The sequence below is a fragment of the Desmodus rotundus genome, chromosome 7 (assembly GCF_022682495.2).
Source record: "Desmodus rotundus isolate HL8 chromosome 7, HLdesRot8A.1, whole genome shotgun sequence".
Classification (NCBI taxonomy): domain Eukaryota; kingdom Metazoa; phylum Chordata; class Mammalia; order Chiroptera; family Phyllostomidae; genus Desmodus; species Desmodus rotundus.
Genome location: NC_071393.1, coordinates 21,934,745 through 22,003,168, shown reverse-complemented (window position 1 = coordinate 22,003,168; position 68,424 = coordinate 21,934,745). Strand labels below are relative to the sequence as shown.

Sequence of the window (68,424 nt, the reverse complement as noted above, 5' to 3'; positions counted from 1 at the left end):
AGGGGCCCCAGTCTTGGAGTCGACTTGGGAATGGAAACAGAGGAACAGGTGCACACGCTCACGTGAGAAGAGTAAGAGTCGTACTGACCTCACTGCTGTCATTAGCGTCAGCGTTGCTGTTACTCCCTTCAGGAGGTGGGCTGGCACTTGGGCCACTGCACGAGGTCTCTGTGTGTGCGGAACTGAGCGAACTGGGGGGCACAGGCCCAGGCTCCTCCCTGCTCCTGCTGGTGACGGGGGCTTCTACCTTGTGCACAGGGGCGGGGCTAGGGCAGTTTTCTGCAGTGCAGGGTCTGGCCGGAGAACGGAGCCCTGGGCTGGGCCCAGTGGGTGTCTGTCTGCACAGGGCTGACGGGGCCAGGCCAGGCCCTTGAGATCTGCAGAGGAAGCTGGGCCCAAGGAAAACTCTTGTCTCCCTCTCTGTCCTCATGCCTGGTCTGCTTCCCTGTCCCCACTCCCAATGTTTCCCCCACCTAAGCCGGCCAGATCCTCCAAGTTCCTTGGCTGGGCAGCAGGAGGGAGTAGGGAGTCTCCAGAATGTCTTTGTAGAGCTCCAGGGGGAGGCTTGGCAAGTGGAAACTGTCGGCCGTCTCCTTGGCGACTAGCGGCCAAATAATTCTGGGAATGGAGGCGGGAGGGGAGCTGTAGGCAGGGCGGCCAAGAGAAGCAGCCTTCGGCCCTCACGATTCCTCATTACCTGTGTCAGTCTAGGCCTATCGGGGGACAGCAACCACACCAGGTATTTGAAAAGGGAGAGCTGACGATGAAGAACTGGTAACTAGGTGATAGAAGGGTGAGAAAAGCATGCTTCAGTGTGCGGAGGCTGCAGCCCCTCTCCCAGGGCTGCAGAGGGTAGACGGATTCAACTGCAGGCATTTGGGGAGGGGACCCAGAGCCTGGCACCCAGACCTCTGAGGACAGGCTACCTGGTGGCTAGAGCTGGGGTCTCCGGGGCAGGGGTGTGGGGTGGGTGCTGAAAAGACTGCAAACTGGATTCAACTTTAGGGTGGGCCTGCTACTGCTGGGGGGACAGTCGCTTACAGGGAACACAAGGATGAAATAAGACAAAGCATGTCCAGCCTTCCTCCTCTAGCCTGCAGCCTCCCTCCAGCGGCCCCTACTGGGAAACCTAATAGGGAACAGATGGCAAAGCAGAAATGGGGGTCACTGCATCGCTAAGTGGGGGTCACTGTATCGCTAAGCAGCACAGAGGGGATAGGCCTGGAGCTGAGAAGCAAGAACCTCAAAATATTGCTCCCTGTCTTCCAGCCCAGCTCCAGTGGAAAGATCAGTGCTGAGCACATAGTAGGTGCTCAGCTAATACCACTGTCTGCCTTGGTTGGTTCCTGAAAGGCACGTGGACAGGCCTTCTGGAACTTGATCTGGCTTTTCCGGCAGAGCCCCTCCCAATCCCGGGATCTGACAGCTGGAAGGAGTTCACATCGTGGCAATGAGGAAAACCACACCACTGAAGACAAATTTAGGTGCGAGCGTCTCAGGAGAGCTAACCATACATCGCTGTGATCAAATTGTACGGTAAGGGCAAAGGACAAGCTGAGTTGGTCTATGGGACAGAATGCGAGCCAAGCGCAGGTACACGCCCCAGTACGTCGGGTGGCAGTAGGGCACGTGTGCCACGTGGCATCTCAGGCCGGGGGGGAAGAGGACAGTTTATTTAACAGACTGTGTAGGCACAACCGGCTCGCTCTCGGAGCAAACACGGCTAAACTCTCCACCTCACAAGTTCTGAAACCCACACTCCAAATAGATGAAAGATTTGAAGGTATTTAGATTTAAATATTTGGAACCATTTAAATATTGCTTTTCTATTTAAACAAATTCATAAGGAAATATTTAAAACCATTTTAAACAATATTTAAAACAATTTAAATATTTAAAATAATTTGATGACAAAAATTAGGAGACTATTTATATAACCTAGGTTTTCTAAAACAGAAAATCCAGAAGCTATGGAGGAAAAGCTAGGCATACAATGTTTAAATTGTAGAAGGATAAAAGATAACATATACAAAGTCAAAAGACAAATGGTAGACGGGAGAACACATTTCAGCGTATACGCCTGATGAAGAGTGAGCCCCTGTCGTCGCGGAGAGCTGCTACACACAGCAAGAGACGGAAATCATCTAGTTGGAAATGGACGAGCCTGTGAATTGGTGACTCATGCAGGAGAAAATCCGAATGGCCAACACTCTGTCCAAAAGACAGACTTCAGTACTTGTCAAGGAAATGTAAATTTTAAAAGTGTGACGCCACTTTTCATTGATCAGAATAGCAAAACTTAAAAAGAGTCATGATCCCTGGCTGCTGTGGCTCAGTGGATTGAGCGCCAGTCTGTGAACCAAAGGGTTGCCAGTTCTATTCCTGGTCAGAGCACATGCCTGGGTTTCGGACTAGGTCCCCAGTAGGGGGCGCAGGAGAGCAACCAAACATCAATGTCCCTCTTCCTCTCTTTCTCCCTCCCTTCCCCTCTCTAAAAAATAAACAAACAAATAAAATCTTTTTTAAAAAAGACTAACAATAGCTAGGGCTGGAGAAGGTGAGGGGGAAATAGCACTTTTTATCACAACTGGTGGAGATACCAGGCACCACCGATTTTTGAGAAAGGGATCTAAAAACATATACAAATGAAGAATATGCCTCTCTTTGACCCAGCCCTGTCATTCCTGGGCATTTATCCTACAGAAAAAAAAATAAAACAGCAACAAACTCCAGTATGCAAACACATGCGTACAAAAACTTGTACAGCATTTTTTGTGGTGGCAAAAATACTAGTAACGGCTGCCTGATAAACATATATCCATACACTGTAATGTTACACAGTATAAACAAGAATGAACTACGACAAGACAAATGCTGCCTGACTCCACCGGGGCTGCCTCTGCAGTAGTCAAACCCACCGAGACAGAAAGGACACCGGTCGCCAGGGGCTGCGGTGCAGGGACCATGGGTGCCGAGGCTCCATCGGGCACGACGCAGAGAGCCCTGGCCGCAGGCCGCACAGAGATGCGAACATACTCAACACCCCCTAACTGCACACTTAACAACGGTGACGATGGCAAGGTTTACATCATGTACATTTTACCTCCGCTTAAGACAGAGTAGATTGGAGGGCTTGTCATGATGTAAAGCGAGAAAGCAACTTGTGGAGAAACCTGTGTGTCCCCCATCCTTCCCCTCCCCCAAACACCAGGCCCCAGCTCCGGCACAGCCAGCCAAGCCCACAGCTGTTCCCAATACTCTGTACAAACTATTGGTGAGAAGCCCGGTTCATCATCCCCAGGCCCCAGCACCTCCTGAGTAGGCACTTATGAGCTGCCCTGCCAGCAGGGCCTGAAGCAGAAATCAAAGAGGAGACTATGCTGGCCCCGGCCGGTATGGCTCAGTTGGCTGGAGTGTTTTCATGTAAACTGAAAGGTCCCTGGTTCGATTCCCGGTCAGGGCACAGGCCTACGTTGTGGATTTGGTCCCCAGTTGGAGCACATATGAGAGGCGGACAATCAATGTTTCTCTCCCACACTCTCTCCCGCACTCTCTCTCTCTAAAATCAATAAACATTAAAGAAGAGGCTGTTCTGAGCTGGGAAGTGAGGGGGCAGGAACCTGGGGGCCTGAGAAGGGCCCAGAGGAGTCTTCATCAAGCCTAGGGAGATGGGGGGGGCGGGTATTCTCAAGCTGAGGGGAGTAAATTCTTTAAGGGCTGGGGGTCTGCTCACCTTCTCAGGCTATGTCTTCTCTCTCCGGTCTCCAGGGCTCTTCCTGAGACATACCCTCTGGTGGAAACACCCCCCATCCCTAAGCTCCAAACTCAACCTCAATTTCTCTTTCCTTAATTTCTCAGCTGTACCAGGAAAACCCTCTGGACACAATAAAAAAAATTAAAAAATTTTTAAAAAGCATCTCTTCACAGCTCCACCCCTCTTAGAGCTACAGAATCATGAAAACTCGAATACTGAAAACAACCTGAGATCCCTTAAGTCTCAACTCCCACTCAGCCTAGACTCTCCCTCAACAGCACCCGACCAACAGTCACGTGGTTAACGCTTTGACCTTCTAAGCCACGCGGTCTGGTACAGCAGCCCCCAGCCACACGGGTGGGGCTACCTGAAAAAGAATCCACTGTATCTGGGTGTATGGCTGGCCCTTGAACAGCGCATGGGTTGGGGAGCTAACTGCCTGCACAGGCGAAAACCCACATGTAACTCGCCGGCCCTCCGCCTGCACGGATTCCCATCAGCCAGTCGACGACCAGGCAAGTCGGGTTTGCACCATGCGGGTCCATCAAAAACAACCCACACATACGGGAACCATGCAGTTCAAACCTCTGTTGTTCGCGGGTCGACTGTGTATCCAGAAGAAATGAAATTGGTATCTTGAAGATACAGCTGCACTCCTATGTATGTTCATCGGGGCTTTATTGACGAAAGCCGAGACAGGGAAGCAGCTTAAGCATCCATCGGTGGGTGAGTGGAGAGGCAGGATGTGGCACAGAGAGACGGTGGGATGTTGCGTGGCCGTAAGAGGAAACCCTGTCGTCGTGACAACACGGATGAACCCAGAGGACACTGTGCTACGTGCAATAAGCCAGACAGAGGAATGCAAATACTGTGTGGTATCACCTCTAAGTGAAACTTTTTTAAAAATAAAAGAAAATCAAACTCACAGAGACAGAGAGCAGGATGGTGGTTGCTGGAAGCTGGGGGCGGGGAAGGAAACGGGGCGCTGGTGCCTGAATGTAGACACTTTCCGTTGTACGCGAAGCAAGCTCTGGGGATCGAATGCACAGCACGGTGATGATAAGACGGATAGGTAGTGATAGGTAACGACGATAGGCCATAATCCTGTGCTGTATACTTGAAATTTGCTGAAAGTAGCTACTAGAAGTTTTCACGAGAAAAGGTAAGTGTGTAAAGTGATGAGCATGTTAATTAACTTGACTGTGTATGCGTATATCAAATCACTACATTGTGCACTTTAAATATATATAATTTTATTTGTCAATTACACCTCAGTGAAGCTTGGGGAAAAATTAACCGAAGCTGAAATTCAGTTCCGAGTCATAGTAGCCACATATCGAGTGCTCAATAGCCGCGTGTGTCGGGGATGTGCAAGAAATGCACAGGACCTCACGTTTCACCCTGGTCGTAAGCTAACGACTAACCTGCCAGTTTCACGGATGCTGACGGAAGACACGCAACTCCCAGGTCTGAGACAAAGGGCGTTACTACATGTGGCAATATCAGCAGCCAGAGGGTCAGCATTTTCTTGCTCCAGTCTCCCGAGCTCCAATACCCACAGGGAGCTGGGAAGAGGCCCAGGGGGTCGCGGCCCAGGCAGTGGGTGCAGTGCAAGCGAGGAACCCTGAGTTTAGGGAATCCGGCTCCTTTCTAACGGGCAGGAGGCATCCTGCTAAACGCTCTAGGGGAAGACACTGCCTTGCCTCCCAAGGCTGTTGGCTAGACAGGCATCCTTGAAAAGCGTCCAGGAAAAAGGCATCCTGCAGCGCCTCTGCTTCAAAAATGTGCAGAAATGCAAGAGACCCACGGAGAATTGTCTTCCAGCACAATGCAGTTGCTGAACTTTTCCCTCACTCCAGAAAGTTCTGTCGGACTGTGCTGCTCTAAGCCACAGGGACTGGCCGCCTCACTAGGCCTTCCCAGCGTGTCTGCACTCAGCCCTGAGGCGTCACGGAAGTGAGGGTGACTCCTACCCACATACCTACGTGTGCATTTCACAGTGTTTTCCTGGGTGTTCATTCGCTTCCCACGCCTTGTCCTTCATCACTAAACTGTGAAAGCGGGGTCTGCCCTAACCTCTGTGGGGTGCTCCACCTGCAGCTCTCTTCTGCTCCGGGCTCCTGAGGACACTGAGGGCCGATGGCGGGCAAAGGTGACACCACCAGGACACTCTGGAACGGCCCAACCCTCCAGTGCGTGGGCAGCCAGACCCCAGAGTTCACAGTCCTACGGCCTTCTCAGCAGAGGCCGATGAATGCTGCCGACATGGGGACCTCACTGTGACACCGTTGGTGACGGCAGTGCTGCGGGCGCATTCGGGTGATACATAGGTGACCGCGTTTATCTTATTGATATTTACGCTTTAGTGCACATTGAAGAAGTATAACCAGCACACCAAACTAGTTCTATTCTTAATCAAACTGATTTAAGGATGTATGTACATGTATTCACAGGACAAGGATCGCCTCTGCCCTTCATCAGCACCAGCCAGAGGTCAGCCACTCTGAGAGCACTTCCCCCATCTTTGCCGCAGAGAGGATTCAGAAGGGCCTGGGCCCGTGTCAGGACCCTGCTCTGCTGTGCGTGCAGACCACTTCCTCTCCGCCCCTCCCACAGTGGCCAAGCCACTTTCCAGTGGCCAATTTCCACGGGATTTTCCCAGGACTTGTGAGCATCGCCTTCCCACCCTTTCCCTCTTCTGTTACTTCCTTCCTTCCTTGTTTCAAAAAAAGAATTTTTATATACACATATATGTTTATTGATTAGAGAGAGAGAGACATCCATGTGAGAGAAATATCCATCGGTTGCCTCCTGCGTGTGCGCCGACCAGGAATCGAACCCGCAACCTAAGTACGTGCCATGACGGGGAATCAGACCCACAGCCCACTCTGGTGTACAGGACAACGCTCCAGTCAACGGAGCCCCCTGGCCAGGGCAAGGCCCTGATGCTGTGGGCCTGGTCTTCACGCTGGTGGAGCAGCAGGGGAGACACAGTGTAACTAACAGGAAAGGAAAGCAAACAGTCCATGGCCATGAGCTTGCGGAAACCTGTCGGGAAGAGCCCCTCCGCGGAGGCCAGGTCAGATCAGCTGGTCGTGCCCTTGTCCACTCGACTGACCAGTTCTGGGGGACGGGACACCTCTCAGTGAGCCCCTAAACCCACGCTTTCGGCCAAGCCCTGCAGACTCAAGGGCGGCTCCCACCGCACCACTCACCCCCCAGTCTCTCTGTCCCCCACCCTCCCGTCTCAATGACCTCAGACAGACATAAAAACAGCTGAGCTCAGCACAAGTGACGGAGACATGCCTCAGGGTCCCCGCGGGCCCCAGCTGGGTACCGTGCCGCCCTCGGCTCCGTTTTGACGGGATAAAGTGAACTCATTTATTCAGTTGTTTTAAGTGAGCTCACTCTAGGCAGTGCCAGAGAACAGAGACATAAATCTCTCCCAGCGCGCAGAGTCACTGCCAAACACCTCGGAGAGAGCTTTCTGCCTGCCGAAGACAGTTTTTCCTCCCCTCTACAAATGAGGAGGGGGAAAGAACTCAAAATCCAAGGGGGTGGGGGGAGGGTGTTAGTGGATTCTGGGAATGGCAGACTTGTCAACGCTCTGGCCTCATAAAACGTCTTCCAGTAAAGAAAGGCAAACTCTTCACCTCAGAGATTTCCCTGAGCGCTTTCAGGGGCAGGGGAGGGCGTCCCTGGTCATCTGGTCTGGCTGTGGGTGACCCTGGTCGAGGAACGAGGGGTTTTCTCCCATCTCCGAAAGCCGGAGCCGCTGGTCCCGTTTCACCCCCCGGGCTGTGGGCACAGCCTCAGATGCTTCGAAACCAGAGCAAACTCAGCGGGCTGTTTGAAAACTTCCCAGCCAGGGAAACACTTTGCCTTAAGACTGCAGAGTTTCCCTGGCCAGTGCGGCTCCATTGGTTGAAGTGTTGTCCTGTAAACCAAAAGGTCTCGGGTTTGATTCCCGGTCCGGGCACGAGCCTAGGTTGTAGACTCGGCCACAGTTGGGGTGCATGCGAGAGACAACCGATCGATGATTGTCTCTCTCCCTTCCCTTCTCCCTATAATCGATACACAGGTCCCCAGGGGAGGGTTAAAGACGAAAGACTGCAGAGTCACTCGGAGAAGGGACGGTGAGCGGGTGGCGTAGCTGGCTGTGTGGCAGCAGAACGAAGACAGGTGTCAGTTTCCCTTCACTAACAGATTTTTAAAGAGTTTATTCTTTGCAAACACTGTAAAGCAGCAAACGTGCAGAAGCAAGTCGCCCACCACCTCGTTATCTCCTAAGGTCGCAGACGGCTTTGTGCCTCCAAGTTCCTCCTCTGTCATGGGACCAGGGCACCTCTGCCCTCCTCCCCATTTTTCAGCTGGGAACTCTCACCGAACACCGCGCTGCCCCACATACGGGCCGCAGAGAACAAGCCCCTGCGCCTCGCGGCCCTGTCCCCTCGAAGCTGCAGTGTAACTCGGTCCCAGGTGGTTTCTGTTCACCCTCAAGTCCGAGACGCACCTCCTCTGTAAACTGGGATACACGATGTCTTCCTTCCCTCCCTCTTCCCACGGGCATGGAAGCCCTTTTTAAAAAAGATCCTCACCTGAGGATACATCTTTATTGATTTTAGACAGAGAGAGAGAGAGAGAGAGAGAGAAAAAAAAAGCATCGCTGTGAAAAAGAAACATTGATCAGTTGCCTCCTGTACACACGCCGACCAGAGATCAAACCCGCCAACCTAGGCGCACACCCTGACCAGGAATCAAATGCACAAGCCTTTGGTGAATGGGACACCACTCCAACCAACTGAGCCCCCTGGTCAAGGCACGGCGTGGGCCACCTCTGAGGCCCCAGGCAGCGGCTGGGTGCTGGGACTGGCAGAGAGCAGGACCCCTTAGAAAAGGTCTCTGCCTCCCCACCTCCAGGTCTGCGAGAGGTGAAGCAGGAGCAGCACGTCCGTGTCTCCCACCAGAGGAAGCGGAGACGAGAGGATTTTAGAGCTAGAAGGGATCTAGGTGGACAAGGCCGTGGCAGGTGACTTGATTTTGTCCTGGCGCAGAACTGACTAATAACACTCACAGTGGGTCTGGAATCCCAGTCTCTCGACCCCTCCGAGACACACCACGCCCCCCCTCCCTCTGGCATCTGCATCAGCACCTGGGCCTGCAGGGCCCCACCTGAGTATAGCAGCTGAGACAACCCAGCCACAAAACCTCCCCCTCAGCAATCACAGCCCCAGGCCCAGCTGCACCTACTCCTCCTGCCTCTGCCCCAGGCTGCCTCCCGGCTCCCGTGAGTCAGGAGAGACCTGCCACGGGATTAAACACTGTCCAGGAATCGGTTCCCCACAAATTAATGTACGGACTGGACAAATCCTTGCTGCCAAAGGGATGCAAATAACAAACCAGAGGGATTTTGGAAATTGACAAAATGGATCTAAAATTAATCCTTGAAAAAGAAAACTGGTAACAATATTTTTAAAAAATAAGAGGGAGTTAAAGTCGTCAAGAGGAGGAACAAGCTCTCAATACACATAACAAAAATACTCAAAACTGTGGCTCTGGCATCAGAATAAACTGGAATTAAGGAGCTACCCAGAACCCTGTTTCATAGGGGTGTTGAAATTTAACATGATAAAGGAGATATCGGAAGACAACGAAAAAAGAAGATTTTTGAATAAATAGGGTTATAACTATGAACATTTTTAAAAAGGGAAACGGTGAACAATTTTATGGACCTCACACCAGAATAAATTTCGGATGGATTAAAGTCAAAAAGCTTCTTAAAGACAAAATCACAGTACTCAGAGCAGCGCTAACATTCTAGAGCTGGCAGCCAAAGCCTGCAAAATTATCAATGTATTTCACTACAAAAATTAGATCATTTCGTGTGTTAAAGCCACAATATAAATAAAAAAGGCCAACGGGACACTTCCAGTAAAAAATGTTAATATCTTCATTTGGAAAAGTTAATTCACACGTGTGTTTCACACAACTCCCTAAGGACAAGGACAACATTAAGATCTCCTAAGATAAATGGGCATGTACAAAAAAATGAACCATATACAAAAAAAAAAATTCAACCTTATTCGTATCTAAAGAAGAGTAAACCAGAAAAAGTTACCAAGCAGTTTTAAAATAAAAATACCCCTTGCCGACCAGGTGAGGTGAGATTGGTGGGCAGCGGGCACCGATGGGGTCAGAGCCTTTGGAAGCAATCGGCACACCCATCAAAAGCCACGAAAGTGCTCCTTTTTTTTTGACCCAGGACTCAAACTATGTCTGTAATTCCAAGAAATAATTCAAAATAATGGGCAAGAAGGTTTGCTGTAGCGTTATCTATAATTATAATGTTGAAAAACTGAACACCCCATAAATGTTCAATGAAGACAGTAATATATATACATTGTGTCATATTTACCTGGTAGAATAATCTGATCAATTATTAATTTTAATAATTCTAAAGACTATGTACACTGGAATGTTGCAAATAAAAGGGTATCATAATATATATAAACTAACAGTACAAATAGTTCTTCCTATTAAGATGAAAAAGACTACATCAAGAAAATAATTGTGATGAAGTGAGATTTTTGATAATTTTCCCCTACTATACTTGTTTGTTGTTCTATTACTTTTAAAATAAACATATTACACTAAAAAGAATGCATATTCTGAATAAGCTGATGAAGACACGTATAAACAGAGGGTCACATGGGGGAAGAAGCCAGAGAATCTAAAAGTTAAGGCGGCACAGTTAGGAGTTCACTGCTCCATTTTCTCTTCCTTTGCTGAAGATGAACTTCCTGTGTGCAAAGCGCCTGTAGCTCATGTTCACCCACGTGTGCAGCTCCGCTGTGTGGGGTCTTGGAAACATGGTGTTTTAGAATGGGCTGAGTCTCCAAGATCATTTTATTCCAAACTCCCAGCTAATTCAAGACCGAGAACTACAGCATGCACTGCAAGTCCGTGTGTGGGATGCTTCCGATGACGGAACATTCCCAGGGATGGGAGGGAGCTTGGGAGCTGGGCACCTCGCAGAGCAGCGTCCAGGCTCTGCCTCCTGGGTCGCGCCTCTGCACCTCACATGGAGCAGGGCTTCCCAGTCAAGCCCTGCCTTCCGAGTGGGATTTCAAGCAACAGATGACAAAGTAAGGGACTGGAGTGCAATTGCATTATTTTTCCTAACAAAAAAAAGAGAATATTAAGCTCAAAATAAGAGCATAAAAATATTCTAGAAATAGGAATATAGAAACTCATTTTTAGATAGGCTATTCTACGGAACTGGAAACACTATGGGCAGCCCTGGCTGGTGTAGCTCAGTTGGTTGGAGCATCATCCTGAATTGGAAGGTTGTGGGTTCGATTCCCGGTCAGAGCACATACTCAGGTTTCAGCTTAGATCCCCTGTCTGGGTGCATCCAGGAGGCAACCAATCAATGCTTCTCTCTTGCCTCTTCTCTTACATTGATGTTTGTCTCTTTCCCCTCCTCTGAAGGCGGGCTGGTGGCTCACACAGGCCGTGGCTCCTCTGTGGGTGGTCAGGACACACCATCAGGTCTCCTACCCAAGACTCATCCCGCATCAGCTTGCTTCCTGTAGTTCCTTAGGCAGAAGAGTCTGAAAGTGTCTTGTTTAAAGGCGGGGCAGAAAACCACGTTAAAAATGGACGCTGTTGCCTCAACCCCACCCAGATTTTAAAACGACAGTTTGCAAAGTGCTGTTTGGTGGGCGGGGCAGAGTGGTTGCCCCCCACCCCAAATGCACACATTGAAGCCCTGACCCCCCAATGTGCTGGAGTTCGAAGGTGAGGCTTTGGGGAGGCAGTCAGGTCATGGGGTGTGCGTTGGGATTTGGGGATCAGACACCAGTGCCTCTCCCTGCCTGCTGAAGGCACGCGGTGGGCAGAAGAAGAGTCCTCACCAGAAACTGAGCCCTGACGGCTTCTCATCTTGGACTTTGCAGCCTCCAGAACTATGAGGAAGGAACTTTGTTGTTGAAGCTGCCCGGTCTGGGGGATTTTGCCATGGCTACCTCAGCTGACCGAGACACAGAGCAGCAAGGAAACCCACAGGACAAGGGCCATGTCTGCACACAGTGGCTCTGACATCTGCCTCAGGCCAGAGTCTGGCTCATTCATTCGTCCTGAGACAGAGGGAGCCCGGAAGTGCCCCCAGCACCTAGATGTGCAAACACTGGCGTGGGGCGGCGTGGGGCGGTGAGGGGCGGTGAGGGGAGGCGTGGGGCGGCGTGGGGCAGCCAGGGAAGTGAGCAGCAACTCTGAGGGCGAGGAGGGATTCAGCCGTGCTCCTCTCAGCCATGGGAGAAACGATGGGCAGAGCATGCTGGGGTCCGTAGTTTTTGGACCCCTCCTAGAGCAGAAAGCTGGTGTTCCCTGCAGCAAGGCTGTGGCATCTCACGGTCCAGGGGTTCTATGGTGCCAGGAGGGTCTTTAATGCATGTACACCTGGTGGTTCCCTCCAAGTGCTGGAGGGGTGGAGTGGGGCGGGTGCAATCCAGGAGGACCCCACTCTTCTTAGTCCCTCGGTGACACTGGTATGTGCCCACCCGCTGGGGCCTGGGTGCCCTCTGGGCCAGCAGGTGTGGGCTGTCTATACAGCCGAAGGAGGGAGCGGACGGAGGCCCTGGTCTCAGAGGGCAAAGCGCATGCCCGTGGAGTAAGCAGTCACTGCTCCGGACTCACACTTCAGCTCCTATTCCCACGGCTGTGCTACGTCCACCTGGGTCCTCTTTCTGATCCGGGCCCCTCCTTGAATTGAAAGGAAGGAGACGCAGCAAAACCAAGACTGGCCACAGCTGGCCTCTCTCCCCAGAGTCAGGAAAGGCACTGCGCCCCTCAGCCCTCTGAGGTTTTCCACTGTCCAGCCCACGTGTGGAGGCTGCCAGCGGCTTTCGTGGGGCCGAGCCTTCCTGAGGTGGGTCAACACCTTCTCACCACCAAAAGCATTAGCGCCTCTCGGGGAGGGCCGTCAGACCCCCCACTGGCGAGGACTTTTCCCAGTATTCACAGTTGCCGCAGATCCAGCGCCTGCCATCACCCCGGGCCGTGCCCAGGTGAGGCGCCCACTCCCACGCCCTCTGGAAACCGCGGCCCTGCCCTACGTAGCCGTGAACGCCCGCAGGCTGACGGAGCTACGCTGGCCAAGACAAACCTCACGCGCTGGTGCGGTGTCGGGTGCCAAGGAACACACAGCTGATTAAGCGGGCGCACAGATGCGCTGAGGTCATCGGGCTGTTCAGGGTCTCCGTTTCCTTTTCTCCGAGGCAGGCATCGACCCAGAGAGAGGACCGTGGCCAGGCCACGAATGCACACGTGAGGATCACTTGCAGTTTCGGCAGGGAGCTGCACCCTGCCACGTGGTCTTTGGATTGTTGACTCACCGAACCGGACAGTCCGGGTTCAGACCCTGCGGCTCACGGACCACAGGCTCTGAGCCTCCTCGGCCGCCAGACAAAGGGATGGGAGGAGGGGGGCAAAGGGCAAGGCGGGAGAATGCCCACTGTTTGCAGACCCCGTGGGAACAGCGGCCACACAGGAGCTGCTGGAGACATTTGTGAGGGGAACCGGTAGAGAGTCTCTCAGCCTGGAAAGGGAGGGGGTACAGTTCTATTTAGACTCCCCTAGCCCCCAACGCTGAGCTGAGCATGATGGAAAAGTCCGACTTAATTCTCTTATGGTACGATTGCAGCACATCTCGACACACTTCCTACGTTTACTCATCCTGCCCCATCTAGATGGAGTTCCCAACTAGGATGGAAAACCTCAGCGAAGAATGTTGGCGCATGAAGAAATGGCAGAGGAATATTTACTCACCAAGAACAAACATTCATTGAGCTGCGCGCTGAACCTATTATGTGCGGGGTGCTGGGCTGGGGGTGGGTACTGAGTGGGCAAGGAGGCCAGAGGGGAAGGCAGGCACGGCGTAAGGAGAGGCTAAGAGGGCGTGTGGAGGTGGGAGCTTCAGTTTTCAGACTGTCTCAAGACTCCTTAGCCTGGGTCCCCTCCCTCATTGCCCCCACTTTACCTGTGCCTTCAGCTCTGGTGCAGAAGGGCGTTTCTGGGCTCTTCCTGCAAGAGTCTGGTTTTCCTGCGTGGGGAAGGAACCTACGTTTTGCCCCAAAGGGTCCAGGTGAACCCAGTCACAAGCTGGATCTGGTCACTGCCCCGGTGGACCATGCTGGACAACTGCACAAGCTACCGGGATCTACCCAACCCCTTTCTCTCTTGTGACAGGCGACGCAGAGGGTCCTGTCCTCTGGGAAGCTGGCCCACAGGGTGGGAGGGGCTGCTCTGTGCTCCCTGGCAGCCCGCACGCCCACCGTGAGCCCAGTCTGTTAGAACACTGGCTCATTCGGAGCCTCTGCTGTGGGCCTCTGGATTCCGAGATGGCTGTAGCATTCCGTGACCCTTCCCCTGGGGTTGGCACAGTGGGGACTCCGTGAACACTGCTGGGGTTGGGGGAGGCTTCCATGTATTCCTGAGCCCTGCTTGTGGGGATAAACCACAGGAAGGGCGAGGGGCGCGTGGAATGCATCAATAGAGGGACGGTAGGAATGCCCTTCAATCCAGGATGGCAGGATGGCAGGATAGCAGGATGCTCACGGGGCTGCTGGGCGTGGCCCAGTGATGGGCTGGGGCCTGGGCTCTGGCACTCGGCCGCGGAACCTGCTCAAGCCTCCTGGGAGAGCGTCGATCTCCCCGTTTTCTCAGGTGCATGGGCTCATTTTTGTAGCAGTAAATGTGAGAAATAAAAAGTATCTCATTGGGACTTGCAGGGAAATGTCCAGGATTCTCAGATATAACTTTAAGTTCTTAAAAGCAAAACCTCTGCCTCCCTGAAACGTTACTTCTTAAATAAAAATCCCCCCCCCACTGCCTGTTTTAAAGAAATGACTACGATAAAGCCGTATTTTTGGAGCCTATTACAAAACTGATGATGGAGTAAATCTCTAATTTGAAGACATTTAGAAGCAAAATAGAAAAACTTTTTGAAATTCCGTATGTCAGCAGAAACATTTAAAAAAGCACAATGTCCTCCCTTCCGAACTGGTTTACTTTGTAACTGTTTCAGTGTGTGGGCTTGCACAGGGGGGGCCTCAGAGGCCAGAGGCTGCAGCGGGAGGGAGAACTGAGGCGTGTGGCTCTGCAGCAGCCCAGAATCCCAGGACGGCGAAGCTCTACTGCCATCTCGTGGCAACATGACATGTTTACAGGAGGGGTGATCTCAGACTATAAACTAACTTCAAAAACAACCCAGTAGCCCCCACAAAGGCGATTTCACCCATGAAAAGATTAGAATAAGAAATAATGTTGCTTCTTTATTCAAAAGTATCATGTGCTTCACATCAGTCTGGTTTCAAAAAGAAGTCAGGTCCTTAATACTAAGGCTACCCCATTTATTTTTGCCATAAGCAACACTTTCATGTTGAAAAAGCTCCACATTAAAAAAAGATACCTTTAAACCCCACTGGGACATTTTCACATGAACTAGGAAACGCCACAAATGACAAAGTTGTTTCTTCAGTACTCAATCTTTTCGATTTCATCCAAGTCTTCCGGGTCGAGCTGCTTGATGCTGCTGTCTGAAAGAACAGGGAAATGCCCTTCTTCCGGGGCCCCCTCGCGCTTCCCCTCCAGCCCCCCTCCGTCTCCCAGGCAGCGACCCTGCGGACTGTGGTCCCTGCAGCCTGGCAGAGACAGCCTGGAGCAGGGACGCCCTCTAGTTTAGAGGAGGAGGAATGCAGGACCGTCCCACTTGGTAGGGTGGGGCAGGAAGAAGGGAAAATGTTAATGAAAGAGGAAGCTGGAGACAGAATGTAATCTCCAAGGATGTTCCACTTTGCTTAGCCTGGTTCCCCATTCAGGACACGGAGACCCGCTCCAGGGCCCGGAACAAGCAAGGACACGAAAACCTAAGCTACCATTGATGCCCCTTGACTTAAAGTTTTCTATTTAACCACTATGTGCAAACCGACCGACTGTCCCGGACGCGCGTCCTTGCCGTCAGCGTGGACGCCCACGGCGCCCACTGGAGGGACGCTACTCACTGAAGTGGTCCTGGATCTTCATAAGCAGGGGCAGCTTATTCACTTCGATCATGTTGAAGGCCAGGCCTTTCTTCCCAAAACGCCCGGTCCGCCCGATGCGGTGGAGGTAGGTCTCATAGTCTGGCTCCTCCAGCTGGTTCACGGGGAGGTCAAAGTTCACAACGATCGTGACCTGCTTCACGTCAATCCCTAGAGGAGGAGAGACAGTGGGGGGTCCTGCCACTTCTTCCTCAGGAGAGGGCTACCAAGACCCACACTCACCGAGGGAGGTGGCACGTCACAGGCCTGGCTGCACGTGAGTGAAAGGGGCACCAGGTCAGGCTATCTGCTTGCAGAGCACGCCCACGACACTTGCTGAGTCCGTGGGAGCTACTCCTACAGACGTCTGAACACATACAGTGTGTGCACATGTGTGTGCGTGCACAGTGAGAAGGGCTCTTCCCTGCAGCACACAGCCACGCCGCCCCCCTGCCCCTGCTGTGCCGCATCGCCAGCCGCCCCCTGGGCCGCGTGGCCCCTTGGCCGTCATGGGGCCCAGCTCCGCTCATTCCATGGCCATTGCTCCAGTTGGGCCTTCTCAGCCTCGCTGCCACGTCCCCGCAATTTCCGGACAGGTTTCCTCTCTCCTCCCACCTCCAAGCTCTTGCCACGAGCACCGCAGCCGTGCGCAGGGCACTGTGCTTGCACCCCCGCCACCCGAAGCTTGCAGCACCAAGCACAAGCTGCTCAAGGCTTCCAAACAAGGGAGCCCATCTCATCCTCTCCCGACACACAAACCCTGAAGTCCAGGCACGCGGTCTTGACATTTCCCAAGCAAACTGTAAGTTCGCATCGAGCTGAAATCTGCCCTTCCTTCGAAAGCTTCCCAGCCCATGTTTCCCAGCACCACCAGTGTGACCCCTGGGGCCCCCACCCCCACCACCGACGAGCCGCCAGGTCCAGCCTTGTGCCCCTTGCACTGCACTTGGGCCCTGGGGCTCCGTGTGCCCTCTTTCCTCTGGGGCCCGGAGGTGTGCTGTCCAGATGGGAACCGCTGGCCTCACGCGGCTGTTTAATTTTAAGTTAATTCAAATTAGAAATTCAGCTCCTTAGTCACACTCGGCAGCCACATATGGCTGGTAGCTACTAACTGGCCAGCGCAGAGCAGGCCATTTCCACCCACAGAGAAATCCCTCCTCCATGCCGTGGACTAGACAGTCAGGGGTCGAGGCAGCACCTCCCCCTTTCTCCGACCACCCTCCCCGAGGGCCAGGCTCAGCTCCCGGGGCAGGTCCTCAGGCCTGTCTCAACGAACAGTGGGGGATAAACAGGGTGTGCGGCCGGGTCTAGGCGAGGACGCAGGAGGGATGAAGCAAGCAGGAAATCCCTTCTCTTGAAAGCACAAACATTTTCCCAGCAGCCAATGGTCTTTAAAATTAGAAACACCTCAGAGATGAACACCATCGGTCGTCAGGAACACGAGCTGCAATGCGAGGCCCCACACGCACCTACGAGAAAGGTGGGAACGGAACAGCGACAAGACCAGGTGCTGCCAAGAAGGCAGAGCACCTGGAACGCTCCTGGACACCAGTGGAAAGGAGAAGCGGCACAGCCACTTGGGGAAAACGTCTGCACTTTCTGAAAAAGCCTACGTCTACACGAGACCTACACAAGCGTGTTTATTCCAGCTTTTTTCAAAGCAGCCCCAAGCTGGAAGCCGTCCAAAGGCCTGTCCGCGGCTGAGTGGATGCACGAACCGTGGCACATCCATCATGGGAACACTACTCAGCCACGACAAGGGCTGGACCCGAGCCCAATGACAGCACTGATGAATCCAAAGGCATTGTGTCAAGCGGATAAGCCAGACACAAAGCCTACCAACTGTATGACTTAATTCTTACGGGACCTGGAAGAGAAAAGAGAGACAGAAATCTGACCTACAGTGGCCCGGGGCCGGACGTTGCAGCGGCTGGCCACAAGGCGGCACCGTTTGGAGGGGAGATGGCAATGTGCTGTTTTCATTAGAGTGACAGTTACAGGACTGTGTGTCTGTCAACTCATTGTACACCGTACACTTTACATGGCACACTACACACTGAGCCATACACTTGAAGGTGTAAATTTTACCACCCATAAAATACACCTCAACATGACTTTACATCCACACGCTTGCACGTACACACCTCGAGCACAGACATTGGTGGTTATGAGAACTTTCTCTTTCCCATCCCGGAAGCTCTGAATGATGCACGCTCGCTGATCCACGGTCAGCTCTCCGCTTAACAGAGCCACCTGGTGGCCATCCTGTATCATCGCCACTGTCAACCACTTGGCATTTTTACGAGTCTACAGGATGAAAGAAAGAAAGCAAGCTCAGCACCGCAAGCTAACGCCCACGGGCTGTGCCTGCAGTGCTCCCGTGCACAGGGAGGGGGCTGGGCAGGGCTGTCCCAGCGGCACCTGGAGTGGGGCACTGGGTTCTTCTAAGGGCCACGCCCTGCTCAGCCCAGAAACAGGCAACAAAATTGCTCTCCCTGCCTCCCCTGCTGGTGTGATGGCAAGCGAAACAACGTAACAGGGATACATCAGACTCTCTCAGAGTGAGTGCTCCATGCCAGGCGAGTCGCTGAAGTCTTTCCACGCAACAATTTGATGAAGCAGTTACCTAATTTCATTTAAATAATTTAAGAAAAAGCTTAAAAACCTGGGTAACTTGCCCCAGGTTACACGGCTAGTCCAGGGCGGAGCCAAGCTTCCCTTTATTCTACAGACATGTTTTCCGTGCTGTCCAAGTGCCAGGTGGGCGCTGTCCTAGTGCAGGGGACAGGGGAGCACGGCAGATGGGCCCCGCTGTCCTGGAGCCTGGAGTGTCCACGCCGCAGTGAGAAAATAAAACAAATACATAAGCACTAAGAATGTCAGGTAGCAAAAAATAAATAGGAACGTAAAAGCAGCGGGATGCTCACAGTGACAGGTGCGTGGCTGCTCGCTCACAGGAAGGCAGGGACAGAAGAGAACGTTCTCAACCTGACGAAGGGCACCGGTCGAAACCCCACCGTAACTGGTGACCCACAGGGGAGAGCATTAGAAGCCATCACTCTAAGAGAAGGGGACCTTCTGTTCAACACACAGAAGGCCCCTTCCGTGACTTCGTCTTTCTAAGTTTCACCCACAAAATACAAGTCATTTGTACTCGCAGTTACTCTGAAGATTAAACTGCACAATGGACCAAACGTGCTGAGCACAGGGCCCAGCTCCCTGGCGCCTCTGAGCGCCACGGCCCCTCCCTCCTCCCACAGGGAAGTGCGGGCCTGGCGAAGACAGTCCCGGCGGTCACCTGGCAGAAGATGATGGCCTGGCCGATGGTAATGCCGCCATAAATGTTGCACAGAGCGTGGTACTTGTCCTTCTGCTCCTCACACAGCACGTAGTACTGGCGGATGTTGTCCAGGGTCAGCTCCTCTTTGCGTAACTTGATCACGTTGGGGTCAGGAATGATCCGCTCCGCGAACTGCCACACCGAGTCCTCAAAGGTCGCTGAGAAGAGGAGCATCTGGCACCCGGAGGACAAAGCCCTGTGACAGGGACAGGGAGAAGGCTGTGAGCCACTTACTACCACTCGTGCCACTCGCCCTGGAGGCAGCCTCAAGCACCTTGTGCCCACCACCGTCGGCTGCTGCCCACACCCCCGCTCCAGCGTGAGGAGCACAATTTACGTGTGTATTCTGGGGGTTTCAGGCTTTCACACCCATTTTTCTCTTCAGGAGAAGCCAAGCGCAAGGGTCTAGGCACTGTTCACAGCGACTGACTCAAGCAACCTTCGTGGGGGAGAGGGGCACAGAGGCTGTCCTTCCCAGGCACGGGCTCTGTGTCTCGGGAGGGAGAGAAGAGCAGCCACAAAGAGCTTGATTTGCAATGGGGAGAACCCGGATGTCAGTAAAAAGGAGGGGAAAATGCGACTGCATGTGAACTGTAAAGTGAAGCCAAAACGAATACAGGGCTAAGTTTATATAAAGTCCCAAACCAGGAGAAATGCGTCCGTGGAGTCAGCAGTCAGAACGCAGGCTCACCCCGGGGGGAGGGCGGGGGAGGGGCGGGTGCTGATGGCAGGACGGGCTGGGGGGCAAGGCTAGGCTGCTGGCGAAGCTCCCTTTCTCCGTCTGCACAGCCCTTACAGAATCCCAGCCTGTCTGCGGTCGCTCACACCGCTGTACCTGCTCTATACATCGGTACAAAGCTAATTTCCAAAAAACAAAAAAGAGGGCCCAGAGAGCAATGCCCCCGTCTGAGAAGACAGAGCACTTAAAAACTAGGGGTTGGAGAGGGAGGGAGAGCTCACAGTGCCCAGGGACCCCCGCCACTACTGTAGGCCAGGGCCTGGCTCATTGCCGAGCTTTTCAAGTCAATCCCACAGACTTCAGTCACGGAGGGTGACCTGTCTGCCTGTGCGACCTCCTCAGCCCCCCACACCCCCTGGTAGGCTCCGCAGAGACAGAGAGGCACGAACCCACACAGACACACCAAGCGCAGCGCTGACAGGGTACACTGATCAGCCGGGAGCGGTATTTCTGTCTAACGACAGCAGTAGGTCCTGGAAATGGCCAAACTTACACTGTAAGCACAGGGAGGCCTTAGAGGGGGCGGGAAAAGGAGAGTGACTGGCGGTTACGGAAGCACTGAATGCCTGCCTCCTCCAACGGAAAGTCGGCAGACAATGACCACCCATGGAGAAACAGCGGTCCAAGCACATCATTTAAAGACAGGAACGTTAATATGCCAACAGAGATGTGTTCCTGGAGGGTGGGGCAGGGGGGTAATCCTTTTCTCTGCAAGTCTTTCGAACACTGTTATTTGAATACTATTCGAATATAACACTAAACGTACAAATGCTTTACTTGGAAAGAAGTGACACAGAGTTCTGAAGCCCACTCCCAGAAGTTGTGATTCAGTCCATCTCAGGTTGGGGCTGGGGGTGTGTAATTTTCAGGCCCCCAGGCAGTCCCGAGAGAGAGGCCTGGGGCGAGGGCAGGATTCATTTCACAAGTTACAGGCAAAGTCGGGACCAGACTACAGGGCTCCTGCTTGGTTACTGTCCTCTCTGTGACCTTATCTACCCACTGTGACCTTACAGGAGCCCCATCAGATTTCAATAAATTCTCTTTAGAATTTTGGCCCAAGTGTAAAAAAAAAAAATTGGCAAATTTTGGGGCAAAACCGAGTCTGTGCATTCATCTGCACGGGTGGTGCAAAAGGAAAGCAGCCAGGAAGGTGGAAATTCCCAGCAGCCTGAGGCCAGGGGGCTGAGGGAGCAAGGAAAATGCATGTTTGTTTCTATGGTGAAGGAGGCAGGGAACTGGGCGGGAAAGACGAGGAGGAGCAGCCGACACACGGAATTTCTCACCTGCACAGAAGGCCGGGAAGGAGGGTGAATATGAAAGTTACCTCTGAATTCGAACGCTTTGATCGGAGAATCCTTGCGTGTCGATCATCACATCTGCTTCATCCAGGACGAACACACGAATCTTGGTCAGATCGAATAATTTTCGCTTGAAAAACCAATGCAGGACAGTCCCGGGGGTGCCGATGATAATTTGTTTGGTGAGGTCGGTGCTTCTGGGAACTGGGGAGAGACGGGTTTGGAGGGCTGCTTCAGGAGCACACAGCCCGCGGTGCGGGGCAATGCGACACAGGACTCTCAAATCAAAGTCCATTTCCCAGCGCAAACCCTGAGGTCACCGTGGGTTTTAAAGTGGCAGTTTTAAAATAAACTCCCGAGGTTCTAGTTTTACGCTGATGGTCACATCCTGCTTAGTTGAGTCACTGCAAAGGCAGCCTCGCAGCTGCCCCACCGCCCTACGGAAACACGGGCACAGCCGTGCAAGCCCCACGAACCCTCCCCAGATGGAAGCCGCCCCCGCGCCCACCGAGAGGTTGCAGCGAGTAAACGGCGGCATCTTACGCAGCTGGTCAAAAGAATGAGGTGGGACTCTATGCCCTGATGTGGAAAGACACCCCAAACACGTAAGTCTTTGAACATTCTGAAAAAATAATCCTGGTTTTGTAAACACTGTAACAAATGCATGGATGTACGTTTGTAAGTGTGTGAGTCCCAAGCGAAGAACAAAGGGCTGCTAACAAAACCGCAGTTGTCTCTGGAAGCAGGTTTCTGCAGGACAAGGAAGAACAACTTTCCTTTTACTTCCTGATCTGTGTTTTAAAGACTTTTGTTCCTGCTATACACATGTAACACTTTAACGAAAAAGTTAAATGCAAAAGTTGCTCTGCGCCCAACAACTGAGCTTCAAAGAAAAGAACACGCGAAAGCCTCCGCCTGCGGGGAGTGGAGATGATGGGAGGGGGGTCCTCGTCAGGCACCAGGGCGGTGCAGGGCTTATCTGTGTCGCTCCATTTCATCCCGACACTGACTCTGGGACAGGTGCCGTCACAGCCCATTTGAGAGATGAGAAAGCAGAGAAGTCATAGAACAGGCTTGTCAGTGGCAGAGCCAGGATTTAAAACGTCAGCCAAGCCCGGCTTACTGGCACATACTTGGGTTCCCACGCACGGCGTACATCACTTGAACATCCACGCAGAATTTCCCCATCTGCTCGACCACACGGCCCGTCTGCAGAGCCAGCTCGTAAGTAGGAGCCAGGCAGAGGCACTGAAGTGGAGAGAAGGGGGGAGGGGTGAGATGCCTGTAAGCCACCACGCAAGTCTGAAATCCAGCTAACATTTGTACAGGGAGAGACACAGAAGTGAAAGGGGAGGATAGAACGTTTTCAGTTGAATACAGTTTTAGCAGCTGGTGGATGTGAGGTGGATGCTGAGCGTGGTAGGAGAGAAGGAGCTGAAGGATGGAGAGTGAGCTGCCTTTTATATGCTCCTCACTAAGGGTCGGCATCCTCGGATTCATGGGTTACTGCTTACACTTTCTTGGGGGGTGGGGGAGGAACGGGATGTAAAGAGGCTATCAATCAAAAAGAGGAAATGCGACAAACAACAGCTTGAGTGGGACCCTCGTCACTTCCTGCCGGCCATGAAAAGTCTGCCCGTTTCCAGGGCACTCCCTGCTTGACCAGATCCTCCTTGTGCATCTCTGGCAGAATACTCCCCCCACCTCTCTCACTGGTACCTCCACCCCCTTCTGAATGGTGGCTGCTGATGAGGAAAGATGTTGAGGGAAAAAGCTGGTGATATTTAATGCTTCAATTAAAGGTGTGTGATAGGAGAGAGGAGAAGGAAACAGAGTTAAAGTGGTAAAAATCTTTTCTCAAATACAGCTTTTCCCGAAGAATTTTTATTCATAGTATCAAACCCCAAATATACATTTCACTGAACTTGTTTTTTAGATGAGATCGGGTGCATTCAGGGTGGTATGACCAAGGAGTGAACTTGTCTTTTAAAAAAAGTGATTTCTGCCCTGGTCGGTGGCTCAGTTGGTTGGAGTATGCACCAAAAAGTTTTGGATTTGATCCCCGGTCAGGGCATGTACAGGAGGCAACCGATTGATGTCTCTCTCACCAATATTTCTCTCTCTCCCCGCCCCCTTCTCTCCCTACCCCTTCCTCTCTCTCCAAATCAAACACATCCCTCAGGTGGGGATTTAAAACAAACAAACAGGCGATTTCATACGTCTGGCTTCAGCTACTCACACCCGCAGCTTCTCCTGTCAAGGAGCAGAGTGTAAGCTTCCCCGCCGCACTGGGCGCGCTCAGGACTTAGGTACTCAGCTTGTCAAAATAGTGGAGGGTAACGGTTTGGAGAAAGGGAGCAATGACCAGGTATCTTCCACAAAGGAAGCTAGACCAGGGGCAGGACCAGTGCCGTTCTGTCCCCTCTCCATCACTCTCCGACACTTGTGACCTATGTGAGACGTTTCCCTCTCCGAGCCTCAGTTTCCTCCTCTGCGAAAGGAGGGAGGCGGGCCAGAGTTCTTCACGCCAAGCACAGTGCCGACAGTGTACACTGCCTCCTTCGATCTGCACGACGGTCCTCAGAGGCAAGCTCCTTCGCGCGTTCATTCGCTCGCTCATGCAGTGTTTAACGAGTGGCTTCCACAGGCCAGGCCCTGCACATGGCGTTCAGATTCAGGGAGGGCAGACAACGACAGCCCATGCCCTTACGGATGTCATCTTCCACAAGGAGACAAGGGAACGGCCTCTCATAAGACACTCAGCTACTAAGGAGAGAGGCTGGGACTAGAAAGCTTGTGCTCTCCATCACAGCCCCATACTTCTGCCCAACACACCGATTTCATGGAAGGTCTACTGGAAGTGTATCACTGCAGTAATGCCACGTGTTACTGACATATCACTGGCACTGAAAGCCATCCCGGCTCTCTCTCAGCCTCTCTTACCTGTGGGAACAGGTCCGAGGCGTTAACTCTGCTGAGCATCGCCAAGACGAAGGCAGCTGTCTTCCCTGTACCAGACTGGCTCTGGGCTATGAGGTTCTGGGGGCTGTGGATAAGAGCAGACCGCTGGGCACGTTCCGAAGACGAGGGCCTGAGGGTCAGACCCTCAAAGTAACCGAGTGGAGCGGCACCGCCCTGGAAACTCACGGGTGCGCCAGCATCATAGGGAGAGCCATCTCTTGGATTTTGGATGGTCTGTTAAATCCCATTGCATAGATCCCTTTTAGCAACTCTTCCTTTCTGTCAAAAAAAAAAATCAGACACTGAAAGCCTGTGATTGGTCCGTAGCCTCAGAAATACGAACCTGAAAGGTTCATTTCTAAATGAAGCCACTCTGTAGTAGGAGCTTCAAAAGTAATATTTAGAAATATATAATTCACACCTCACCTCCAAACACATACAACCCTGCCTGTACAACTGGACCCCTAAAATAACGCCCTGTGCTACATGCCTAGGATGAGGACAGAAATAGAACCTAATCAGGAACTTTCTGTTGAACCAAGTGAAAGAGGAAAAACTCATCTGGCAGAAGCGTATCCATTTGCCAGGAGAGTTTTCTTTCCCACTTAAGCAGAAAACTACGTGAGGTTATTTAATTCTTTTTAATGAATGACAAACTGATGTTTTAACAGCTATTTCCAGAGAAGACAGAAATGTACCCATCTGTCGAGTCTGCCCAGGACCAGAAGACACTCTCGGCTCATCCTTCTGCGCCAGTCTTTTTAAACGCTTCTCTCCCGGCGTCTCACGGTCAATATTAGAAGGAGGGTGAAGTGAAGCGGGCTGGACCGCTTCCACCTTCAGCAACGTGCACGTTTTGGATGCGCTTACCGGCAGCCAACTCTTAATCATAGCTAGGCTTCCCCTTCAATTTAGAAAGTGTCTGGGCGTTAGGATTTTGGATCCTTCCCCTTTACGGAAGTCCCTCTCAGTAAAATGCACTTCCTTAACACCAAGTGATAAATCCCTAGGAAACGCAGACCCCGTCTGGGAATGACATCCATTTTAATGCCCGTTTCTGGGTTCTGGTTACCGAGAGTAGTGATACGGCTGTGTCTGGCTTCGCTATTTCCCTCTGCACAGCAAGATTAAAATATGTCATCACAAAAACATTCTCAATTTGCTGAGCAAGCAGATACCCCAGTGTTCCTCTTTCAGCTGTATTTTAATTGACTGCAAATCTCATTTCCATCTATTAGAACCCAGAGGAGAGAGCCTGGCGGTTTGGGGGTTAGCAGGCTGGTTTGGTCTGTGCTATGCTTGCCAACATTCCCCTCTAAAGGGTAAAAAGACTCACAGCCGCAGCTCTTCAAATGTTTTCACGGAGTAGAGTGGAGACTTGGGATCCTTTTGTAAGACTTCGACCTGGTGACTGGATTCTACTAAGGACTGCCGGATTAACTTGTTTAAGAGTGAATTCGCTGCCAAATCCACTAAAAAAGCAAGAAGAAAAACAGGAGTATTGCAGGGGGAAATTCAGGCTTCCTAAATGACATCTAGTAAGTTGCTCTGTCCCATCTAGTGGTGGGACAGCTGCTCCTACTCTTTCTTGTCTTTCTTCTGAGTAAGTTTCCAGAGCCCTGCTGGGCGTGGCTCAGTTGGCTGAGCGTTGGCCCACGAAACAAAAGGCTGATGGTTTGATTCCGGGTCAGGGTGCATGCCTGGGTTGTGGGCCCATCTCCGGTTGGGGTGCGTGCAAGGGGCAACCAATTGACGTTTCTGTCCCTCTCTTTTTCCCTCCCTTCCCCTCTCTCTAAAAATAGATGAATAAAATCTTTTCCAACATATTTAAAACAATAAATAAGTTTCCAGAAAGAATGACACAGCGCTGAGAATTCCCTTATCTCAGGAGGACCCAGTTTCTTATGCTCTGCTGCTGCGCCAACCTCTAACTTCAAGCAAGCCTACTGCCATCAGTCCTTGCCGCTGACATTCTTAACCCATCGCTACGAATTTCATTCCAACATCCTCTAAGAAACGCGCTCCACTCCTAAGTCAGTATCTCCCCTGCCGTGCACTATTTATGGAGAAAATGCAAAGTCAGTTCTCCGACTGAGATCACGGTATTCACATGCTGAGGCTCACGATGAAATGAAATGGTGCAGGCCGATACCTGCAAATGAATCGATCTCTTACCTACGTCTTCTTCGTCGTCTTCCGTGTTGTTAATGGGATAATCTAAAAGGATGGAAGAGAAAGGGTAAACGTAAAGGTAAGGGCCGAGCAGAAATGTAAAGTACTTTATCCCAACTTCTCTTTCCGGTTCTACCTGTGCACTGACAGTTGGGTCATCCCGTGGAGGGTGGGTAAAAAGGCTGGGAAGGTAGTGGGGGGCCTGAATGTTAAACTAAGGAAGCCAGAGGTACTCCAGTTGCCAGGAGCAGAGGAAAGCAATGCTCTTTAACGGAGGCCAACCAGCTCGTCCCTACAGCACTTACCTAGGTTTGGGGCTGCGGTGGTCTTCACGCCCTGAGGGTTCTGGTGGGGGATGAGGTTTGAAAACTATTGAAAGACACAATTTCAACCAACGTCAGGAAGCAAGACTTCAAGAAGCACAGTGCTACCCCTAACGGGCTGGAAGGGATGCAGGAAAAACCGCCCAGCTATTGTTCCCTTCGCCATGTCAGGTATAAATGGCTTCCTTTCAGGAACAGTTCTTCTGTTTGAATTACCCTAAAACTGGAGGAGACTTTGTGCTGCTCCTGTATGGGCAGGGCCTCTTCACAGGCCTCTAGTCTAAATGTGGCCGCCCTCGGGGGATCACACGCGATGTGAGGAGGTGCTAGGAAAGCGCGTGGTGGAGACGGAGGGAAGCTAGCCCCGGCTTAATGGTCAAATTGGGGGAGTAGAAAACTCGGGGTCTGCTTGGTACAACCAGCTGCTTTCCCTTCGAGGACTTACAGGTGTCTTCATGTTGCCCTTTCAAACCAGAGGTCTTGCTCTCTAGGTCTCCCTTTTTCGGAGCCTCCTTCCAAGTCCTTGCCACTCCCCATCTCCCCTCCACGATTAGACACCCCACTCCCCACCCCCACCGCACCCCATAGATGTCCCCTGGTTGTGCTGTCCTAGCCCGCGCCCCTCTGCCCTCCGGTCGGTGGCGGTTACATGGCTGTTTACATGCTCGCTCTCCGCTGCCCCCGGGTCGCCTTTCCAAAGTAACGACGCCATGGCTGCGATCACCGCTCTGACCCCAGCACGTGCCTCCGTCGTGGCGTGGAACGTCCGGCCCCACCCTGCGGCCAATGAGCTCCCTTCGGGGGCAGGGCACGTGCGGGGACCACCAGGGGAGCAGCGCAGGCGCCTGGCTCCGCGGAAGGGGGAGGAGGGGGGAAGGGAGGGGGGAAGGGAGGGGGGAAGGGAGGGGGGAAGGGAGGGGGGAAGGGAGGGGGGAAGGGAGGGGGGAAGGGAGGGGGGAAGGGAGGGGGGAAGGGAGGGGGGAAGGGAGGGGGGGGGCAGTGTCCCGGGGGTGAGGAGGGGCTGCGGGAGAACCTGTCCATCAGCCGGGCTGCTCTTTGGCCAGCCCCACACCACGCCAGGTGTTGGAAGCCCGGGACGGGCGCTGTGGCAGTGGACATTTGCCTGCAGCTGACCTCTGATAAGACAAGAACAGCTTAGGTCTCTGAGCAGTCACGATCTTCGTACCTACCTGCCTTACCCCACCACGCACTGGGCAGGTAATTCTCCAAGTGTTCAGGCTGGACCCCCGCCCCACTTCAAGCTCTCAAGCTCACGTTTCCCCCCAAATTTCCACTTCTACTCGACGAAAGTCAGAAAGGCTGCGAATTGCTAGGAAAGTGGAGGGTCAAAATGGGTACGTTTCATCTGACAAATGAATTCGAACGCGAAAGATGTGGAGAGGAAGTCAAGTCGTTCAGGTCCTAACTTCCGTCCCTGTTCTTAAATGCCTGAGAGGCCTCCACGGGCTGGCTTATTTTAATTCTGATTCTGATGTGTGCCCCTTGCTAAAGCAATCCTCAGAAGACTGCTCTTGAGGTACAGCCTCCACCCCCTATCTGCACTGCATTGCTGGGATAGATTCCTTCTATTACTGACTGCTGAACTTGGACAAAAGAACCAGATTCCACCCCCCCACCCCCCAGTTTTTCTAACTGGAAGCTTAAGATTTGGATCAGTCTCTAGAGAAACCTACCAAAAAAACCCCAACCAAACCTAGTCATGCTCTCTCCGTGGTACTGAAGCCACGAGCAGGTTCCCCGGTCGTTTGTTTTGAGGTTACAGTAACCCCTTTCAGCCCTTACATATGGGTTCTAGTAGTAAAAAAATTTCTCTGACTCACAATAGTAACTCTCTACGAAATTAAATAGGTATAAAATTGAGCCAGGTTCTTTAATCTTAGTTTTCGTACAACGGTGGCAGACCTTTGAAAGTTACTTATTATTTTAGCGCACTAGAATGTATCCGTTTATTCTTGCACCGCGCCAGGCTTAGGTGGAGAAACAGCGGCCAGACTTGAAAACGCTAGGCTGAATGCCACGCTCTTGGAACTACATCTCCCACAAAGTGGGACTACAACTCCCATGAGCCCCCGAGAGCGCCCGGGAGACGCAAACTGACAGTTTCCTGTCTCGCAAAAAGCCTCCCGGCGGACGACCGGAAGGTAAGTGTGGGCTTTTAGCAGTGGGCTGTTTTCTGGGGTTTACAAAGAGGAACGGGCAAATGGACAAATAGTTGGACGTTTCTCTCTTCCCAGCCTTCTTTTCGTACCTTGGCCTTCTCAGAAAAGTGCCAGTATGTGGGAGTGGGCTCTCGTTTAAGAACCTGTGTTTAAGTGCTTCTTGGAGCTCCTGGCGGAAACTCGCAGCAGCAGGGTTCTGAGAGGGCCCTTGGACTGTGAATCCTCCGCTGCCTCGGTGAGGTTTGCCCGTAAAACTAAGTACTATTAAAGGTCGGGATCCCAGTAGGTTGTGGGGTGGGAGGAAGGCGTGGCGACATTTTTTGTTTGGGGGATGCTTTGTAATATTAGTGATCACGGGTTCGTGTTTTCTGATCCTGTGGGTATGAGTCCTCCTCCCCTCATTGGCTTAAAATGTATCGTGGGAATGCCTTTCCTACCACTCCACTGGTAGGAATATTTTCGAGACCGAAACCGTTTGAACTTTTAAAAATGTGTTGAGACTAGCGAGGCTGTTTGCGTGTTTCGGGCGATGCGTGGCGCACGCACGAACACCCACCCCCTTTGTGGTAATGTGGCGGCCCCCTTCCGGGAGTGAGACGTCTGCCAGGGACCCACCGCACCCATCCCGAGAAGGGAACGGGGTGCTGGACGAAGCACACTGTACTGACTCAGGAGTCGGGCTCAAGTCCTCCCTTTGCTACAGAGCTTACGAGCCCGCCCCAGGCTGGTTCTTTGGTTAAATAAGGGGTTGAACTAGATCATCACTTTGAAAACTGTGTGATTTGGTAATGCTGGTCTTTGAAATACTTAGAAGGTAAATCATTGGAGCGTGAGCTGTAATTTGCATGCAAAAATGTCATATGGCTTTTAACTTTTTAAAAAAATATAAAGTAAAAATTACCTTTAATCCCACTACCCGGTGCTAGGTTTTGATCTTTCCTTGTACCGTATGAATGTAGGACTGAGGTCATCCTGCATTGTTTGCAACACATTTGTTTCACTTAATTGCATTTTTCCATTAGCTTCCCATGATTCCAATGACTAATTTCTATTTAATCGCCTATAGTATAATTTGCAGTTTTTGCTTGTTTGCTGTTAATACATCCTATACATACATATCTTTGAGTCACTGATTATTTCATTTTGGTGATAAATGCCTGGCAGTGATACTGGGTAAGTGAATGATGTAACTTAAATATTATGGAGAAAATCTATTTTAGCAGAGAGGTCAAGGTTATTCGTTTTTATGTCACACAGCCATTTTTCTTCGAAAGAGCAAACTATTTGTGCTGTCACTCTTCCGTCTTCAGATGTTAAAACCGACAACCCTCCGTTTGTAGATGTTCCTCACTGGATCAGAATCATCAAGAACAAGGAGATCCAACTTAAGGTGAGCAGAACTAGTGTCTGGTCTGTACACAAATAGGCCAGATTCATTCAGTGTTTATGCCACATCCGGTCCCAGATGTAAGCAGTTTGAAGTTCCTCTGCAGAAAGGGAATAGCCTTCAAGTGACAGGCATCGTTTCTAAGAAAACCTAGTGGCAAATTATACAAAGCATGGTATTCTAGAAGCAGCAACTGGAGGGCAATATATTTAAACCACTTCAAAACAGAACAGTCTAGAACTCTGTAAGTCGCACAGTGCTGCTGTCGAGCATCTGTTAAAGAACAGGTATCTGTATTTACCAAGGAAGGCAGCTGTGCTGGTACTTTCCCCTTCCCTTAGGTGTGGGTGTGTGAGGAGCAGGATTCGCTCCTTCCCTTCTTCGGCTCTCATCATTTAGGGGGCAAGCATATGATGGGGAGTACAATTGGAAGCAAAGTCATGACTCAGGTTTGAAATCATTTTACTTTGGGAAGTATTTAAGTAAAAATAAGGGCACGTCCACAAATGTCCAAAATTCTTTAATGGATAAGCTTAACGCCCAGCAACTTTAAAAACACACTAATAAAAACAGCAACTCACATTGGCCGAAGGTAAAGAGAGTACAGAACAGAACGGTGCTGGCTGGTTTTGCTCACTAATCTGTCAGGTGGAGAAGACCAGGTCTGTTTTCCTTCCTCTGCCGTGACTCCTCTTGGGCTTTTACATTAATTGTTTCTACTTAAATAAAAGGAAAGATGTAGACAGAGTACCAGGTTATAGCATCATGGGAAAGGAGACACAGATTTAAAAAGGCCCTAAGAAGGGGAAAGAGGAAAGGGAAGCTTCCTGGGCATGACCCCATTTGCAAGGTCACAACGAATGCCCCAGCGAAGGGCAGACCTTTTCTTCTCCGTCGGTACGAGGTAATTGTTGGGGACATAGATGTGCTGCGGCTTGGACTGGGGTTCCGCTCTCTGACAGAGCATCTGTTCTCGGACGCCCCAGCGTAATTCCTTCCTGTGGTCCTCGCCAGGTAACCGCATCGAATCCCAGTCTCGTTTGTACTCAAAGTAGCGGGCCACCCGGTCTACCTTGCCCCGGTTTCGGCTTAACTGATCCAACCTTGGGAGAATGAAGGACTTGGGTCGGCTGGCAACAATCAGGTCTTGTTCGTAAGCCGGAGGGCCCATTTCTTCTCTTTGTAGATAGCAAGTGAGCTGATCTTGAGAAATTCCTTGGTATTCGTGAGGTAGATTAAATTTTTCTGGAACATCAACAGGGGATTCCCCGTCCTGGAACTGCAGGTTCATCAACCTTTGTCTTAAGTCCCAAAGATCTGTATCATTTTCTGTGCCAGTCTCTGACTCACTGATAACGGACTCATCTGTCACTAACACTTCCCCATCCGGCTTCCTACGCAGCACCTTTCTCTTCATCACCGGCTTTCGGAGTCTTTGGGAGGCCTCCGAGCCCGTTTCTGGGGTGACGTTACTTTTTGCATGTGGGTACTGCAGGTGCACAGGAAGACCAGGCCGCCTTCCCGGGGTTACTGAAGCTTTGCTGTAGGGATCGTACTGGGTGGACTGGGCCTCTCTCCTGACATCTCCCTCACCCTGCCCTGCACAGATGTGGGTGAAGGCTGTAGCAGCTGCTAACATTCGTTCTTCTGGATCCATGTTGGCCCAGTTTTGTCCGCTAGGTCCCATGAGTTCCTCCATAGCTTCCCCTACACTGTAGGACCTTCTGCAAGAGAAAACGCTGATCAGTTTTCTGATAATAAATTCCCAACTCACAAATTGTTCATTCCCCTCTTGCCTATTATTCTCTAGCAGTGAAATGAAGAAACAATGGCTAAGGCAATCATAACTACAAGTTATATAATAAAATGTAGACAGTATAGGAACTTTTTTTGGGGGGAGGGGCATTAACTCAGTTCTAGTTAAGCTATTACCTGCTTTCATTCCCATTATTTTCTTACTCACTCCCGCCTTCTACTGCCTAGTAGTTCACTTTAAGTAACTAAGACAGGACAGATGAGTTCTGGCATGAACAGACCTTGAGACACCGTGATACAGGGCATAATACTTAATATGCACACGTACACAATGTACATTTGTGCTGAGAGGGACACTTCAAGTACCCAGCATTGTTCTGTGTGCTTCACATTCATCAACTCCTGCGATCCTCACAACTGGGGGACAGGCACTCTGATGATCTCCCTTTCACAGATGAGTAAGACCAGGCGTACAGACACGAGGTAACTGAGCCCACAGTTACACAGCTAGTAAGCTGCCTAGAATTCCAGTGTACGGATGTACTGTCATTTTTAAACTAGCCCATGATTGATTTATTTTATTTTAGGCTTACAGTCTTTTGCTGTTAAAAAAATATTACAGTGAGTATCTTACGATTTTTTTCATACTTGTGCAAGCATACATGTGTTAAATTTCTAGAAGGGGAACAGGTGGATCAAAAGGTGTGTGTGTGCTCCGTTTTGACGGCTGTTACCAAAGGCCCTCTGAAGAAGCTGTACGAACGGTGTGCTACAGAGCTTCCGTCCGCGTCCCTCTTCTGATGTGGTGTGCCATCAAACTTCCCAGTCTTCGCGGTTAGTTTGGTTAAAAAAAATAGGTCCTCATATAAATTTGGTGTTCATTTAAACTGAATAAAACTGAGCATCTTTTCATGCATTTATAAGCTTTTAGCCCCTCCTCTTTGTGTAAAATGCTTGTTCTTTTCCCACTTACTCGCCAGGTTGTTGGGACTTTTGCTTATTCATTTTTATATTAAAATTGATTTATATGTTCATGAAGTACTTATATATTAAGGAAGTTGAAGTTCACCTCTTCCCATTAATTTTTCTCATTAATTTTTTTCTTCTGACTTTGTTTTTTACTGGAGGAAACTTTTCCTTTTAAGGTAGTCATATTTTGGTTTTCTACAGTTTCTGGGTTTCTGTGGTGTTTTACTTAGAAATGCCTTTACCACTCCAAGATTTTAAGAAAGTTATTTCATGTATTCTTCTAGTACTTTTATAGTTTCATTTTTTAATTGAAATTTTAATTTTTCATAGATATAGAAACTCAAAGGGCAAAAAACTAAATGAGTTACCTAAACTTAGTTAACATAGTCAGCCTTAGAGCGGACGTGGAAATGACCTTCCAGTGCTGCAGTGATCATCAGCCACAGGTTGTCTAGTACCGGTTTTAAGGATGTAGGACAGTTGTCCTCAGATTACTGAAATATGCCAGGGATTTCAACACTGACATCTAAATTGCATCCTCTAACTTTTCTAACTGCTAGAGGTAGAGAACTTTTTCCAAAACATGCATTAAATTTGACTTTAAAAAAGGAGCATGCTGTTTAGTTACCTTCTTTCTGCCATCCAAATTGCTTAACGTGGGAAAATCTTGTCTCCACTTCCCTCTTCCGATAGAAAGGACAGTCGTCGACAGATTCCCTCAACGCGACCAGCCGCTATCGCAGCCCCTTTAAGACAGAGCTGAGTATTAGCTGACGGGACATACAAGCCGCTGGTGTCATCTGAGACCCTGAACGCAACACTCACAGCAGACGTGTATGTTCTGTATCAGCAGGTCAAGATTAGAAAATTAAACAAACGTAAGAAGTCAAAAGGAATGTTTTAGGGGAGAAATATCGATAACGTTAGTCCTTAATCATCTCAGCAAATGAAAAATAGAGACATGAAATCTACAATTGATTTTTCTAAATTCTACTTAAACCTTAACAATGGTAGCTAAATATTTTTGATACTACTTTCCCTTCCCCCTCTGAACTGGCCACACAGGATGGAAAATAGTAGTATCTGGATGGTCAACCCGTAACTATTAAGGTAATGTATCCCTGGGAACAGCAGAAGTCCGCTGAGGCACTAATTTACATCTGAAACACTATTTGAGTATGACATGACCAAAGGGACCGGCACTGAGTCCTTTTACTCTCCCCTCAGGTGGTGCGGACCCACGTGATGCGTGTATTCCTGGGGTTGTCTCATCATGGCTGAAAATGACAGAGACACGATCCAGACCGACAGACTCCTAAAGAGAGTACAAGAACTGGAGCAGGAGGTAGAACGGCTTAAAAAAGAACGGGCCGATGCCAAGGACTCAAATACCAGAGAAAGCTCTTCGGGCGCCGGGAAGGCTAGGCGTGCGTTTGATTTCAGCGCTCACGGCCGGAGGCACGTGGCCCTAAAGATAGCCTACCTGGGCTGGGGGTACCAGGGCTTCGCCAGCCAGGAAAACACGAGCAATACGATCGAGGAGAAGCTGTTTGAGGCTCTGACCAAGACTCGACTAGTGGAAAGCAGACAGACAGCCAACTATCACCGGTGTGGGCGAACGGACAAAGGAGTCAGTGCCTTTGGTCAGGTAAGAGTCACTGCTGTTCCTCAAAGCGAGCAACACCGACACACTCTGGATGCACATGCTGAGTGATGCAGAGACTGTGCATCTCTTAACACAGTGTCTTTCTCTGATTCCACAGGTGATTTCTCTTGACCTTCGGTCTTACTTCCCAAAGGACAGGGATTCAGAGGATCTTAATATCAAAGATGGAGTCGGCGATGCTGCTAAAGAGATCCGTTATACTCACATCCTCAACCGGGTGCTGCCTGCAGACATCCGAGTACTGGCCTGGGCCCCCGTAGAGCCCAGCTTCAGCGCTAGGTTCAGCTGTCTGGAGCGGACGTACCGCTACTTCTTCCCTCGTGCAGATTTAGACATTGAAGCCATGAACTGTGCGGCTCACAAGTACGTTGGCACACATGACTTTAGGAACCTGTGTAAAATGGATGTAGCTAACGGAGTGATTAATTTTCAGAGGACCATTCTGTCTGCTCAAGTGAAGCTCGTGGGCCAGAGCCTGGCTGAGGACGGGTGGCAAGCACCTTTCCAGTTATGTCAGTTTGAAGTGACCGGCCAGGCATTCCTCTACCATCAAGTCCGCTGTATGATGGCGGTCCTTTTTCTAATTGGCCAAGGAATGGAGGAGCCAGAGATTATCGATGAGCTGCTAAATGTGGAGAAAAACCCCCAGAAACCTCAGTACAGGTAAATTTAAAAAATAATAACGAAACAGCTATTGCTTTAGATTATTTTAAAATAGTCTGACACGTCTTTCTCTCCCCACAGTTGTCTAAATAACTAAGTTACCGAATTGTTCTCCATGAAGCTTTCAGTCTAACCTCTAGAATGTCATGAACTTGTAGGAGGGAGCGGTATCCTTGAACTTCCTTCTGTCGCACTGCTATCCCAGTAGTAAAACAGGTGTTTGCACCGGGCCCTTAAGTAAAAGCACACTTGTTTCTACAATTTTTCACCCTTGAATTTATGTTAAGAGGTATTAGGTTCTGCTACAGTTAAACAGTGGGCATTCCAACTATTTGTATGAAATCTCGCTCCCTTTGTATCATGGAGTAGTCATGCCACTGTACCTTGGAATTTCTCCTCATTTTCAGTTGCTGAAATGGTAGGAAAAGTAGGAAACATACTCGGCTTTCCTTTTCAGAGCAGGCCGAGGTCAGACAGACCAATAATTCATTCCTAAGCAGTGAATCTCTAAGTTTTTACTTTATTCTACACAAGAGTTTGGAAAAACACCATCAGCTCTTTTTAATTTTATAGCCAATATGGTAGAGCCAAGTCAGCTCACTTCTAGGTGACTTGTTACCACTGAAATTTACCCTCACATAGATCAACTTAACCAGTTGGCTCCTGGTTTGTTATTTTTTTCCTAAGTGATAAGTTGTGCAAGGTTAGGGATAGTGTTGTGTGTTATTCCCTGGTGGATACTTAGTATTGACAAAGTTCCCCTCCTCTTAACCCAGCCCACCCTGTTTTTCACAAACTGTGGGGTGGCCGCTGTGTGTCCTTGCGCTCTGTTCCGTGTCTCTGTAGCATGGCTGTAGAGTTCCCGCTGGTCTTGTACGACTGCAAGTTTGAAAACATCCCGTGGGTCTACGACCGGGAGGTCCAGGAGTTCAATGTTGCCCATCTACAGCAACAGTGGGCGGACCAAGCCGTGAAGACTCACCTGCTGTACAGTATGCTGCAAGGACTCGACTCCGTCGCAGTACCCTGCGGGACAGGTACGACAGGGACATCCGCGGATGAAATCACTTACAGAACCACCTCATACAGGGTCCTGGGGCGGTAGGTGCACATGAAGTGCGGAGGGGATTCTGTGGTGGTCAGGCATCCGTGTGGTGACCGACCGTATGTGTTGCAGGAACAGAGGCGGAAGGAGTGATAGAATGGAGAAGCGTGAAGCCCCCCGTCATAAAGCACACCAGTGCCTTTGTAGAAGGAGTGAAAATGCGCACATACAAGCCCCTAATGGACCGTCCCAAATGCCAAGGACTGGAGTCCCGGATTCAGCATTGTGTACGTAGGGGACGCATCGAGTACCCGCGCTTATTCAATGAGACAGAAACAAAAGCCAAAAGGGAATGTAACGACGCACTAGAGGAAGGAAATACTGTTTTGGAGAAACCAACAAAGAGAGTCTGTGTTGATGCAGAAATTAAAAGCATCATTTAACCACAGTAAACTCACCAGGATCTAGGAGGCAACCGCTAGCTAGTGATAGGTGGGTGGAAAGGAAATACAGTATTTAATGCAGCGAGTCTTAGAATTCAGATGATCAGCTCTTAAAAAAACCGGGAAACCAAAAAGATCACAGGCCCCCATTTCAAGAAGTTCTTGCTTGAAAAGCAGACCATCCTCTCATTCCTGTCCAGAAGGATTCAGAGATGGAAGAAGCAAGCAGCAGACGTGAAGTGGAGAGTATTTACATGCACCCGGACACCGGGGCCTCGTGTTCAGATGATTAAAGCCCGCCTGCAAGTGTCTGATTTGTCGTGCTGTTCTTTATAAAAGCAAGTAAGAGGTTCACTACCCATGTGAGTTTGCATAGAGAGCACTGCCTCGGCATCTTATTTTCTAGGACAAATTAAAAAAATGAAATTTAGCCAGCTAAAAGATTTTATTTATTTTTTAGAGTGGGGAAGGGAGGGAGAAAGAGAAGAGAAACAATGTGTGGTTGCCTCTCGCACACCCCCTACTGGGGACCTGGCTCAACCACCCAGGCCTGTGCCCTGACTAGGAATCGAACCAGCTACCCTTTGGCTCACAGGCTGGCACTCCACCACTAAGCCACTCCAGCCAGGGTTTAGTCAGTTAAATATCTGATAAATTGGTGTAGTGCCAGGCACAATACTAGGTGACAGTGACCTGAGGTGCAGCATCTCCTACAAAGCTTAGCAGTTTGGTGCTGTGTGCGCCACAAATGGTCTCTGCTGTGTACTTTTTCTCCAGCCTTTTACACAAGTAAAAAACAGCCCACAGGCCATGGAGTCTACCAACCCCTGGCCTAGTGGTGTGAGGAAAGCTCTTTAGAATCCAAGCTAAAGCTTGCAGAGCAAATGGCAGCCAGCTGAAGTGGAGACCAAGCAGCAGAGCTGTAACGTGGCTAAGGCAGAGATGCAGCTTGTGTGAAGATTGCCACACTGCACTCAGGTCGCTGCGGATACGTAGTATGGTTTGAGAGCGGCAACAGCAGTTTAGAAAGGTAAGCAGGGGTCGTGGCTGGAGAGCCTTGCAGACCTTCCTAAAAAGAGTTTTATCTTGAGGCACCCCTGAAAAAAAAAAATAGAAGCCAGAATTGCTCTGTGTACACTGTGGACCAGGAGAAGAGGCAAGCCAGTGGGACCAATTAGGAGGCTGTCGGAGTAATTCAGGAAATGACGGCTTAGCCTGGACTAGACTTGTCGAAAGGGGAACACAGAGGAGTGCGTGAAGTTGAGATTAAGAAAGGGTCGGTAGGACTTCCAGTGAATGTATGTGAGGCTCAAGAGTAAGGAGGCTTTCAGAACTTCCATGTTTCCAATTTGAAGCCCATCTGAAACAGGGCAACGTGGATGGACCTGGAGAATACTATGCTAAGTGAAATGTCACACAGAGAAAGACAAATGCCATGTGACTTCACTTACACGTAGAATCTAAAGAGCAAAATGAACAAGCCAACAAAGCAGAAACAGACTCACAGATGCAGAGAACGAAGGGTTGCCAAATGGAAAGGGGTCGGGGGACTGGGTGAAAAGGGGGAGGGATTAAGAAGCTACAAAGTGCTCAGGAGGATGTATAGGGAATGCAGACAGTAAAACTGTAATAACCATGGCGCCAGTGGGGTACCAGAATAATCAGGGGGCCACTTTATAAGTTACATCATTGTCTAAGCACCATGCTGTACACCTGAATGAATGTAAAATAATAGTGTCAACTGTAACTGAAAAAAATAAATCACTCCTGATTTTTAAAAACCAACTCTAAAGAAACGATACATGGAACAAAAAAAGCACTAAAAAGTCACACTTGGGAGAGTCTGTAGACACAAAGAGTAGAGGATCAGGGGCTTAAAGCCTTTCGGGTTTACCTGGGTTACACTATCAAATCTAGAATATGATTGTAGCGACATTATCCTTGGTGGTTAAGGGTAGAAAGCAACTCAGGACAACCATCACAGAAGAAGCAAACAAGTCCCAAAATTTAACTTTGCCAATTATTTCAGTTACGTGAGGTAAAGTTTGTATAAATTCCACAGGCTCTGAGCCAGGGTAGGGACTAAATGTTAGAAGTAGGGCTTGCATCTTACTTTCTTTACTGTAAAAAAGAAGGAATTATTGCAATGGGTTTTGAACTGTAAATGAGATTTCATGTGTCCATAAATATATATAAACAAAATGGAGCTTTTCAATGTTCACGGAATTAAAGATGAGCAGAGAACTGAGTAGGGGCAGCAATGGAGTCAGACTGAACAAGGAGGAATTCCAACACTGATATATGACAGGGTTCTATGATGTTCTGTAACATAGAGCAGCCATTTTCCACCTTTTTCATCTCATGACACATGAACGAATTACTAAAATTCAGTACACCAAAAAATAGTTTTGCTGATCTGACAAAAAAATAAATATAATTTTGATTCATTCACACTGGGTGGCTACTGTTGTGTTTGCTGTTGTCATTTTTGTATTTGACAATCAAAGGGAGAAGAGGTCAATGTCCCTGACTAGTCAGGTATTGCATGTTTTAAAACTCTTGTGCCCTGGCTGGTGTGGCTCAGTGGACTGAGCACCAGACTGTGAACCAAGAGGATGCCAGTTCGAATCCCCGGCAGGGCACATGCCTGAGTTGCAGGCCAGGTCCCCACCTGGGGGCCATGTGAGAGGCAACTGATCAATGTTTCTCTCCCTTTCTCCCTTCCCCTCTCTAAAAAAAAAGAAACAAAATTCTTGGGCTGCAGTGATTTTCATGTATGTAATTACTTTATTTACATTTAAATTAGAGCACACTCCTGTTCTTTTTTGAACACGAGGGTAGGTGTTTGCAAATGATAAAACCTAAACTTTAGTGAGGTCCAAAAGTAACTGTCAAGAAACGCTTTCTAATATAAAGACCTGATAGCCCTTTCTCTTTACTTTCATATAGAGGCTAGAAGACCTTTTATTCTGTAGCTAAACATAGACAATATTAACCCAACACCCTACAGTACCCTCTTCAAAAATCTTCAGCGATCTGGTGTCCCATGTTTAGCTAGTTTCGGGTGGAAGGGTTTGAAGGGTGGAAGGGGTCAGTGGGGTCAGTGCCTAGATTCCAGCCATTACAGGGAGGCCCTGCAGAGTTAAAACACATTCCTCCACCTCCGGGGAAGTGGACACACAGCTTAAAGATCCACAATATTAGAACAAAACAACAGGGAAAAAAAAATACCCTAAAGAGGAACCCTAACCGAAAGAAATATTTGTACCAGGTTCCAAATCAGTATTTCAAATTCCTCTTAGAAAGCTAATAAAAAGGTACACACACCCACAGAATAAAGAAAAGACAGATGATTTACCAAAGAAATAAAAGATGTTTAGTCTCATTAACAATGCAAATAACCACATCAACACATCCTTCTAGCCTGGCAAAAATGTTCAATGCCCCGCGCTGGTCAGTGTGGACAAAGGAGCAACCTGGCACTGGGTCTGTGTGTGGGGGTGGGGTGGAGAGGGGATATCGGTTTTTCTAGAGGGCAGTTTGACCTTATGAATCAGAATTTAAATTGTGCCATCATTTCTAAATCGCCATCCACTTCCAGGAATTATTCTAAGGAGACAAACTGGGGAAGAATGCAAACGAGTACACGTAGGAATAACCACTACCATGCTATTCTATGACGACGAAGGACCTAGAAAAACAAACGTCCGTCATTAGGGGATCGGTTAGATAATACACGGTAGAGTGCAGCCACTGCAAGAAGTCCCACGCATGCATTAAACGTGGTGATGCATAGCTATACTTGACAGACGTGTTCCTAACATTACTAAGACGTAATCCGCTTTTTAAATGAATATGCTTTATTATGTTCAAAATACACAATTACATAAAAATACATTTCATAAGTATAATCGTGTACATATATATCCATAATGAAGAGGTCTGCAATAAACCCAATGTGAAATTTGGGGATTGATGGAATTTCTAGTTCCATCCTTCTTTATACGTACCTAACACTGCTCGATCTACTTATGAAGACAGTGAGATTGTGTCATTTTTATAATCGGGGAGGAAAGGTTACTTTCATTCTATGGTAGGACTGTGGGGTTGAATTCCACACTCCATCCTAACACAACAAAGAGATGTTCGCACGGTTACACCCGTTAGTTCACTAACGCGTCACTAGAGGATGAGAAGCCTTTGGTCCCTTTACAGAAAGACCGCAGCGGCACCACCTGGCCCACGTCCGGTGTCGCCCGTCTGCGACACTCGCGGCCTCAGGGGAGGCCAGCTCTCTCACTGCGCCCGTCCACCTCGCTAAGCCCGGGCCACGCTGACTTTGGGGCTCGGTCGCCCAGGGCCGGCGCGGCGCCGGAACGCGCACCGGAGGAAGCCGCGTACCTGGGCGGTCCGTACGTCCCGGCTCCGGTCTGCTCGCCAGGGAATCGGTACCCCGGCAGGTCGTACTCAGCCCCAACTTCTCCCCATCAGCCGGGCAGCCCTCGGGGCCGGGCTCCACCCGGCTCATCCTACCTTGCTTACCCGCCCCGCGCAGAAACGACCGCCACCGGGTCCTGCAGCCCTGCAAGCGCCCGTTGGCGTTCCGCAGCTTGCGCAGGCGTACTGCCCGCCCACTCTCGGAGGCCGCCGAGGTTTAAACCACGGGAACCAACCGGCGCCCTCAGACCCGCCCTCCAGCCATTCTATTGGTCCTTAGGATAAACGCCTTCCACTTCTACATTAGGATTGGTTCATGTTTTTCTTGGCCCGCCCCTCAGGCGGGAAGAAGTTCGGGATTTGCGGCAATGATTGGGAGACGTCCAAGCCCCGCGGCGTCCGAGCGCGAACCCAGAACCGTTGCTTTGTCGCCATGCCAACCAGACGCACAGTCCGGGGACGCTCAGGCCTTCGTTAACCGCGAGGTAGCTGGGCTTTTGGAAAGGCTGTCTTAGCTCTCCGCCTACCTCGCGGTATCAGTCTTCATTGTTCCCGACTCTGCGAGGCTGCGGGGCCGGTGGCGTCGGGTGGTTCTCGGTGTGGTCGGAGTCGTGACCCCGATCCCGCCTCTGCGCCTCGGCCTGTCCACCCGAGTCTGACACGCGGGCTCTGTATGAAGCCTCGGACGCGCGTGGAGGCCTTTACGAGGCTCACATGCCCTCTGATCTGACGGAGTGCTGTGTCTGTCTCCAGTCCCACTAACGCTACTCTCAAATTGAGCTCCTTGCTCGAACGACCACTCACTGCGGCGTTTCTGCGGAATGCTCCCCTCTACTCCTTCGCTTAGTCTTACTCTTAAAATTTTCTGTGAATCCGAGGAAAAACTGTCTAGTGCTTTGGGATTGCTGAGGATGAGACCTAGCAAAGAAACAGAGTGGAGGTCCCCCCAAAACTCGAAAGCCTAGTCGCTGCCCAGAACGACTGGTCCTCCAAGGCCTCACACAAATAGGCAGATGCTGGTTGACCGTTTCTTAAATCCAGGATTTAATGAGAGAAAGAAACTCTTTAATCCTTTTCCTCCAAATGCTTCATGTTACCTCTTATTTCTCCTTTGTCTGAGGGAGTTTGCATTACCTCTAGGGCACTTTTGGTTTGTTGGGGGAAAGAAAAAGACCGAAGTCGGTTGTGAAGATTTGAATGGCCCTGCCCCTAAATCTCCAATGTCCTAACACTACTTTAGTGTATACAGTCGTTTCTTTCCTTGTGAACAAAGATCCCAAGATCAGGTTTGGTCCTCTACACACGCATGATTTTTCTTTGGCATTGAATCTCCGGTCCATCTGTCTTAGGAATTGGAGTAAACAGTCCATTTTCTTACCTATCGCTTTGATTATTGATCATACTCCTTATACTCTCCCCATTAGTTTCTTGTTAGGTTTCATGTTAGAATTTGATCTTTGAAAACCTCTAGTCGATAACAACTTGTCATATTTCAAGTGATATCTTGTGTTTAACTGAATCATTGTTTTTTTGGTGGATTACTTCACCCTCCAACTTTACCTAGAACTGATTTAATAATTCTCATGTTTCCTTGAAATCCCCCGACCCACGTCAAGAAACCTTAACCAAGGCCATCTAAAATACAGCACATGGAAGAAAACCCTATTCTTGCAAACCAAATTGCTTCTTTAAAAAAATCATTAAAGAAAATTTCAAACATATACAAAATTGTATATAATGAAGCCTATGAAGCCCCATGAACTTAATGCCAGGTGGCAACAATTATTAACTCATGGCCAACCTTGTTGCTTCTATATTACTATCCATGCACTTCCTCTTGTATCATTTTGAAGCAAATACCAGGCATCTGAAATCTATATATAAATCAGTACAATTTCTTTTTAAAGGACCTTGTAAAACAAAACCACAGTACAATGATCATACCTAAAATATTTAATGTATTTCCGTAATATCATCCCGTGTTCTGTTTTCTACTTGTAATTTTTTTTCTTTGCTTCTTTGAACCAGGGTCCAATCAAGTCCATGTGTTGTGATTGGCTGAGAGGTCTTTTAAGTTTCTTTTACTCCATAAGTTCTTCCTCCATTTTTTCCCTTGCAATTTATTCATTAAAGAGAACCATATTGCTGGTCCTGCGGAGTTTCCCATCATTTGGGTTTTTCTGATTCTATCTAAGTGATGTAATTTAGCACAGTTTCCTTACCTCTCTTTTTGTTGCTGGTTTACTAACCCATCAGCAACTTTATCTATGCTTTAAAATATTACTTTCCACTGGTTATGTCACGCTTAAATTAATCACTCCTTTACGATATCTGTGCTTACCTCACCCCTTTGTTAACATTTTCAAAGCTCTTCAACTGTAGTCCTCTCTTAGCTAACTAGTCCTATCTCTAACATTTTCCATTGTTCCCTCTTTATGTCTTCCCCAAACTGGGGAACAACCTGGCATAAGGAAAAGCAAAATGAGAACAAACAGCTCTCCTTTGACACTGCTGCCCCCTCCTGTCAGCCTTTTTGTTCACTCTAGCTCCCCTGTTATGGCTCAGTTCCCTAAATCCCTGATTCTGGATTCTGCCTTCATCAGCATATTCAAATCATACTCTTCAAGGGCGCCCACCTTAGTGGTCAACTTGAGTTGTTTTGCTCAGTCCTTACTCTCTTTTACTTTTCTTTTTTTGAGGGTATTTGGTAATTTATTCAGCAAATATTTGTCGAACACACGTTAGGTACTGTGCCTTGGTGATTTGATGATGAATAAAAAGACATGATCCCTGCCTTTTAAGAAGCTTCCAGTCTGACAGGAGGAATTGACATTGGTCAATCACGAATGATTGTAAAATTACAATTGTGCTTGGTGCTAAGGAGAGGCAAAGGGTCCAAGGAAAACATCTAATAATAGGGAGAACTGACTGTGTCTCTGAACCGAGAACTGAAGGATAAGTAGGGGAAAGGACATGGAGGGGAGAGATGGGGGTGAAAGGACTTTTCTAGGCAGAGGGAAAAACATATGCAAAAGCCTATGGGACTATGGGAAGCTTGGAGATTCAAGAAACTGAAATAAGACCAGCAAAGAGACAGAGGGTAGAGATGAGACGGGAGAGCTAGGCAAGGGCCAAATCATGTAGGTCATATAGGCCCAGGCAAAAGGTTTGATCTTATCCTGAGAACTAAAAATTCCAGCGAGAATTGGGATGTGTTCTGTGACATACTGAGGTTTGCACTGAAAATTTCATTTTGGCTGCATGGAGCTGAATGGATTTGATGAGGGCAAGATTATAGATGAAGTCCAAGTGGGAGGCTGTTGCAGTATTCCAGGTGGAAGATGGTGGTGGCTTTGGCTAGGATGCTCCACTGCAAGAGACAGCAAAAAGGAGACAGATGTAGACATTGAGTGGATAAAACCCTTAATCAAATGTGGATTGGCTGGGGTTGATGAGTAAGAGACAGACAGGTCGTGGATTATCTGTAGGTTTCTGGTTTGTGTAGCTGGATGCTATTTTCTGGGATGGGGAATACTGGAAGAAGACCATGTTTGGAGAGGCAGAGTTAGACTTTTGGGCCTGTGGAACTTGAGAGGCCCTTGAGAAATCCAGGTAGAGACAAAACGAGGCAGTTGGAAATGTGAGCGTGGAGGTGAGATGCAAGGTGTGGAATATGGGTGGGTGACGGTTTACGGAATGGGTGAGAATGCAGTGCTCCTGGGGGGCAGAAGGAACGAAGAAGGCAGCCTACCGTCTTCTTGAAACTCTCATCTGTCGAGCCCTAGGAGACGACCCTGTCCTGGTTCTTATCCCGCCTCTCCTCTCCTGCCACTCGGCTGTTGCTGACCTCCAAGGATTGGTCCTTTTCTTTTTCACCTCAGAGAGGTTAGCAGTTTCGTGGCTTCCAGTAACCATTTTAAGTGAGATCATTTCAAAATGTATATTTCAGATCCTTTCCTCTCATCTGAGTTTCTTAAATCTATCTTAGCTGCGCACTAGAATATCTACATGGCTGTATCTTCTCACCTTCCCAAATGCGACACACCTGAAATATGACTCACCTTTTCCCTCTGGATTCACCCCTGTGATTTCTGTTTTCTGATCAATGGTGTCATATCCCCAACACTTAAGCAATGACCGTTCTGCACTCTTCCTGACCCCCACATACTGTAGCCCATAATCAATAAATTTTGTCATTTGCTTCCTCATAAGGTCCCATCTCCCATGTCCTTTTCACTACTAATCACTAGTTCAGCCCTAATTGTTTTACTCTCGGATTGTTTCAGTCACACATTTCATGAGATAAGAGGATAGGGCACTAGATAGGTAAGAAAGTAGGCTCTAGGGTCATATTATCTAGGCTCAAATTCTCACTCCTCCGTTCCCTAGTTTTGGGACTGGGGCAAGTTATGTAGCCTCTCTTTGATTCTGCTTTCTCACTGTTAAAATGGAGATGATAATCTGACTTTATTCACATGGCCATGGTGAGCATTCAATGAGAAAACACGTGTTAGCCCAGCGTCTGCCAAATAATGACTCACTGCATTATAGATATTGTATATGTGTATTGTATATGTAGCTTCATTCTTTATTCTTACCCTTTTTAAAAAAGATTTTATTTATTTATTTTTAGAGAGAGGAGGGGAGGGAGAGACAGAGGGAGAGAAACATCAATGTGTTGTTACCTCTTGAGTGCCCCCTACTGGGGACCTGGCTTGCAGTCCAGGCATGTGCCCTGACTGGGAATCGAACCAGCGACCCTTTGGTTCACAAGCCAGCACTCAATTCACTGATTCACACCAGCCAGGGCTTCTTTATTCTTATTAGACAAAAGGCTTCAGTGGATTTGCTTTACGGGACTTGTACTGTCCTGAATATTGCTCCAGACTGTGGTTACTCTGGTTTGCAGAGCGACAGGTCTGACCCGTTTTCGGGGAACCAGAGCTCCCCTAATTTACTTGCTGCTCGTTCGTCTGAGAGAAACCAATGTGTGCTGAACCCGAGCCTCCAGCTTCAAAGGTCCTGGAAGAAAGTGTTCCTGGTCTTCCTGCCCACTCCAACACACAAGCCAAATCTAAGCCCTGGTGGCAGTTAACCTTCAACCTTTATCACGACACTCCTACAGCCACCCCCACCACCGAGTTCTTCCATACCCCATGCCCGAGCTTCAGTGGCGTGCCCTAAGTCACTGTCCTCTGGACACACGACCTTCTCAGAGAGTGGCCCCTGATGGCTGCAGCTTCTGACATCTATTCTGGCTAAGAGGTCTGAGCACTCGGAAAACTAGAAAAACAAAGGGTTTTGTGCTCTTAATCCGGCCCCATCATGAAGTTTTGTGGCTGGGTAGCCCCCACGAACTCCCAGCTAGTTCAGGCTTGGCTGGGGCGCTGGAGACAGTGGGCCCCACGGCGCGTGTTCGGTGGTGCCAGCCTACCCACCCCCCACTGCACTTATAAAGCAAATGTGTGCACACTTAAGGTCCATGTAAAATCTCACGGGCACTGTTCGTGGGCTTTCTTGGGTGGGCGAGAACAGCAAGAGCCACAGCTAGGGAGCAGTATAACCGCCAGTGCCTCCTCTCCAATGTGGCTGGCCCGTGTCCCAGCAGCCAGGAGTAGGAAGGGCAAGCGACAGGCATCTGCTGTGACTGCGGTCAGGGGAACTGGTCGAGACCTGCTGTTTGGGGGTGACCTGCAGGAGCCTCCCACCCTGTACTCATCACTCCTAAGTGTGCTGGATTCGTACCAGGGCTGCGGACTGAAAGGCAGGAGCTGGCTCCATGGCACGGGGCAGGAAGCGAGGCTTCAAGGCAAAGCCCTCTTCCCCTGAGAGATGGAGACTCTGCCTAGGATGAGCCCTGGGAGCGGGGGTCATGGAGAAACCTTCAGGAGGGGTCCTTGTGAAGAAGGTGAGGAGGAGGTGGTTAGTCCCGGCCTGCTCACGGTGGGTCCCCTCTGACCACGTTAGATGGACTAAGCTCCAAGCTGGGCATGTGGCAGGAGTGAGCTAATGAAAAGTGGTAACTCGGGAGCCCTATCCGACCTAAACGACATTCCCTGCTGCTCTTCCCCGACTTGATACCCAGGGAGACTGGGTTAGAATCTCCCTACAGCCTTACATCGTGGTGACATTTAAGTCAGTTGTGCTTCTTACACACCAAGTAATGGCATGGGGCTACGCTGCTCCTACTCCCAACTCTCATGTTCGGCACGTTTGGTCAAATGGTGCCTTCAAGGCTGTCCAGGGCCTAGGAAGTCTGGAGCACAGTTAACCCTGGAGGCTGAGTCGGGTGGGATCATCCAAGGAGGAGTGGGTAGGCCGGGGTTTCTGGGGTGAGAGCCAGGCACGCTGGGCAACGTTCTGGGGTTCATCCCGTTGCTGGAGGGAGCTTGGGACTGAGGCAGATCTAAGTGTCAGGAGAACTTGGGGGCCAGACCCCTGTTTCTCCCGCAGGTGTGGGAGCGAGGCCGATGAGCCGCCTTGGAGGAGAAACTCGACTGTCCTCACCTCCTTCCCCCTGCCTGCATGGGGCGCTCACAGAGCCCCGTGATGCAGCAAGTCTCCGTCTTCTGGCCGCTGCACCAGGGGCCGGCTGACTCTTGTCTCAGGTCTCCTCCCCACTGAGCTGAGCGGGGAGGGACCAGGGCCTGTGTTTGAGGCTGGCAGAAGTGGTCGAAGAGGCTGTCTGTGAACTCAGGCCACTTTCTTTGGGGCAGCTTTTCTTTTGATTTACTTTTACCTGGATCTTACGCCCTTTTACAGTCCTCCTTCAGGGAAAACATACACCCGACTTTGGGCTGACTACAAAGGAACCTAATTTGGCCTCAAATCCATTACCTTCCCCTCCCTCTGTAGCAACAGGGGATGGGTACAGGCCGTGCCTCTGGGCAGGACAGCAGGTCCTACCACCCCCACCTGGGCAAGAGCGACAGCAATGAAAGGGCCTTGGGCAGCAGCCAGGCCTGGAGGGGAGAAGATGCAGACTCTGGGACGCAGGGGGCCTTGGGGCACGGCTGGGATCTGGGTCTGGGGGCTCAGATGAGGAGGTGGGTGGACAGAGCAGGCGGCCAGCACGTCCTTCTGTACCCGTGAGAAGGAGAGGTAGCCCCAGGAGTCCAAGGCCTGTCTGTGGCTCACGCCAACACCCTGAGGTGACAGGTGTAGGAAAACCAAGCAGCTAGCTGAGGCTTCTGGCTGAGTTTGGAAGGTAGGCTCAGGTATCAGCTTTTTTAAAGGGGTTACCTGGTGACCAGCTCCTGAATCTCCTCTGAGGTCTGGGCTTCACATTCTAGAAGGGACAGGGAAGCACAGGGATAAGAGCACAAATTCCACAATGAAAAAGCAGAATATCATATACACAGCATGGAGCAAAAGTAGGTTTGCAGTTATGAGTATGCAAAACACAAGTTTATTCTTGTGTTATTATTTATTCATTATTGTATTATTTTCCCTACAAACAACTGTAAACCTACTTTCCCCCCAGCCTGTATGATGTCAACTGTGATAGCATTTATGAACATGAACATCTGCCCTGGCCAGGTGGCTCAGGTGGTTGGAGCACCGTCCCGCATACTAAAGAGTTGTGGGTTCGATTCCGGTCAGGGCGTATGCGGAGGTTGTGGGTTCGATCCTCTGTTGGGGCACATATGGGGGCAGATTGATGTTTCTCTCTCACATCAATGTTTTCTCTCTCTCTCTCTCCCTCCCCCCTTCTCTCTCTCTAAAATCAATAAACATATCTTCAGGTGAGGGTTTAGGGAAAAAACATGAACATCTGATATGTGTGTAGCAACAATAGTGTGTGAAGATACGGCAAAGTATGCACATTGTTTTTCTCAGATTTGAGGGCATAAAGGGAATGTCATTTATTTCTTGATAAGTCTGGTATCTTTCCAAAATTTCTGGTACTTTCACTGAGAGAATAATGTTGGTCAAAGCTGCCAGGACAAACGCAGGAGAAAGACCTGTGTTGCGTGGAGTTTGGGATTCGTGCCCGGATCCTCGTCGCTGCTTGCCCAGGTCAAGGCGCGGGAGCATCTTCCCCGAGTGACAAGGACCCTTTGCTTGGAGGCATAAGCTAAGGCTCAAGCTCAAGCCTTCTGAGACCCCCACCCACGATTGCTGGGTGGATCTCACACAGTCCAAATGCAAGACGTCCCTTTGGGAGTTCCTTCCAGACGGTGGCACGTCATCCAGGCTTCAGTGGGAGCTTGTCCATGCGTGTGGCCTCCGCCAGGCAGGGGGGGATTATTTTTTTATTTATTTATTTTTAATGGAGACGACCTTTCTCTTCGTCGTTCTCCCTCTCTTCCCTTTGTCATGGATGATTCTGGAGAGAACTGCTCGAGAGTTCCAGCCCGGGGAGCCCTCCACCAGATTGGAAAGAGAAGGAAACAGGGAGGTGTAGGGCAGACCGTGGCCCGCTGAGTCTCCCTGGGGAAAAAATACTTTCGCTCTACGCATCCCTAGCCTTCAACTATAAACGAGGCCGATTATTTCTACCTATGAGCTGTTCAGAGACTTCGGAGAGGGTAAGTGCATGACATGCCCAAGGCTGCTTGATGCCTGGTAGGGTCTTAATGATCGTTCCCTTCATCATGCCCCGTGCGTGAGTTTAGGAGTCCCGACAACGACATCCAATAGACCTGGGAGGGTCCCCGTGTTTACCTAGAAAAGTTCAGTGACTTATGTGCAGTCACGGCGGCAGGTAGCGCACGGGGGCTTCCACCCCAGGTGTGCGGGGATGCACTCACAGTGAAGGGGAGGTGAGGAAGCACACCCAGCTGCAGCGTGTGGCTGCCTCTGGGAATGAACCCACGCAGCTAACCGGCTCCAAACTCACTCTCTCCCCAACACAGGGGAGTCTGCATCACCACTGCCCGTCTTCCCCTTCCCGACTCCCCTGCAAGTTGAAGGCCAGGAATGTCATGCCGCAAACTTGGAACCAGGGGCTGGTGACATAGAGGCACCGCTCCCTTGTGTCTCTCAGGGTGACCACACCAACCATGCCGTCCGTTTTTCCATCAGACGTGCTTCATCATCCGATAGGTGCAAGGCGATATTCTAGGTGCCCGGGGAAGGCGGCGAATGCAGCAGACAAAACTCTTGATTTGCGGTGCTGCCGTTCCCGTGAGGGTAGAGAGACAAACTAAACACCGGTCAGGAAAGCTATAAAAGAAACACTGAGTGAAGTGCTCCGGAGAAAAACCAAATAGGAAAGACACACGGGAAGTGTGGCAGGAGGGCATTGCCTTAGATACAAGGTGCGGCACAAATAACGTCCCCCCCCCCCCCGTTTATTACATAAAACTCTTTTATTGCAAAACCGTAAGCATGTAATCTTGTAACATAACAGTCTCACACTGCAGCCCACCACATGACATTTTACGTGAAACGTTCGAATTGCTGTCCACCTCCTGTGAGACACTCACGTTCCCTACCAACCACACTCAGCGGCGTTACTCCTGCCGCACCCGGTGTGTGTGAAGAGCTTCACTGGTAAGTTGTCACTTACTGGTTGAAAGATGGATGTGGCACGGATACACAGCACCCTCCAGAAGCAATAAGGTAAAGGCAGGGAGCTGATGGAAAAACTCATTTCCAGCCCTCCTTCCTTTCCCTCCTTACCCCCTTTCTAGTGACTAGCCCAAATGTTTCTTCCTCTTTCTTCCCGAAATACTCAGTGTAAGTCCTTCCCACTGTGGTGACTTAAGGTCTTTGTCCCCCTTGAAAAAAGGAATGAAGACACTTGAAGCTGAGGCCCTCCTCCTTGTCCCCTCACCCCTGTGTCCTGGGCTGTGTCAGCCACGCTCAGGGATGGTGCCGCACTGGGCAGGCAGGCTGTCACTGGACAACCGGGCTCTGATCTGGTGACTGACTGTAGGGGGGACATAGTACTGCTAGAGGCCATAGTGCCTGAAAGGGACTGAGCAACCCGCAGACGCTTGGTGACGCCACCTGTGCCACATCACAAACAACGTCACTGGGATGGGAAGGGAGACCTGGTCTGGGCAGACCAGCAAACAGACACCCGACCGAAGTGAAGAGGTACCAGGGAGAGAGATCCTATAGCAACACTGATGACCCTCTTCACGGCGGATCCAGTAAAACGGACTGTGGTGTCTGGTTGCCTGAGTTCCAAGTGAGCGGCGGAATGCCAAAGCAGACAGCGTGTACCCTCTCCTGGGAACATTGTAAAGGGTTACGGTGGTTTGATCCAAAATTTATGATTCTGTGACTCTAGTGGGAGGCCAGAGGGCAGGGGATGGGCACAAATAGAGCTGGAGCCTCCCACTGGGACCTTGTCAGCCATGGGCCCCCAGCTGTTCCAGTGCCTTCTGCTGGGCGTGTTCATAGTGCTCTTCATGGACGAGGGTGAGGCCTGGGGAGGGAGGCAGTGAGGGCTGGGGACAGGACCTGTGGGGAGGAAGACAGGGGTCTCTAAACTTGACTCTGGGCTGCTGTAAAATGGCTCGTGCAGAATTTTCCTTCTTCTCTTCACAGGAGACAGAGTCCTCCCCACGACGTGTACGCTTGGCCATTCTTGGATAAGTGATGCAGCAACAATAGGGGCCGGTCTTGAGTTCTTCTCACATCGGCCTCCCTGCCCTCCCTGACTCCACTCCCCTCCCCTCGCTCACTGCTCCAGTGTCTTCCTTCTGCCCCCAGCCTTGGGGCAGGGGGCGCTGTTCTGACTCCGGGAAGGGTCACAGCCATTCCCCACTCAGGGGAGTCAGGACCCCAGCAGATGCTGGGGAGGGTGTCGACTCCTTTTTGGGAGGTTTGCACCACCTGGATGCCAGCGTTCACAGGTGGGGGACAGGCTGAAGCTTCACTGTCTTTCTTCAGGGGTTCGATTTTGCAACAAATGTGATTTCTATAATGGCTCCCACTGCACTGATCACATGAAGAATTGCTGGAAGTTCAACGTGATGGTGGAAAACAGGAGCTGCCGCACAGACCACTTTTACTTCAATAATCGCCTTACAGGTGCGTGGGAGTTAGAGAGACACACGAAATATCACCACTGCTGGCCCCAGTTCACGGGGTCAAGGTGTGGGTGGAGCCCGGGGCCCTGGGAGAGAGGGGGACAGAGGAGGAGACGGGGACTGCCCTCGCCTGGGCTTGGGGCGGGGGCTGTGTAGGAGGCAGATGTCTTCTGCCCGGTCCTGTCTGCAGAGACGGAGACGAGATGCAGGCACAGCTTTGGGTTCACTCCAGGCTGCAGGAAAGTGGTGACGTCATGGGGAGAAGCCGTGGCCAGGAGAATGGGGAGGGGAGGTGCGGTGGTTGCACTTGCTTTTCTTGTCTCTAGGGACGTACCTGTATCGTTACTCGAAACTCTCTTGTGACTCATGTGAAGAGGGAATGTTCCAGGCATTCCATGATGTCCTGAGAGAAACCTATTGCTGCACCCACAACGACAGGTGTAACGACCCCGATGACACAATGTACATTGTAAAGGAGTATGTGTCGCACGACCAAAACAGACAGACTTGACCAAAGAGGAAACAATGACCATATTTTGCAGTGTATAATGCGCACTTTTGTGCCCAAATTTTTTAAGGGAAAAATGAGGATGTGAGTAGTACTGATTCTGTATCTATATACTGGTAAATGATTTTAGTTCTTTTATTTATGCTTATGTGTTAAAACCATAACTCTAGAAAGCAATAACAATAAAGGTATGCAAACTAATACTTGACTACAGTAATCAGTTTTGTTTCTAAATATTAATTAATTAATTAATTTAAAAATTAAAATGAAAGTTTTTTCCCCTGAAAGTCTGGCCCAAAAACGTGAGTGTGCAATATATACAGCAAAATACAGAGTGTTTTTAAACCACGTCACTCAGTCACCTTTGCCCTTCCCCCAGTCAATGGCAACATCATCTCCCATGTTCTCAGCACCCAGACCCCCCTCTGCTCTAAGCCAGCAGATCCACCCACGGAAGCACCGTCTCTCCTGTGTCAGCGCTTCCGGTCCCAGGAAAGTGTAAAACCGTGGGCCACAAAAGCCCTATCCCTGCTCTCTGGTCGGACCCCGCTCTCTCTGCCACCTGGCTCCTCCTGGCCATCCTTCCCGGCCCTGAAGCCCTAAGGCTACACCTGGGCTGAAGTCAGGTTCTGAAATTTCTGGCAAGGGGAACCAAGTGTTTTCTTCTGGTAGAGCGCGTGAGGGAAGACCAGAAGAAAGCAGACCAGATAGAAAGTGGGACGAGAAACCAGAGATTTTAGAAATATTTGGGAGGACAGTGGGGGAGGTCTTTGCAGGGGCTGGGGTGGGCCTGGGTAAGCAGGGGCTTGAGAGAGCCAAGGTGAGGCTGGGAGAGGCTGACCTCCTCGGAAGCAGCAGCCAGCGCACCCGAGGACAAGAGGCTCGGTCCTGCCCCTATTTTGGGCAACTGTTCCAACCACAGCAACTCCTGACCACATGTGCCTGATCATTTCACCTTGCTCTCGTGGCCAAAGTCAAACCTATCAGGTTGGACACTTGGCTGAGTGTTGGCCAATAACTCTGTGAGCAGATAAAGGATGATATACGAGCCATGAATGTTTGTTGAGTCAAAAATCACGGCAAAACTTAGTGGCTTCAAATAATCACCAATTATTTTTCTGTGTCCGAAGGATTCAGATGCTCTGGAGGTGCTCAGCTGGCAGCTCTGTTCATCTCAGCCCATCACTCACACCGCCGGGGGGCACCTGGAGATGGGTTGGTTAGGCTGGCCTGAGTAGAGTGACTCAGCTCTGCTCTGCATGCTTATCTCTTTCTGGGACCAGAGGCCTAGCTTAGACATAGCTCACTCACAGCAACGACAGAAGCACAGAGCAAGACCCAGGCTCATGTCCCACCCGTGCTTACATTAGGTTTGCTAACAGCACAGGGGTCAAAGCAAGTGATGTGACCAAGCCTGGAGTGAGGACACTGGGCAGGTCACCCCACCTGGCAGGACATTGAAAAATCATAGGTGGAAGGATGTAGACAAAAGGAAGGGTGAAGAATTGCAGCCAGATGATGCAATATACTACACGTTATGGCCAAGGGAGTCTTATTCTAAAGATGCAAGATTGGTTCGATGTTTAAAACATCAATTATAATAACTTAGAAAAAGCAGATGATCATCCCCATAGAAAACATGAAGTTATGTGACAAATTTCAACACCCATTCATATAAAAAACAAATAAAAGTGTTATTGATAAATATGTATTTAACATAATAACATGATGTATAGCTTAGTCCAAAAGCCAGTATATATTTAATGGGGAAACATTCGATTTCACGCTAAAATAAGGGATAAGACAAGGATAATCAGTATCTCTACAGCTAATTAATATAATATTAGAAGATTAAAATGTCCATACTACCCAAAGCAATCTACATATTCAACACAATTCCTGTCAAGGTACCAACGGCATATTCCACAGAACTAGAACAAATATTCCAAAAAGTATATGGACCCACAGAAGACCCCAGAGAGCCGCACCAATCTTGAAAAAGAAGAATAAAGTTGGAGAAAACACACTACCTGATATCAAACTATAGTACAAGGCCACAGTCATCAAAACAGCATGGTGCTGGCATTAAAACAGACACATAGATCAGTGGAACAGAACTGAGAACCCAGAAATAAACCCAGGCCTTTATGGTCAATTAATGTTTGACAAAGGAGGCAAGAGCACTCAATGGGACAAAGACAGTCTGTTCAATGAATGGTGTTGGGAAAATCGAACAGATACATGCAAAAACCAATGGAACTAGACCACCTTCTTACACCACGCACAAGAATAAACTCAAAATGGTTGAAAGACAAAATGCAAGACTCGAAACCATAAAAATCCTAGAAGAAAACACGGGCAGTAAAATCTCAGGAATTTCTTGGAGCAATATTTTTTTCTAATAGATCTCCTTGATCAAGGGAAACAAAGGGAAAAAATAAACAAAGGGATACATCAAACTAAAAAGTTTAACACACCAAAGGAAACCATCCACAGAAACAAATAACCCACTGAATGGGAGCACTAACCGCCAACGCCACAGCTCCACTAAATTCGTTAACTGGTTCCAACAGTGTTTCGGTTGGCTCTTTAGGGTTTTCTACACATCCGATCGGGTCATCTGCAAATAATGACGATTATTCCACTTTCTTTTCTATTTGTCTGCCTTTCGTTTATTATTCTTGCCTAATGGCTCTGACTAGGCCTTTCGGTGTACGTGAAGTAAGCGTGGCGAGAGCAGGCCCCCTTGTCTTGTTCCTAATCTTAGAGGAAAAGCTTTCCATTTGTCACCGGATGTACGATGTTGCCTGGGGATTTGCCACATATGGTCTTTTATTACGCTGAGGTATTTTTCTCCTGAGAACTTTTATCCTAAAAGATGTTATATTTTGTGAAGTGCTTTTTCTGCCTCTCATGTGATGTTTACATGATTTTTATCTTTCATGGTATTAATGTCGTATATACTATTTTTGGAGGAGCATGTGTTTAACCTTGCATCCCAGAGATAAGTGCAATTTGCTCATGAGGTAGCAGCATTTCGGGGTACTGTTGAATTTGGTTTGCTAATATTCTGTTGGGAATTTCTGCCTCTGTATTTATCAGGATATCAGTCCCTAGTGTTCTGTTCTCCTAGTGCCCTTCTCTGGCTTTGGTAGCAAGGTAATGCTTGTCTTACAAACTGAGTTTGAAAGTGTTCCTTCCTCTTTAAGAGTGTGAGAAGGCTTGGCATGAATTCTTTAAATGTTTGGTAAACTTTGCCAGCGAAGCCACCTGGTCCTGGGGTTTTCTGTGTTGGGGAGTTTTTGATTACTAATTTAATACCCTTACCCATTCTTGGTCTGTTCAGATTTTCTCTTTCTTCCTGATTCAGTCTTGGTAGAATGTATGTTTCTAGGAATTGATCCATTTCTTCCAGGTCAGCCAATAGGTTGGTATCTAATTGTTCTTGGTAGTCTCTTGTGACCCTTATTATTTTTGTTATCAGTTGTAATGTCTCTCTCCTCTTTTACATATGATTGCATTATTTTAGTCTTCTCTTTTTTTTCTTAGTCTAGCTGATATTTGCCCATTTTGTTTATGTATTTGAAAAACCAGCATTCAGTTTTAGGCATTTTTATAATTGTTTTATTGTTTCTATTTATTTTCACCCTGATCTTTCTTATTTCCTTGCTTCTGCTAACTTTGGGCTCAGTTTTTTTTCTAGTTTATTGAGGTGCAAAACTAGGTTGTCTTTTGAGATCCCTCTATTTCTAATATATGCCTCTATCGCTGTTAACTTCCCTGACAGACCCACATTGGCAGCTGCCCAGAGGTTTTGGTATTTTTGATGTCTTTATTTTCCTTTTTACATTGTGTTTTCATCTTGGTTTGTTCAAGATTTTTTTGTTTGTTTGTTTAATGCCAGATGATTTTACTTATATGTAGAATCTAAAAAACAATAAGCAAATGATAAAAAATAAACAAATAAGCAGAACAGAAACAGACTCGTAGATACACAGAACATTTTCACAGTTGCCAGGGGTAAAAAGGTAAAGGGAGTCAGGAGTACAGACTGGCAGTTACAAAGTAGCCATGGGGATGTAAAGTACAGAATCGGGAATATAGTCAAGAATATTGTAACAATCACGTGTGGTGTCAGATGGGTACTAGCTTTATCACGATGATTACTTCCTAATTATATGAATGTCTAATTACAGGGTTCTATATCTGAAAATAATGTAATATTGTACCTCAACTGTAATTTTTAAAAAAGAAAAGAAAGATACATTTTGTTTATTTTTTTGATGCCTTCTTTGAGCCATTGGTTATTCTGGAGTGTTTTTTTTTTAATTTCCACATATTTTCAGATTTCCATTTTCTTCTTCTTATTGATTTCTGGTTTCATACCACTGTGGTCAGAATGATTGTTATATCTTCTTGATTGGCCCCCCGTATCATTACCTCTTGACCTTCCTGTCTCTTGTTACAGTTAGTGGCTTAAAGTCTACTTTGGTCTCCACCTGCGTGGAATGTCTCTCTCCATCTCTTCACCTGTGTGTGTCTATGAGACTGAAGTGAATCTCTTGCAGGCAGCATACTTTGCGTCTCTTATCTTAGCCATTCCGTCACTCTGTGTCTTTTGACTGGTGAATTCCATCCACTCACATGTACAGATCCTATTGATATAAGGACTTAGGCCATCCGATTCATTGCTTTCTGGTCGTTTTGCATTTACATTGTTTCTTTCACCCTCTGTTCCTGCCTCCCTTCGTACACTGGTGGTTTTCCACGGTGGCTGGTTCTGCTTCCCGTTTCTCTAGCTTCTGCGCATCTCCCCTGGGTTTTCGCTTTGCGCACACCAGAAATCTTAACGTAAGACATCTCATAGCTCAAACGGTCCAGTTTAAGCCGTCTGTAATAGACCTTTGATCATCTACAAAAGCCTCACCCTTTTATTATCCCCCTTTTATACTTTCATGTCATTGTGTGCCTTTTTTCTATTGTTCATTTAGGAACAAATTTTAGTAGCTACAATTATATTTAGTGCTGTCTCCGTGGACTTTTGTACCACAGTTAAGTGGCTAACACGCCATCCTATTAGTTCTCTCATCTGACGGCATGTTGGCCTGTCTCGGTCTGTTACGTATGTTTGTACGTTTTCATGTCATTGATGACATCATTCCGTTTCAGCTTGAATACTTCCTTTCGGCATTTCTTGCAAGGCACTTCTACTGCTGACAAATTCCTTCCACTTTTGTTTGTCTAGGAAGGGTGAAAACATGATATTTGTGTTCTGGTAACAAGTTCTGTGTAAGATATAAGTATTACCAATACCTCCTCCAAGCCTTTAACTTGGTTTTCACTCTCTTAATCATGCAGCTGAAGAACAGACATTGTTAATTGAATGACATGAAATTTATGAATTTTTAAAATTGATTTTGCTTTGTACATCACAGGTAACTAACCTTTGCCTATTCCAAAGTTATAAAAGTATGCTATGCTTTCTTTTAGAAATGTTATTGTTTCAATTTTCACATTAAGCCTACAATCCCCTTTGAATTTGTTTTGTGTGTGTGTGTGTGTGTGTTGTGAAGGAGAGGTAATGGGCAGAAAAATTTAACTGAGTAGAGAACCCAGAATTGGTGTTAAGTGCTAATGAAAATTCAGTGTATTATGAAAGAGCCATCTCAAATTAGTTGAGAAAAATATTAACTTTTCAATAAATGTTGGGCTAATCAGGTAGCCATATAGGAATAAATGGAATTGCATCAATTTCTTACAAAGATAAATTCCAAATGGAGAATCTAAATGGTGATTTTAATCCATATACATATTAGAAGAAATCATGGGTGAATGATTTTCTAACTTGGGGCATAACAAGTGGCTAAACTTCATGAATTATTGGGAAAATGCAAGGTCCCTTCACACCCACTAGAACAGCTAAAATTTAAATGACTAATAATAATTGGTGTTGGAAAGCGATGGAGTAAATAGAACTCTTGCAGAGTACAGGGATGACTAGAAATCAGCACCACCGCTTTGGCAAACAATTTGAGAGTTTTGTTTAGAGTTTTGCATACGCTTCCTTTATGACTCATAAATTTTACTTGTAAATACCTATCCAAGAGAACGGAGTGTGTATGTCCACCAAAAGTTCATACAAGAATTCTATAGTAGCTTTATTCACTACAGCCCAATCCTGGACAGAGCTCAATGTCCCTCAATAAGCAAATTAATTAAATAAATTCTAGTGTATGTATACAGTGGAAAAAAGATCAGACTCATGGTATAAGCAAAAACCTGCATGAATCTTTAAAATGTCATGGTGAATAACAGAAACCAATCTCAAGAGAGTACTTTCTGTATCATTTTACTTATAATAAGTTTAAGAACGTGTGAAATTATCCTACGGTGATACAAGTTGAAATAGCACCTTTGGGAGTGGCTGACTGCCTGAAGAAACTTCCGGGGCTGGTGCAAATGTTCTATATTTTAATTAGAATGGTTGTTCTACAGGTTTACACATTTGTCCAATCACGTCAAATCGCATACTTGGAATGTATGATTTCATTATATGTGATTTGGATTTCAATGAAGAAGGTAAAGTTATTATATTTTGACTCATAATAAAAAATGGACCTAGGGTATAATGATCGACGGAGGCTGGCCCTGCGAGGCGAGAGACTGAACGGAGAGTTTGCATTGTAAGGTTGGATCTGAGAACAAACCCACGCGCTCATTCTCAACATCGTTAAAACCGGGAAAGCACGTGGCTTCGGCCGTTTCCAGCAGCGTCGGGCCAGATGACCCTTCCTAAATTTCCAGCCTTCTTTTATAAGACTTTGGCACGATGACAGTATTGATGATGAATTTTGAAGTAAGATTAGCTAATGGGTTTTTGAAGAATCCTATCAAAAACAATTTTTGGTTAAGACATTTAAATACCGGAGGTCCGTTAAACAAGAAATGTCCTTCACACCATCGCTTTGAGGAAAACACATGGTATATTGGCACCCGGAGCGAACATTCTTCACCAGGCAGAAAGTAGAGGTTACCATTCCCGGTACACTCAACAAAGCAGGCGCGCAGCCAGAGAAAGCACCAAGGCCTCGTGAGTGCTGCGGACCCAACAGATGCAGGAGAAAAACTCCATCAGTTTCACTGTTGTCCAGTGCAACAGCAGGGATGAGTGAGACCTGGTCCCTGCTCTTGCTGTGGTTTATAACCTGCTGGGGCAAACCAGACAAACAGAAATGATTCACGAGAAGAGGGTGTCAAGAAAAGCATCCAGCCTTGGCCGGGTAGCTGCATTGGTTGGAGCGTGGTCCCATGCACCAAAAGGTCACAGGTTTGATTCCCAGTCGGGGCACAAGCTTTGGTTGCTTGTTCTATCCCCAGCTGAGGTGCGTGCAGGAGGCAACCGATGGATGTTTCTCTCTCCCTTCCTCTCTCTCTAAAGTCAATAAACATAAACTTGGGTGAGGATTATCTTTTAAACTATCATTAAAGGGACCTGGGTAATCAGAAGAGGGAGAATTTGTACAGTAATGGCGTGGGTGCTGGGGAGGTGATGGTGGAGGCGGATGTCAAAAAAGTGGAATCGAGAAAGATGAGGAGAGGAAGAGGGAAAAGGAGAGGAGCGGTGTATCTGGGGTGTACATCCTGGCAGGCCTAGCAGGGGCCGTTGTAACGGCATCTGTTCGTGATACAGTCTTTCCTGTAAGTCAGCTGGGCAACTGCTCAGCTTGCTGCCTGCTGAGCAGCCCGGCGGCACCAAGGAGTAGACAAGAGTCACACACAGTAAGTATGCTGTTCACTCATTGAATGCAGGTTCACTCAAAGCAGAACATCAACATACATTAGTATCCTTCTCACACTCTAACAATATAAGAGAACTGTAACACACATACACACACACACAGAGCAATCAATCGGGGATAATGAACCCGAGTCCCAGAGTCTCTGTGTGCTGTACCGGGAGTCAGCACGGTGGGCAAGGGAGTTGTCAGCGTCTTGCAAGGAAGGGTCTCTGGAGCCAGGTGGGCAGCGGGGCAGGCAAAGTCCTCAGTCCAGCAGGGCAGAGCTTCCGGGGGCTGACGCCAAGGGAGATCGGCGTGGCGTGGGGAAGCACCTGAGATGGGGGCTCGGCTGTCTCAGCGGTGGTCTGGAGCCTGTCTCAGTTATACCTGGCAAGTGGTGGACTCCACCCTTCTGGGCCCTTCTGATAAATGCCTTGACTACCCTGCTGGCAGGTGGGGCATTTCCCCGGGAGCCGCTCTGTGGGTGGTCCCGCTCTGCAGACATGGCTGCTCTGACCACGTGGGCAGATAGGTCTCCTTGCCAACGTGTCTGCTCTGACTTAGGTAATTTTCCTCTAGAACCAAAGTGACGTGGCTGACTGACAGTCATTTTAGTTGACATTAATGACTCCATTTTGTTGTTTATATACTTTATGCTACCTTGATCGAACCAAGGCCTTTTTACTGGTCTTTGTCCCTACAGCCGTGTGTGTAAGCAAGGAATGTTACAGAAGCAGGAAGTGCCCAATGTGCTGTTTCCCACTAACATGGGGTGCGGATACCCTTTGTCAATGCCGAGGAAATCGTGACTGAGTCTGAAGTGGACCATATCCACTGGGAAAAATAATTTTGTGTCCACGGAGGAAAATCTTGAGGGCCCACCATCCAACGTGTTCCTATTTCTGCTTTACCCGAGTAAAGAAAAATGCACGTCGTACGTAAAATAAATATTTGTGAATTTTTGGCTGAAGCAGTTCTAGTTTACCTCAACGATCTATGCGAATCACAAGGTTCTAGAATAGTCTTGTTGTAAATGTTGCTGCACTGGGCCTGTCGGGGCCGCCTGCTTGGGGTGTGGATGTGCCAGGTCCTGTAACGGGGGGGACTGCTGTTGAGAATCATTACCCTCTGACCCAGACAGCAGCCAAGCCCGGGGCACTGGGAAGGAATTAACGAGAGAGCGGGGCTACTCCCAGGGTGGACCGGGCAGGGACCAGGGGCAGGCAGAGAGCGAAGGCGGAGAAGCGTCGGCAACGTTCTGCAGCAAGCCCGTGGGACAGCGCGCACACCTCACAGTTTGAAGTTGCAGTAATTGTGGTCGCAGCACTCGTGGGAGTAAACCCGACCGTGGTGATGGAACACCAGGGCTCTGCAGAACTTCTGGCACACCATGTAGGACAGCAGGTGGTTCCAGTCTGGAAGAAGAAGGAGCCGTAGACGTCAGCCAGTGACCCAGTTCTCAGAAGACACATCCGACCTGGCGCCTGCCCGGTCCGTGAGAATGTAGCCAGGCACGGGGCAGGTTTCGGGACCATGCTGGCTTACACTTCCCTGAGAGGCCCCAGCACGTGCGGCAGACACCTGTGGCCCCCCACAGCAGCTGTTTGCCTGAGGTCCCTGACAACCAACCCTTCCCTGGCTCTCCAACCAGCGGAGCAGCTTCATTCCTTCTCCTGCCAGATCAACAGCTAGTGCTTTCGTGACTGCAGAGCTGGAGTCCGATTGGTCAGTTTTGTTGGGAGTGTAGAATCCCCGCCTTCTCTCCCCGCCCTGTCTCTTTGTCCCCGACCCCATTTGTCTGCACGCACGCGGACCAGTGCTGGGCTTTTTCTGCACCTCGCCTCCTCTCCTGGACTGGCCTTAGTCTGAGGTGTAAAATTGCTGAAGTACTCTCCTAAAAACCTTCTAAGGGTCTCACGGCAGCACCCCACACCCCCACCCGCCCTGGCCCTCCAGCTTACTGTAGTCATACACCTTTAAGGTCATGCACTTCTCGTCCTTCTGAGCGACACAAACACCAAAGCCTCTTCTACAGCGATCTGAAGTCAGGTGAAGGTGGCAGGTTATGCACCTGAGCGCTGTCCCTGCTGGAAGGCACAGAGCTGGCGTGAGGTCGGGGCTGCAGGGGCTGCAGGGGCTGGCAGATGCAGGTCTTGGGCAGAGGGCAGTGGGGTGCGGGGCGGCGGGCAGTGGAGGAAGAACCGGTGGTGGCGTCAGGTAGTAAGCGGACAGAGCCCTGGACAACTCCACACCCTGGAGAAACGCTGTCAGAACAGTAAAAGGATTCTGGCCCCAACTTCAGTCATTCCACCTGGGTAACTGAGCAAAGATCTAGCCTTCACGGCCTTGGTTCTCCAGTGTACACACAGCGTTTTCATTACCGCTGCCCTGGCCTGTTTGGCAGCCCTGTAGGTAGGCAGGAGTGCGAGACTGTGAGCGAGCGCTTTAAAGTCGTTTACCCAAGCTAGTGTTCCCAGGACGGGGTTTCCGACCTTCACCGCTTAGATGTCGTTAGGTGATACACTCCGTCATTCTGCAATTCGGCCCGAATCTTTGTGAAGGCCCCGTGAATGAGGGCACAGTCCGTGACACTCTACGGGATACTGTGGGGGGAGCTCACCGAGATAGAGGTAGAATTTTTTTAAACACCCCTCTCCTAGTGCACCTACGTGAGAAAAGACAGTCGCATTCATGGAGCATCTCATCTGGGCCACGTTCTCTCAATTTGCAGCTGATCACATTCCCACACAGGCCTGGTGAGTGGGTGTTTCCCCAGTTCTCAGGCGATCAACCAAAACCACAGAGAATCAAAGACGGTGACTGAGCCAGGGTTTTTTTTTTTTATCCGATCCCAGAGCATCCAGTATTTGCTCTCCGAAAATCACTTGTTTGAATTTTAATATAAAATCCCTGACAAGGATGTCAAAGGCAAAATTATTTCTTAGAGAGTGCCCGGCTCCCCGAGGATGGGTATACAGACTCATGAATGGAAAGCAGGCCCCAGGGAAAACCTTGTTGGGAGTTCGGATTGTGGGGAATCGTAGGGAAAATATAGGGGAGGCAGTGCGAAGAGGCAGCTGGAGAGGCCCGAGCCCCTGCTGGGAGTGTTGGCAGAATGTGGAAAAGGGCAGGAGGTTGGCCAGGAAGGCAAAGGCATCGTTTTGAAGGCTAGCTTCTCCTCCCTTATAAATGCAATCCAGGCTCAGCCCTGCACGGGTACCTGTTACCCAGATGGAGATTCCCAGGGCTCCCTAAACCCCATCTCTGGAGCCCGCTCCTCAGCATTGGGACTCACCCTCAAAGCAGAAGAAGAGGGAGAAGACCAGCAGGACGTGTTTGTCCATCCTGATGCAGAAGCCCCCTGACCACGGAGGGAAGAAGCCAGGGTCAGCAAGCCCCCGTCGTTAGGCAACAGGCAGGAGACCTTCTCCGTGGCAGGGCAGGGGTTATTCATGCATCAGGGAGCAAGCCAATCACACGAGGCTTCCCCTGGGAGCTCAAGTTCATTTCTCTCCGCCCCGCAGCAGAGGGTAAGGACGACTGAGAAATCAATGCTGGCCTTTACACTAGGCTAACTTCGCTCTTCATCACAATGATTACTATTAGTATGACAGCCACGCCATTACGATTCTTGTTCCAATTTCCCACAGGAGGAAACTGGGTCTTAGAGGGGTTTCGCATCTCACCCACAACACCCCTCTGGCGACCGACGGTGCCAGTGCCCGGAGCAAGGCTGTCTCACCGAGAAGTCGCGCTCTCACCACCCTGAGTCCAAGCCTCTCGGGGATTCATCGGGGATTTGTCCGCACACTGAACACGCGTGCACTGAGCGCTGCGTGGGCCGGACACAGGCCTCTGCGTGGGAGCTGGGAGATGAGCAGCTGGGACGAGCTCCCCCAGCTCCTTACCTCACGGGTTAGGTGAAGGGATGACAAGACATGTAATATGTGACCCAACAGGGTCTGCACCCAGGGCTCCTGATTCCCGCCAGGCCCAGAACTCTTACTTTACCAGAAACCCAGCCTCCGAGCCCAGGCACCATGAACTTTGTAGGGCTGTGAAATCCTCCCTAGAATTATCACACCACCTGACCTTTAGCAAATTCATGTTGTGGACCTGGCCAGTTTTGTCCAATCGTTCTCCACGAAAGGGAACTTGGTTAAGGTTCGCCCTGGGTGAGGCTCCGGGAAACTGTGACCAGCGCTGGCATTCTAAACCCCCTGCACCTGTCGGTGAGCTGGTGGGACCTGCGCTAGGCATCCTAAGACTCCTCCATCCCAAACAGATTCAGCCACATGTTCTTTAGTTGTAGGAATCATACCTTGCATAAAACACGCCAAATCTGACCTTTGGGGACATCGGACATAGATCACATGAAATAAAGTCTTGGGTCAGATGCCAGAAAATTGGCAAACATCCTTGCCTAGGGAGAGAGCCAAAAGCCGTAGACATGAGGGGACTGGTTCTGAAACCAATTGATTCCAGACTTGGAGAGCAAGATAGCGAGGTCTTTTCCGTACTCTGCCAAATTTGCAGTGAGGGTGTTACAAACTGCATGGAATTTTCCAGGACTTCCCAAAGGCTTGTCAAGAAGGCAACCCCCTGAACCTCGGGCCTGGGGTTTACAAGATTATCAGGATTTTCTCTGCTTCGTCTGTTTAAAGACAGCGACTCTAGAATCATCGCCCAAGAAGCAGGCTTTCTAGGTGAAACTGCAACGGGTGTGCACAGTTTCTCTTCTTCTTCCTTCAAGTTCCCCGTGGCAGGTGCTTTCTGAAGGGCCCGTTGAGTTTCGAATCTCTTTTCTACTGGATCATTTCCAGTTCGGGTCATGGAATTCTGTAACTCCACCCAAACATTGGGGTCCTCTGACCCACTCCTCATTCTCCTGCAGAAATGCATCCATCCAAGATTCTTATAAGAATAACTTCTTTCTTCATCTAGCATGGAGTAGGAGAGAACAGGAGTCTGTTCATGGAGGCAGTGGGGGATACTAGAAATCGCATTTTCCCGGGAGTCTGCAGACCTGTGCCTGATTACTATGCCACCCATGGCGTCCTTGCCAGGCCACGTATCTGTGAGGTGAGAGTTGGGCCATTTTTATGACCCCTTACAACTCTGACGCCCTGTGGGTCTATGATGCAAATCATGAGGATGTGTACCAAGTTCCATGACGCTCACCTAGCGCTCTGCCTAGCACGCGGTGGGGGGCTGAACACGTGACAGCTGAAAGAAGACAGCTGAAGGAATGACAGTATGGCTCTCACAGATACCCTCTCCACCACCCCACAGACTCCGAGTCTACGGGGCACAGCACCCACATTAATGCACCCCCATGCCCAGAAGGCCGCCACTGGGCAGAGATGCCATTTGTCCTGCTCTGCAGAGATGAAAGCAGGACATTGTGTCCTTGTGACCCTGGTCTGTCTTGGCTCCGGGGTGGGTGACTGAGATCTTGATGATACCACAGATGGGCAACTTCTTACCTTGAGTTTTTAAATCATGCCCTTTGATTTGGGGGAATGGACCTTGGCACGGAGTCAAGGTCAGGCTGCTTTGTTCCTGGGTTCCCAGGGGGCAACGATGGCTTTCCAGAGAGAGAGAAGAGAGAGAGAGAGAGAGAGAGAGAGAGAGAGAGAGAAGAGCATAGAGTGAGAGATAAGGGTCCTTTAAAAAATCTGATGGGTAGTACCTCCTGGTGGGGGCCAAGGAAGTCACCTGGAGTTCACATAGAGCCCCCACACCTGTGAATGCTGTTGGGAAGAGCAGGGAAGGAAAGAACAAAACCAACCAATCAATATTTCTCTCTCTCCCCCTCCTCTTCCTCTCCTCTCTCTCTCTCCATCTTTCCCTCCCTTCCTTTCTCTCTGAAAACGATGAAAATAAAAATGTCCTTGGGTGAGGATCAAAAGATAAAAGTCTTACCCAACATCCCCCCCCCACCCCTTGGCAGGGAAGCATCCCATCCCTTTAGGCAGTCACACTGGAATGCCCCTCCTCTCGGCCCTCACAGACAGCATGAGCTCTAACACTGGGCTCTCCCGTCTGGGAGACTCCTGTTTGTGTCCCGGCTTGCTCATCTTCCTTTCCTGTGATATTGGCATTTGGTATGTGTTTTGTAATTATTTTAATCACACAATCGGTCACCTGAAGGCAACCCATTTCACCTCCACTCACCTTTTCCCTGAAACTCCCCTTCTCTGCACCACCGGAGGGGCCGCCAGGGCTTCTCCCTCCTTCAGACGCCACCTGCAACCCCCCCCTTACTTTCCCTCATCTCAGTCTAGGTGGGACAAAGAAAAATCAGAGATGATTCTGAAGAGAGTGACTAGGCTAATGAAAAGAGTTAAAAGGAACTCAGGTGGCCAAACCCTGTCCTGCTCTACCCAAAAGGCTAAAATGTGAAAGAGAAAGTCAACTCTACTTGCAGAGCTCGAGGCTTAGCTACACAACAGTAAATATAAATACATATATATATATAGGCTCATCATTGGAGAGAATTTTAAATTGAGACGTCTAGAGGTAGTGAGACTCTTGTGGGCGGTTTGGTCCTGGGAACACTGAGGAACTGTCTGTCCCTGAAATTTTATGATTCTGTGGCTTAGATGAATAGCCCGAAGACACATCGCTGGAAGACCGGCCAGCACCTTCCTCAGGACACTGCACACGACCCAGGTCCCAGGATGGCTGTTCTGTTTTTGCTGGGCATAGTCTGTCTGGCCTGGACAAGCAATGGTGAGTCCCGGAGACAGAGGAGGAGCCGCCTGTTGGTTAGGAGATGGGCAGCTGCTGGGGGAGGAGCAATTCCCAAAATTGGCTTTGGGGATTTGGGGCTTTGGCAGCTAAATGAGAGATTATGACAAGAATGATTTTTTCTGCTTTTCACAGGGGAATTTCAGGAACATCTGACAGGTAGGACCACACCTAGTCTCAAGGGCTTGGTAAAGCTCCCAGCTTCAGGGAGGCTGGAATCCTCCCTGCGGAACCCTAGGAGCGCTGTCTTCTCCCAGCCCCACAAAGTCCATTTCTTATCATAAGGAACCAAAAATCCCCTCTGTTACTCCCCTTTCCTGACTACTGACCGAAAACCGTCTAGATTTTGGCCAGACAAGGGGCTAACGACTTGGGGGTCCGTAGATAAGCTTGCAGGAATCCGACCTTTTGAAGACATGCACACCCTTTGATTTATGTCTGTACCTGGTGTCTTTCACAAGAGCATCAACAGAGGAAGGTGAGGAGCCTCTAGGCGAGAGGGAACCGCTGGGGAGAAGCTCACGGCCTTCAGCCCGGTCCCACAGACACGCACAAACTTTGCGAAGCAGGGTGTGGCTTCTGTGGGACGCGCCCATGGTGGGGAGGCTTCCCCAGACCACACGCGTGAAGCGCCTCTTTCTGTGTCGGCAGAGCCTACGACATTCTGCTATAAGTGTAAAAAATACCACCTGGGGCTGTGCTATGACGGCATGCTGTCCTGCAACCTGCAATACCAACAGTCCTGTGCCACCGAGAACATCTACGTCCTTTCGAGAAAAGGTAGCGTGGGGCGCAGAGGGGCCGACACATGCCCCCTCCCTCCCTCAGGGACAAGGCCGTCCCTTTGCCTGCGGAGTGTGTCAGTGGGCTGGGTAAGGACAGGGTGGCCCTCCAGAGGGCATGGCAATATTTTCCTGAAGGCGATGTTGAGTGAGGGAGAGGCTGAGGTCCCTTACTGGTCAGGGGACGAAGTCCATCCTCCGGATCAGGAATCGGTGGACTCAGCCCCGCGGCTCTGTAGGGCCCAGAGGGAAACTAGTGAGTCTCTGAAAAGAGGTGACCCCCGGGGAACAGGGTCAGGGAGACAGGGTCATCCCAGCCGGACTCCCTCTCTTTTCCCTCCTCAGGGCGGAGTCTGTACTATTATTCAAAACTGTCGTGTATGACCAACTGTGAGGACGTCAA

At 49.5% G+C, this 68,424-nt stretch overlaps 6 protein-coding genes across 23 annotated transcripts in view; 3 read left to right on the top strand and 3 right to left on the bottom strand.

The window, feature by feature from the left end:
• Positions 1-15,061: 15,061 nt before the first annotated feature.
• DDX25 (DEAD-box helicase 25) lies at positions 15,062-27,379 on the bottom strand. Of its 2 annotated transcripts, none has more exons than XM_024557404.3 (12): positions 27,282-27,379; positions 26,650-26,714; positions 26,348-26,389; positions 25,509-25,644; positions 24,359-24,451; positions 24,155-24,257; positions 22,345-22,459; positions 21,238-21,415; positions 19,133-19,370; positions 17,979-18,141; positions 15,817-16,005; positions 15,062-15,351 (listed from the first exon to the last, which is right to left on the bottom strand). In XM_024557404.3, the coding sequence occupies exons 1-12, from the start codon at positions 27,377-27,379 to the stop codon at positions 15,290-15,292; spliced, it is 1,482 nt and encodes a 493-aa protein (XP_024413172.2). In that variant the 3' UTR covers positions 15,062-15,289. The 2 variants fall into 2 exon arrangements, with proteins under 2 accessions (XP_024413172.2, XP_024413173.2); XM_024557405.3 differs by having other exon boundaries at positions 26,650-26,713; positions 27,317-27,379.
• Positions 27,380-28,811: 1,432 nt separating this feature from the next.
• On the top strand, positions 28,812-37,084 carry PUS3 (pseudouridine synthase 3). Of its 15 annotated transcripts, none has more exons than XM_053928519.2 (8): positions 28,812-28,829; positions 30,158-30,237; positions 32,669-32,823; positions 33,652-33,836; positions 34,186-34,606; positions 34,722-35,287; positions 36,134-36,324; positions 36,465-37,084. In XM_053928519.2, exons 5-8 carry the CDS (start codon positions 34,232-34,234, stop codon positions 36,773-36,775), a joined length of 1,443 nt encoding a protein of 480 aa, XP_053784494.1. In that variant the 5' UTR covers positions 28,812-28,829; positions 30,158-30,237; positions 32,669-32,823; positions 33,652-33,836; positions 34,186-34,231; the 3' UTR covers positions 36,776-37,084. The 15 variants fall into 15 exon arrangements, with proteins under 15 accessions (XP_053784494.1, XP_053784493.1, XP_045048751.2 ...); XM_053928518.2 differs by having other exon boundaries at positions 30,105-30,237; XM_053928520.2 differs by lacking the exon at positions 28,812-28,829 and adding an exon at positions 28,837-29,082 and having other exon boundaries at positions 30,188-30,237.
• Positions 30,680-41,382, bottom strand: HYLS1 (HYLS1 centriolar and ciliogenesis associated). Of its 3 annotated transcripts, none has more exons than XM_024557388.3 (3): positions 41,309-41,382; positions 33,587-33,704; positions 30,680-31,958 (listed from the first exon to the last, which is right to left on the bottom strand). In XM_024557388.3, the coding sequence occupies exons 2-3, from the start codon at positions 33,598-33,600 to the stop codon at positions 31,031-31,033; spliced, it is 942 nt and encodes a 313-aa protein (XP_024413156.2). In that variant the 5' UTR covers positions 33,601-33,704; positions 41,309-41,382; the 3' UTR covers positions 30,680-31,030. The 3 variants fall into 3 exon arrangements, with proteins under 3 accessions (XP_024413156.2, XP_053784496.1, XP_045048753.2); XM_053928521.2 differs by having other exon boundaries at positions 41,318-41,364; XM_045192818.2 differs by having other exon boundaries at positions 41,177-41,313.
• Positions 41,383-51,522: 10,140 nt separating this feature from the next.
• Positions 51,523-52,711, top strand: LOC123479422 (prostate and testis expressed protein 13-like). Its single transcript, XM_045192715.2, has 3 exons — positions 51,523-51,586; positions 52,061-52,201; positions 52,527-52,711. Exons 1-3 carry the CDS (start codon positions 51,523-51,525, stop codon positions 52,709-52,711), a joined length of 390 nt encoding a protein of 129 aa, XP_045048650.1.
• Positions 52,712-61,743: 9,032 nt separating this feature from the next.
• Positions 61,744-63,830, bottom strand: LOC112301724 (prostate and testis expressed protein 3). The gene is made up of 3 exons (XM_053928182.1): positions 63,782-63,830; positions 62,448-62,573; positions 61,744-61,907 (listed from the first exon to the last, which is right to left on the bottom strand). Exons 1-3 carry the CDS (start codon positions 63,828-63,830, stop codon positions 61,777-61,779), a joined length of 306 nt encoding a protein of 101 aa, XP_053784157.1. The 3' UTR covers positions 61,744-61,776.
• Positions 63,831-67,169: 3,339 nt separating this feature from the next.
• The window catches only part of PATE2 (prostate and testis expressed 2), a 1,334-nt gene continuing 79 nt past the window's right edge, over positions 67,170-68,424 (top strand). The window contains exons 1-3 of the mRNA XM_024557196.2: positions 67,170-67,221; positions 67,891-68,019; positions 68,367-68,424. The exon at positions 68,367-68,424 is cut by the window's right edge and continues 79 nt beyond it. Of these exons, the coding sequence (XP_024412964.1) occupies positions 67,170-67,221; positions 67,891-68,019; positions 68,367-68,424 (239 nt within the window). The remainder of the gene's footprint in view (positions 67,222-67,890; positions 68,020-68,366) is intronic.

Bases quoted from the DNA above. Each gene is read 5' to 3' on its own strand.
- DDX25 (XM_024557404.3), bottom strand. From the start codon at position 27,379: ATGGCGTCGTTACTTTGGAAAGGCGACCCGGGGGCAGCGGAGAGCGAG. The intron at 26,715-27,281 runs GCTAGGACAGCA...TGTCTTTCAATA, and splicing joins CGGAGGGCAGAGGGGCGCGG to GTTTTCAAACCTCATCCCCC. The intron at 24,258-24,358 runs GTGAGTTTCCAG...TCTTATCCACAG, and splicing joins CCTATGATGCTGGCGCACCC to CCCCCAGAACCTCATAGCCC.
- PUS3 (XM_045192816.3), top strand. From the start codon at position 34,232: ATGGCTGAAAATGACAGAGACACGATCCAGACCGACAGACTCCTAAAG. The intron at 35,288-36,133 runs GTAAATTTAAAA...GTGTCTCTGTAG, and splicing joins CCCCAGAAACCTCAGTACAG to CATGGCTGTAGAGTTCCCGC. The intron at 36,325-36,464 runs GTACGACAGGGA...TATGTGTTGCAG, and splicing joins CGCAGTACCCTGCGGGACAG to GAACAGAGGCGGAAGGAGTG.
- LOC123479422 (XM_045192715.2), top strand. From the start codon at position 51,523: ATGGGCCCCCAGCTGTTCCAGTGCCTTCTGCTGGGCGTGTTCATAGTG. The intron at 51,587-52,060 runs GTGAGGCCTGGG...GTCTTTCTTCAG, and splicing joins AGTGCTCTTCATGGACGAGG to GGGTTCGATTTTGCAACAAA. The intron at 52,202-52,526 runs GTGCGTGGGAGT...TCTTGTCTCTAG, and splicing joins CTTCAATAATCGCCTTACAG to GGACGTACCTGTATCGTTAC.
- LOC112301724 (XM_053928182.1), bottom strand. From the start codon at position 63,830: ATGGACAAACACGTCCTGCTGGTCTTCTCCCTCTTCTTCTGCTTTGAG. The intron at 62,574-63,781 runs GTGAGTCCCAAT...TGTGCCTTCCAG, and splicing joins CCTCTTCTTCTGCTTTGAGG to CAGGGACAGCGCTCAGGTGC. The intron at 61,908-62,447 runs GTAAGCTGGAGG...GGCTCCTTCTTC, and splicing joins CTTAAAGGTGTATGACTACA to TTCCAGACTGGAACCACCTG.